The 72,089-nt window shown below is 32.5% G+C and overlaps 6 protein-coding genes across 7 annotated transcripts in view; 1 reads left to right on the plus strand and 5 right to left on the minus strand.

Moving 5' to 3' along the window:
* Positions 1-28,967: 28,967 nt before the first annotated feature.
* Positions 28,968-31,346, minus strand: LOC111409459 (uncharacterized mitochondrial protein AtMg00810-like). Its single transcript, XM_023039505.1, has 3 exons — positions 30,478-31,346; positions 29,229-29,328; positions 28,968-29,093 (listed from the first exon to the last, which is right to left on the minus strand). Exons 1-3 carry the CDS (start codon positions 31,344-31,346, stop codon positions 28,968-28,970), a joined length of 1,095 nt encoding a protein of 364 aa, XP_022895273.1.
* A 1,849-nt stretch (positions 31,347-33,195) lies between these two features.
* LOC111409461 lies at positions 33,196-34,159 on the minus strand. Its single transcript, XM_023039506.1, has 2 exons — positions 33,682-34,159; positions 33,196-33,376 (listed from the first exon to the last, which is right to left on the minus strand). Exons 1-2 carry the CDS (start codon positions 34,157-34,159, stop codon positions 33,339-33,341), a joined length of 516 nt encoding a protein of 171 aa, XP_022895274.1. The 3' UTR covers positions 33,196-33,338.
* A 4,156-nt stretch (positions 34,160-38,315) lies between these two features.
* On the plus strand, positions 38,316-41,349 carry LOC111409009 (protein C2-DOMAIN ABA-RELATED 4-like). 2 transcript variants are annotated; one of them, XM_023038900.1, is made up of 3 exons: positions 38,317-38,502; positions 40,094-40,189; positions 40,821-41,349. In XM_023038900.1, exons 1-3 carry the CDS (start codon positions 38,392-38,394, stop codon positions 41,112-41,114), a joined length of 501 nt encoding a protein of 166 aa, XP_022894668.1. In that variant the 5' UTR covers positions 38,317-38,391; the 3' UTR covers positions 41,115-41,349. The 2 variants fall into 2 exon arrangements, with proteins under 2 accessions (XP_022894669.1, XP_022894668.1); XM_023038901.1 differs by lacking the exon at positions 40,094-40,189 and having other exon boundaries at positions 38,316-38,502.
* Positions 41,350-60,320: 18,971 nt separating this feature from the next.
* On the minus strand, positions 60,321-60,791 carry LOC111409462 (uncharacterized protein At1g66480-like). The gene has a single exon (XM_023039507.1). It carries the CDS (start codon positions 60,789-60,791, stop codon positions 60,321-60,323), a length of 471 nt encoding a protein of 156 aa, XP_022895275.1.
* A 4,506-nt stretch (positions 60,792-65,297) lies between these two features.
* LOC111409636 (heavy metal-associated isoprenylated plant protein 21-like) lies at positions 65,298-66,920 on the minus strand. The gene is made up of 3 exons (XM_023039662.1): positions 66,811-66,920; positions 66,638-66,713; positions 65,298-65,748 (listed from the first exon to the last, which is right to left on the minus strand). The coding sequence occupies exons 1-3, from the start codon at positions 66,880-66,882 to the stop codon at positions 65,450-65,452; spliced, it is 447 nt and encodes a 148-aa protein (XP_022895430.1). The 5' UTR covers positions 66,883-66,920; the 3' UTR covers positions 65,298-65,449.
* Positions 66,921-71,148: 4,228 nt separating this feature from the next.
* The window catches only part of LOC111409011, a 5,148-nt gene continuing 4,207 nt past the window's right edge, over positions 71,149-72,089 (minus strand). The window contains exons 2-3 of the mRNA XM_023038902.1: positions 72,001-72,089; positions 71,149-71,573 (exon numbers count right to left, since the gene is read on the minus strand). The exon at positions 72,001-72,089 is cut by the window's right edge and continues 25 nt beyond it. Coding sequence (XP_022894670.1) covers positions 71,439-71,573; positions 72,001-72,089 — 224 coding nt within the window. The 3' untranslated portion in view covers positions 71,149-71,438. The remainder of the gene's footprint in view (positions 71,574-72,000) is intronic.

A 72,089-nucleotide genomic window follows, 5' to 3' on the forward strand; every position in this document is an offset into this window, starting at 1 on the left:
TTCCCGATCATGACTCTCAGTCGACATGATCCAATAACTTATTGAAGTAAAAATATTAGGAGAAAGTAACATTTTCATTAACGAAACTTGTAATAAATGTGATGGTATGTAAATCAATTATGCAAAGAACGTAAGAAATTTGTTACAAATAAATATAAAAGTAGCTTCTTTTTTTAATTTAAAAATCACTTTCAACTTTTTAACAACAAAAGTTCTACTAAATGTACCCTTATTCTTTTTTATTGCTCATTTACTTCACTTTCGATAGACTAATGTCTGATATCAAACTCATAGACAATAGATATACACATTGTACACCTACCCTAAATATTGTTTCTTTAATCGTTTATGTTCTTGAAATTTTTGTATTAATAATGTTTTTTTCTTGCCCTTACCTAAGATGCAAAGAGCTATGACTCTATTTTAGTTTATTTTATATTTACCTTTTGGCTTCTTGTCTTCACTCTTCCATGACATTTTAGCTCCTTGACATCACAAGTCATGGGCATGGGAAAGAAGATCGATTTTGAACGCTTAGGATATATTTGATATGTTTAATTGAATATGATTTTGAATTAAGCGATTGCTATATTATATTTATCATGCTGCTATTTTTCTCGGCCACATTTAAGCTCACGTAATCAATTATACTAAGAGTTTGTTCACTAGTAATTATAATAATTGATTTTTTGACTGTTAAAGAGAAAAGTAGGTTCCACCTGTGAGTGAAGAAGTAAAAAATGACGATTGAATTAGTGAAATAACTGTCAAAAAATTAATTTTTTAGAGTGAAAAATTGCTACTAAATGAGAGCTAAATGTGTTTTTTTTTTACTTAAATATTTCTTTTTAATTAACATTTGGACCGGAGGCTGGAGGGACGACTCTAGCACAGCCGGGCCCATCCCTAATCCTTAAAGTTGTCTCTAAATCATCATTTATGCTTCTGAAATTTTGTTCATTCTTATTTTCATAACCTCTTTTTTGGCCCTTAAATTTTTGCTAAAATATTAGGTTCACACTTCTAAAATATGATGTCTTTTTAACTGTTAAAGTCGACTTATAGCACCGATAAACATACTCCAACAACTCTTTATTTCTGAATTAATCTAATTTATTTGTGTTTAATTTAATCAATCAAATATATCAATAATTTTTTTCAAGAGTATTAGAGTTTAATCATATGAAGAGGATAATTTATCAATTAAATGATTTTTTAAGACCTAGTCTTTATTTATATCTTTAAAAAAATAAATAAATCAATATTTGTTGACCTCTTGCCTTTTCAATTGGTTCTACTATTTGATTTAGTTGAAAGAATTGATAAAAATTTAAATTAAAATGAATAATCAATTTTAATCACATATTTCTGAAATTCACAATTTTATTAAATTTTTTAAGTGCAATTTCATCAACTTTTATTAAAATATACTAAAAATATAATTTTTAGCAAAACCAAATAGGGACTAAATCGCCATCAAATTTCTTTACTAAGCCAGAAATCAAATTTATACATAGGAGCTACACCAACCTTAATGTAGTTTTTTAAGTGAATCACTTATGTTGTCGAATTCTTTTTGTGCTTATTCATAATGTTTTTGTGGCCCCTTCGGTAAGAATATCCATTCATGCTCCTAAATATGCCCACGAAAAATGTAAGTATAGTTGACACTTGATATAGCCTCTCAGGGCATAGCTCAGTGGTACAAAAGACAGGAGTGAGGTTATCTCACACCTTGCTGGCAGCTGCAGTGTGGGGGTTCAATTTCTGAGATATGGAATTGGACTTCTTGTAGGTGTAGTTTACAGGCAGCTCTTGTTCCTTGACGGGCACATCTTGCGATTTACCTCTCTCACAAAATCTTTGGGACGGGACGGTAGAAACCCTCAAAGTTGGGGTTCAACCTTCATAGTTGACACTTGACAGTGTTTACAAGTAGTCATTATCTCGAATGTAAAAAAGAAAATCAGAAGAGCAATTTTAAACAACCAAACATCATTTGATCGGATTCTCTCCTCTCTCTCTCCCCCCTCCTCCCCACCCCCCGAGCCAATAAATCTCGTTTGATTCTTTCATTCTAATCAATTAAATGCCATTGATGTTGCAAGGAAAAATTCTATTTTAACGAATCACTAATGCCCAGTGTACAGAATTTTAGTCACAGATGTTTTACAGGACTCCTCACTGTGCAGGGGCCCTACATGTATTTAAAAAAAAATACGTGGGCCCCACGTATGTATGTATTCTGGAAAAGGTCTGTAAAATTGGCCTCTGTACGTGAAGCAAGTCTCTTAACGAATTGATTGAATCTTTAGGCCATCTCCAATTGTGGCATAAAAACACAAAATTGCACCAAAAAATGGTGTAATTTTACTCCAATGCAACACCAAACTTTGCACCATTTTAATGCAAAATAATGCAAAGTCATATTTACCTTTTATTTTCATTTCTCAAATAAATTCATTGAGAATATTTGTGTCATTTGTGCCATATATTTTTTAATATAATAAATTAATTTTTTTTTTATTTGCATTCAAAATAAAGTTTAAATGTAAAAAAAATAATTAATGAATTAATTAAAATAAGAATATAAAAAAATTAAAATATAACAAACATGATTATTTAAAGTTAAAACAAAATATATTGAACAACGTCGTAATTGGAAATGCATTGCTCTATTTTTTAATGGCATCATTTAATATTTTTATTTTTCTAGTGTTTTTACTAATTGTTCTATATATTTTTATATTTATTAACGAATTTAATATTTTCCTTAATGTAACGTAATTAATTATTTAGTAATTTATTTATTTGTAAAATAAATATATAAATAATATTTCAAATAAATAAATTATTAAGAATAAAAGAGGAGAAGAAAATAGTTAAATACTGTTCATTTGACTACCAGTGAAGTAATGATTTTTGAGAGAATTGTTATTATGATCAATCTCCATGACCGATTCATGACAAGGTAATCCAGTAATAAAATAAAATTCTTGTATGCCAAACCTAGCAATACGGTCATCTGATCGTACCCAAACTTCATTATTTTTGCTACAATTTACAAGTCGCATTACAAATTCATGTGTCAATCTACTACTAAATTGTTCTTCTCCTCTATAAACAACTCCATAAATAAATTCATAAAAATTATTACACATCATAGAACATTGTTGATTTGCATTTATAAATTCTATAAAATCTTTAAGGTATTCACGATTTGAATATTGAGTGATAGTAACAGAAAACCATTGATTAGGAGAGAGTATCTATTCTAAAGATATCTGCATAAATAATTCAAGAAAAATAATATTTGTAAACAAATCTAACAATTCTAAACAAATAGAATAACTTATATTTGTAAAAATTCGAAATAAATGAACAGATCTGAAGATGCGAAATCTCCATGCACGAAGATTTGAGGGTCTTCGTGCTCGGAGACAACTACTTTTCCGTGCACGGAGACATCTCTTTAAGTCTTCCAAGTAAATGCTTACATTTTCCGGCTATGGACGGTGATTGCTTCTACTCTTCTGGACTTAGCTCTTGACTTTAGGATAAAGAATGAATTATATTGACAATGAATGTATTGTATGTGTGGTGGTAAAAGCCTTCAAAACAAATAATTTATATTCTCTTTTACTTTTTTTACAACTCACTACACATGTACATATTTATATATTTACATATTATTTAAATTAATTGAATTAATTTATAGCATGAATTTTTATTTTCTACAAATAATTACAAAATGTAATCTATTTTATAATTTTTTCTCGGTGTAATTTTTACTGGATACTTTTAATTCAAACAATTCAAAGCCATTCTTATGTTGTAGGTAAAACTTTATTTCCCAAAATCTATCTGATCATGGCAGTGATTAAAGAATGGGTGCGATAAGCTTTTACAGTATAGATACATCTTTTTTCTACTTTCTTACAAGCTTTGATGAATTTGATACATGTTTTACTAACTCAGTTATTCCATGGACACTATTCACGTACTATATATTAAATGTTTTAAGTAGTCTCCATATCTTCTGCATGTTTCAAACTTTTACATTTATTAGTTTTATATAATATAATAATAAGAACTAAGGAATTGAAGCCATTCTTGTAATATGAGTAAAAGTTCAAAGTAATCTCCATATCTTATGTCACTGATTAAACAATAATGTATGGCTATTGATAAGATTTTACAATGTAAATAATTTTATTAGTTTTGAACATTAAAAAACGTATTCAGTTTGTATAGAGTCTTTCTTTTTTTAGTTTTGTCCCATCAATGCCATCTATGCCTTTTTTTTTTTGTAGCTGACACATGGACACATTAATACTTTAACCTCATCATTCCAATATCACATCCCAAAAAATTAAAATATTTATTAAACTACTATGTCTTAGTTTGATATTTTATAAATAGGCTAACACAAAGCCTCAACTTCACATCTGCAAAAAGAAAGAGATTATCGTTACCACTTACAGCTTCCATACTGTAAGAAATTCTAACTCGTATTCACGCTACCTTCTTCTTCTTCTTCTTCTTCTTCTTCCATATTAATAATTTTCTTACATTGAATGCTATACTTATCTACACTCTAACTCATTGTCCATGTCATTTACAGATACAAAAAATGGATGCACCTCATAAATTCATTTAACAGATTTTTGCTTCAGAAACTAATTGGTCAGCAAAAGTCATCGTCGCAAGAAAACAATCCCCAAAAACTGCTCGAAATTTCAATAGCCGTTACCAAAATCTCACTCTCATGGATTTAGAGGTATATATGTACTTCTCATTCCAATATTTTTCTACCTGTCACTATACCTGTGTGCTTACTAAATAGTTTCATCTTTTTTTTTTTTAATGTTCAGCAGGGAAACAAAGTCACAGCAACAATGTATGATGCCAATAATACTACACTAGATGATCAATTCAAACTTTGAAAAACATACGTTGTCTCAAATGCAACAGTGAAAGATTTCAAAAGTGAATTTCGAATTTCTCCTCGACAAAAATTTGGAATATAACGGGAAGAACGAAGATTGAAGAATTAAATGAATCTCGTGTTTTCAAAATATGAACTTACTCAATTTGATCAGCTGGAGAGGCATATTTACAAGAATACAGAAATAAGTAAGATTTCTAACACATTAAATTTAAACTAATCATTTCATTGAATGTTCCATAGTTTATTTTTCATGTTAAAATTTATTACATGCAAAATACATAAGAAAAAAAAAACACTTTGCGTGTTCTTCTTGTAGGTGTGATGGGTGTAGCTATAGCTATTCGAAAGAAACGATTTATCCAGACTAACTTTGGTACACAAGGCTATCTACAAGATGTTGTCTTGATAAACAAACAGTTCAAAACTATGATGCTAACATTATAGGACAGCTTTGTCGAACGAGAATGCACTACAATAATTGAAAACTTTGCAAATAGACCCGTCATATGGGCTATGAATCTCAAGATTTCTTCGTTCAACGATAAATTTGTTTTACAAATACAATTTCATTTATATTGCTATTATTATTTTTCTTTTTCAAAATATAAAAATATATAAGTTATTACTAATTTTTTTCTGCAGGCATTACACTTTCAACTAAAGTAAATAACAGTTTTTTCATTAATGTCCAACTATTGGCTGTTGCAGAGTACAAAGAATGGTACTACAACATACCCAATACACATATTGCTTTTATAGCTTCCATACACTACAAAAAGAAAAAGAAAAGAAAAATACAAGAGTTATATTTTAGAACTGAATATGTCATCATTATTTCTTGCAGGGTGGAAGCTAACAAAAAAGCACTTGACAAGCTAGCAGAAAATAAGCATTTTGTTGTTGTCAACCCACCAAAACTTTCTCCTCCAACTGAGAATCAATTGACACCAATTGAAGATTTACTAGGAGTTCACCTAACGATAATTCTAAACTAATGAACTGAATATAATTAGCTGAAATATATTCTCTTTATATTTTATAATAAACAATATAACGCATTTTTCCACGTACTATCTTCCTATCTAATTACATAAGACATCTCTTTTAACAGAAAAAATTCTACTAGGTGAATGCAAACTGAAAAATTGCTTCAAAAAATCAGAGATTTTGGTATATGTCCTGCACCAACTGCAAGAAGACCTCCAACGCAAACTTTTAATAAATTCATAAATGTCGCTTCTGCAAATATGAACACGCAAAAGCTATCCCAAGATAATTTCTTCCATTAAACATGAGGTCAAAGCTTTACTAATAATTACTTTATTAACAAGATACATAATGCATAGCTGGAAAAAAAAAGTAAAAAATTTATAGGGTAAATGCTTTCGTACAACTTGAAAACAAATTTGGTTCATTAGATGCAACCATCATAGGAGATGCAACAGAGGTGTTACTGAAAAGTAATGTCAATGCCATAATGAACTATCTTGAAAAGCTAAAACATCAGGTCCAACATCCTTCAATAATGCATTTTTTCTTTACAACAAATATGCCACTATATTGAAAATATATTTCGTCTACCATAGGAACGAAATACAAAACTCAATAACGTCATGAAATTGGAAAGTGATACAGAGCTATTTTTTTTCCTAAAGGCGACAGAAAAGCGTTACGATCCACCTGAGTGTCGTTTTGAAATCATATTCGTATTCAACTCACAGATGATGCGAACAGACCGACTGAAATGAAAGAAAGTTCGGACAAGATGTACGATCGAGCCAATGAAATTTCCATAGCCACTGAAGAAATCACTCCACCACATGCAAAAAGGTATCTCTTTCAACCATCAAATGTATCTACTGAAGCAGAGTCAAAAGCCAAAAAAAAAAGACTCACATAGGCTACAAAACTGATGACCGAACCACTGTCCTCACCTCAAAAGAAAAACATGACTGGACAACATCTATATTACTTTTGTGACAATAGGCAGTCATGCAATGTTTTATTTTATAGTTATGAAAAAAGTAACATGATTTGTCTGTGTCTATGTACACGAACCTAATCGTATGCCTTCAAGTAAAAGACTACGGTTAAAAGACTACCGAATAGCAATAAATTATTACTTTTGACATTAATAGGTTGTCGTAAATATTTTAATTTCCTTTTTATCCTTACCAATGCAAACACAATGAACTATGATTGAATCATACTTATATAATTGTATGAAACCTTGATCATTTAAAAATAAACTCAGATAGCTTACTTCATCCACATCATAATTATCTTAACAACATTATCATCTATTAAACACATATTTCAAGCTATTACTATATTGAACCATTCCATTTCAATATTAATATCACAAATAACTTACCTCAAATGATTATTTTTATAACTAACTAATTCACTTTCTTTTAATACTAAACTCATATCAACATTAAAGCCGCTAGTATCACGTTCAAAATAATCAAGCCCGTACATAGCACAGGTGATGGACTAGTATAAATAAAAATAAGTTTGATGGAATGTGTTTATAAATAATTAAGTATGGATTAGTGCGTATTTCATACCAACTACTCAAATCAAGGAGCCCTCCATCCTCTCCCTGCCCCCCGAGTATTATGCTATCTACCTTAAAGCTTGTTTGGTACAACTTTTAAGCTAATTAAAGTCAATTTTTTTACCGTTATTTCACTATTTCACTTATCATTTTTAAATCATTCTCTCACAGATAAAATTCACTTTATCTCTAACGCTAAAAAAATCAATTATCAAAATTCCTACCAAGCAATCACTTAATAACTCTTCTTTACATCGACAACAAGACAAAGCCCATAAAAGATATCTACTAAGATTAATTGAATAGTACGAATTACTAAACAATAATCCATTGTTTAATTTTGTATACTATGGCCTGCTAAATATAGACCTAGCCGCTCGGCTAGGCCGACCATATGAGCCAGCTCACTTCATCGAGTGTAGCTCAACTCACCCCACGAGCTTATTCTTTGGTGGAGCGAGCTCCTCGTCAATTCTATTTTTAATTTGAATTAAGCTAAATGACTACATTATTTGACACATCTCTCACAATTGAGGTGTGAGTTCCGGATGAATAAAATAATGTCGATCTCTCCCATATGAGTGAATGTATTAATCGATGTGTCAAGATTTGTGGTCATGTAGCATGACCCTTTTAATTTTTTTTTGAATTTGTGCAAATTCAAGTCGACAAGCTATTCGCACGAATATTTTGTTGCTGACTCGCTACCCGTTGGAAAAGGCCATGACAAAAATATCCCCACAGAAATAGTACAACAAGGATAGACACGCAATGCAGAGCGGATGTCACCCAGTGGAGATGTAATATTTATAAAGGACCAGCTACACCACATCTTTCGTCACTTCCATAATTTCTAAGAAAATAACCTTCTTCAAGCTTTGTCCACTCAATTACTTATCGGAAAGTTGGTAAATCCTGCCGAATGGGCGGCGATATTATGAACTGGCAATCGTCGTATTTCTCCGGCTGTATGTCGCCGACGTGCGTTCCGGTGCACGAAGAATACTCTCGCATCAACACTACAAATAATAGCGGCAATCGGAGCCGGAGATTGAGAAAACTGCTGAGGAAACTGGTGAAGGATAGCAAGAACTTCTATGGATCCTCCAAACCTCTCACGTTTCAGTACGATGCTGTTAGCTATTCGCAGAACTTCGACGATGGATGCCACAAAGACGAATATGCCCCCCATGTTCATCAGCATATGTTTCGAGATTTCAGATGCCATGTACATAATTAATATTTGCAATTTCTCTCTCTTTTTGTGGATCATTTTCTAGATCCAATATTCGGAAAGCATATAAAAATTTTCCGTTTTAACCTCGATCTGTCTATATATATTTTTCTGATGAACATATAATATGAAAAAATGTTGGCCAGATTTGCACTGAATCAAAGGAATTATTATGTATTTCCCTTCTCTTTTGATTTGTTCACTGGCTTGAAAGTAATTTTGAAGTCACTTTTTATAAGTTACTTTTCCTTTTCATTTATAAGTAAATTTTATTTATTTTTAAAATTATCAGATAAATATCTCGTAATCTGCAAACTATCACGAACCCTACAAATTGATCTGAGTCGGGGGAGTTTGGGTCGGGTTCACGGCAAGGTGGTTTGATTTTCGGGTTGGGATTTCCTAACTTGAATTTTAGTAGTAGATTTAAAAATGAATTTAAAGAGAACAAAATACCTTCAAAACAACCAGGGTCTGTGGGGGTCGATTTTGATCTTATTTGATTCGATCTTCAAATTGGATTTTTATCGAACCTGTCTTGTGCTCACCCCTAAAAATAGGTTTCCAAGGAAATGGAAAATGAAAATATTTTTATTCCTTTTATTTAATTAGGGATCTCCAATACATGCACCCAAACACCAAATTTCACCAAAATTTGGTGCCACATTGGTTGCAACATTGAAATTTGGTGCCACATTGGTTGTAAAATGTTGCATAGTCATATTTGCCCTTTTTTCATTTGTCAAAGTAATTGATGAAGGATGTTTGTGTCATTTGTATTATACATTTTTAATACAATAATTTCATCGTTATTATTATTATTTGCATATAAAATAAGTTTAAATGTAAAAACTAATAATTAATGAATTAATTAAAATGTGAATAGAAAAAAATACATTGCACTAGTTTTTAATGGCAAGATTTGATATTTTCATTTTTATAGTGTTTATACTAATTTTTTATATTTATTAATGAATTCAATATTTTCATCAATTTAACGTAATTATTTATTTAATAATTTATGTATATGTAAAATAAATAAATAAATTTTCAAATAAATATATTATTGGAAAAATTGCAGACCTTTTCAATTTTTACAGATTTTACCCTAACATTTATTTTGTGCCAGCGAAGATCCACAACATTTCATAAATATGCATGCTGGAGTCCCAAATGGATAGATTTGATCGTTAATTGACCAAAAAAGTCAAAATTTGACCAATTTGGATCAAATTAAGAAATGTATAATAGTACTTTGCATTTTCCTAAATATTAAAGGGACATTTGTTTCCTATTTTTGTAAGAATGATAATAAAAAATATAGCTGTTATGGTCCCATACAAGAGATATAAATTTAAATTTGATGACCTAATGTGATAAATAAATGTCATATTTTTTTATTTTAATGAAAAAGAATGAGAAACAAACATAGGCTAAATAAGTTAAAAAATTAAACTAAAAACCCCTAAAAATAAATATATAACCCCACTCCCCTCTCCTCCACCCTATCCCACTCCCCAAAATCAAAACTTGATGAGGTTTTCTTCTCCGACGAGACATCACAGCCCCCACCTTCTCTCTATCAAATCGATACAGAAAAATGGTAAAAACATTAGCAAAAATAAAAAACCAAAAATTAGAAAATAAAAAAAAATTCTCTCATTCAAACCTCCCACGTCCCCTTTCCCAACCAACAGCGACGCCGACACATTATCGACCGCTCACCGCTATAAATCACGCAAAGAGCACTGTAAACCGTCATGACCATAATCAAACCAAAACTAACCACCACTATCAAACCAAAACCAACCACCAAAAAATACGCTATATTCGAACTATACATATTCTAATCTTGAAATCAATTTTCTAATTTCAATCGCAATTGTTAGCAAAGTAACATCACCCACAACCCCAAGATTCATCCATATTTCTAGTGTTTAGCTTTGTTCTTGAGCTTGGCTAGTAGCCACATAGAAGGAGGATTATTAATGTTAAGCATTTTCACTGTTGTTACTACTTCATTTGCTGCTACTGCTATGGATTATTGGTTGTAATGGACAATCACATTTCGTATTTTAGTGAATTTAAGAAAATAAGAGCTATAATATAAATAGCGATGGCGACGAAAATTTGGTAGATACCTGGGCTGTGGTGGTGGAGACAGGTTTTGCTAAATGGCGGTGATGACGAAAGGTGGAAGTTGTGGTGGCGTTCCATTGGTGTTTTCCTGCGAAGAGATGAAGGAGATGGCGTGGAGGATTGGTTTTGGCGTAGGGTTTGGGGTAGACTTTTTATTTTTCTTTTGTTTTATTTTTTATTTTAATTGTTAATATTACTATCATATACTTCTTAATTTGGTCCAAATTGGTCAAATTTTGACTTTTCTAGTCAACTACGGTCAAATTCCATCCATGTGAACACTAGCTGCATATTTATTAAAGGTTAAGGAGCTTTGCTAGCATAAAATGAAAGTTATGGTAAAGTCTGCAAGAATTGAAAAGGTTTGGGACCACTACTGCAATTTTCCCTAAATTCTTTAAAATAAAAGAAGAAGAAGAAGAAGAAAATGATTAAGTACTGTTCATTTGGTGTAAGTTTTTGTATAATGGTTGAAGATAATTTTTAATTTGGTGAAAATAATGCAAACTTTGGTACAGAGTTAAAGATGACCTCATTGGTAAAGTGGACTATAGTCCAATTTGGATATTGTGTAACAAAACAAATTTTCTCCTTTTTCATTTTTATTAATGTAACAAACATTCCTAGAATGTCACAAGTTAAATATCCCTACTTCCTCCTCTATTTTAAAATAAACTTTCTTTCTTTTTTATTCGCTTTCAATATCGAAGATTTTTTTCGTTCAGTTGAAATAGTAAAATACCCATCTCCATCTACACTTTCATTATCATTTGAATGCTTTTAAAAAGGATACCATAGAATAGAACAGTGTGTACTATTTTGAAAGATATATCCTGTTGGGAATTTATTTTCAATTCCCACCAGGATTCATTTTTGTATTTAGATAGAAATTGTGATAACAGTTATACTTTTTCTTGAATTTGCAAACTCCTTTGCGTTATCTTTGTTCCAACAACTTGAATCTGCCTCCCACAGCTATCCAATTGTTCAGCCTCCAATGAATTCCTCACAGAGAATAGATTGCAACTGCTAGGGTTTTCCCTCTGTGCTAGCAATAATTATGAAAACTCTATGGATCTAAAACCCTAGCCATGTATTTATATAAGCCCAAATGGACGGGTCTGGTCCGGTCCAATATTTAATTAATCCATTTGATTAAATCCGGTCCGTAAATTAATTAATCCAATTAATTAATTCGGGGCTATAAATAACCAATCCAATTAATTAATTTATCCAACGATTGTTAAATTAATTAATTGGTAAATTGCAATATTCCAATTCTCTTTTCTGTGCGACCCATCAGGTTCCCGACCACGATACCTAACGACGTGAAATATTATTTTGATCTAATCAAAACTGATGAATTAAAACACTTTTTAATTTATCAAAAATTTACACTCGCCGTCCCAGATTGACATCTAACAATGTATCAGGGCAACACATGTGACGGGAAATGTCACGTGGTATGACAAAACCAAACTTGTTCGTTTACCATGAAACTATAATCTCTTCATTAATATGATCCGATCAATTACGAGATATGAAAGTGTGTCAATCTCGATTATCGATCATATCTTTTATTCTACTATTAAATCAATATGAGTCGAAAACTTCTTTTCGATTTATGTGTATACCTTGGTCAAAGATTTCGTTATTGAATTAATTGAACGAAATGCAGATCATAGTCTCTTACTATCTAAGAGTGACGAATCCTCTATTGGTCATTCACAACCTTCATATGGTTCTTGACATACCTGAACGATGTAGTATTAGCAGCCCTTGGTAGAGCAACATTCAATACCGTCAAAGCATGATTGTTCTCATACAAGGCACTATGATGATCTCAAGTCAAAGGACCAATTTCACCATCGAACGTCATAGATTAACCACTGACACTCAGATAGTTATCCATGTGGAATCTCTTAGTGGGTCTCTAATGTTTTGTTCTATAACAAAACATCTACATGTTCATTTAAGTGTCACCACACTTTAACTTGTAAGATCAGCTACTTATTTCACCAGTAGGAAATGCCACACGTGATGGTCTATCTGTAATAACGATATCCGTATCTCGTTATTACTTATGACCACGGATTATTCAAGATTCAATCATACGTAATTTGTATCTCATAATCACAACTCCTCGTGATTAACAAATCACTTAAACTTGAATATTCGTACTTCATTATTTAATATTATTTATCAAAAAATCAATTTAAACAAATAATAGATCTTGCCAAAATCAAATACATTGAACATATCAAAAGTGTTTACAATCTAAATCGATTGGATCTAGGACATAACACTTACAAACTCCCACTTGCACTAGATCCAATCACTCATGTATCTAATACCATAAGCGTCCACATGACGATCATATTTCTGTTGTGACAACGACTTTGTCAATGGATCTGCAATATTGTCATCCGTGGGAACTCGCTCTATCGTTATGTCATTTCTTTGTATAATCTCCTTGATGAGATGATATTGCATTAGTACATGTTTGGATCGTTGATGAGACCTCGGTTCCTTAGCTTGTGCGGTGGCTTCATTGTTATCACAATACAAAGGCATGAGATCAACAATGCTAGGAACGCCTCCCAGTTCATTAATGAACTTCTTGATCCAGACAGCTTCCTTCGCTGCTTCAGAAGCAGCAATGTACTCGGCATCTGTTGTTGAATCAGCGGTTGTCTTCTGTTTGGAACTTTTCCAACTAACTGCTCCATTGTTGAGAGTAAACATATATCCTGATTGAGAGTTATTATCATCTTTGTTAGATTGAAAGCTGGCATCAGTATACCCATGAATCTTTAGTTCATTTCCTCCATAGATCAAGAACACATCTTTAGTCATTCTTAAGTACTTAAGAATATTCTTAACCGCCATCCAGTGTTTCTCACCAGGATTTGCTTGAAACCTGCTTATAACACTTAGAGCATATGAAACATCTGGTCTCGTACATAGCATCACATACATGATTAGGGTTGGCTCGGCCCTTAATGCCACGAGCTCGGCTCGTGCTCATGGTGAGCCGAGCTCGGGCTCGGCTCGTTGAAATTGGGCGAGCTTGGCTCGTGGGCTCGCCTTTTTTTTTTTTAAATGAAGAATAGAGTTTTAAAAATAAAAAGTGTTAAAAAATACAAATAATTTAACGAAAATAAGTTTTTATTTTTTTTATTTATATCATATTGTAATTTGTAATACTTTTTTATAAAATATAAAATATTTATATAATGAAAACGACTTAGTTTTTGAAATACATTTACAAAAAATATATTTTTTTGATTTCTTTTTAAAGTTAATAAAGAATAGAGTTTTAAAAATAAAAAGTGTTAAAAAATACAAATAATTTAACGAAAATAAGTTTTTATTTTTATTTATTTATATCATATTATAATTTGTAATACTTTTTATAAAGTATAAAATATTTATATAATGAAAACGAATTATTTTTTGAAACATATTTTTTTGATTTCTTTTTAAAGTTAATAAAATGTAAACCCTCCTCCTTTATTCGGGTTTGAGACCAGTTACATTAATTTTACGTAGGCGGAGTTAAAAATTGTACACGTTACAACAAGTTGTTCGTGTGCAATTTAAAAAAAAATTAAATTTAACGATTAAAAAATAAAAAAAATTTTTGATTAATATAATTAAATCAAATATCACTTACCTGACGACATGCAATTTCAGCGTATTTATCTTGTAGTCGAAAATGAGCGTCCTGTCAATCCTTCACACACATTAATGCTTCCAAAACATCTTCTTTCAGTCGGCTCCTGACATCAGTCAAAATCCTTTTACCTGCACTAAAAGCAGACTCCGAAGCAACATTGCTAACCGGATGTGTCAATAGATCTTTCGCAATTGCAGAAACAATTGGCCAACGTCTTTCATACTTTCGCCAGAATTCAATTACTTCTTCTGAAATTTTTTTAATTGTCTATCTGTTGGCATATTATGATTGAAATAATCAATTAATTCGGCAGACATCGCATTTTGAGTTTCGACCGATGTTTGATGAGATGCAGATGCAGACGACATGGCACTAGATGAACACATTGCAGTTGTATCATATCTAAATGTATTAATGCCCTGAAATAAATTCATTATTTTCGCAACATCTTCTTCAGTTTCAACAGAAGGAGTAGGTGCAGCAGAGGGTATCCGACTAACATTTGCACCCATTCTTTCCGCATATAAATCATACATTCCACATAATGTTTGCTCTAAATTCTTATAGGTGATAGGTGTATCAAGTATTAAAGCTTTATTGATTTGATCAATTACGTATTTAGTTCCCGAAATATTATATCAGGGGTCCATTGCGCATGCTAAAGGAAATAACATAGGCAGTTCTTCCCAATATTTTCTAAACTTTAATTCCATAGCAATTAAAATTTCACTAAAAGTAGGATCATTTTAATATTTATGGAATGTTCTTACAATTATATAAAGGTGTTCAAGCACCATACAGCTTGTGGAATAATAAACGTCGGATAAAATCTTTGTGGTCTTATAAAAAGATGTCAAAAATCGTTTAACTTTCAAATCTAAAATCCAATCGGATTCATTTAACATACCATCATCATCACTTCTAACATGTCTATTATTATAAAAATCAGTTATTAAATTTTCGAAACCTTCACATGGTTTTAATAGCAAGTATGTAGAGTTCCATCTATGACCTACGTCGCTAACAAATGTTTTAGCAGTCATCACCCCTAGTTCGGCACAAAAATCTTCAAATGCTTGTTTCCTACTAGGAGAGATCGTAATATATACTAATACATTCCTAATCCTTTGAAATTCATCCTTTATATGTTTTAAACCATCTTGCACAATTAAATTCAAGATATGACACACACAACGAATATGAAACAAATACCCACCAAAATCAGGTTGAAGTGTCCTACACAATTTATCGACGACTACCTTATTAACACTAGCATTATCAAAAGTAAAAGATCGAATTTTACTCTCACAATGATATTCTCTAACAGTACTGATAATAGTATTATATATATTATTAGCATTGTGAGGAAATTCAATAATTCTAAAAGCAATAATTTTCTTATGCATGCACCAAAGTGAGTCTATATAGTGTGCGGTTGTAGCTATATATGCTCTTTTATTAACCTCTTCCCATATATCAGAAGTTAAGGATATAACACCCCCATATTGTTGTAAATCCATAATTAATTGTTGTTTTGAATTATTGAAATAATTTATTGTATCGGCACGAAGAGTGTTTCGACTTACCCCAACGTACCTCAGTTGTAGATATTCTTTCACGAACGAGACGAAGTGTTGGTTGTCTGCAATAGCCAGAGGCAACTCAGTGGCGGCAACAAATTTCACCATTCCGGTTCGAGTCTCGTCCTCCGAATACATCCACGTGGATAGGGGTGAAGTTGTAGACCGGCGCTTGGACTGCCAAATTGTAATTGTGTTTGACCAGCTGGAAGAAGTCCATGTCTGGCTGCACATGATTTGTAGTGGAAGTTGAGATGAGTGGTACCAATTCCTTTTTGCCATGTCAATCTTTGTTGGCAGTATTTAGATACTGCTTTAGATTCTGCAAGGCCATCAACAACTTTTCCCGTTGAAATCAACTTAAAGTGATCCCAACATTTTGCTTGTTTTTTGGCCTTTCGCTTTCCCCTCGTATCTGGGATATTTAATTGCTGATCTTCATGTTCATGTTCCGCTTCAGGAACGTTAATATCATCCAAATCAATTGGAGTGTGGCTTCCCTGACCGTGAATGTGAACATCTTTAGGTATCGGTATGTCATTTAGACTGGCAAATTCATTTGGAAATTGACTTTGCGGCATCCTAGGCGATTCTCCATGATGTGGCAATGACTCACATACTGTATCGAACAAGTTCTCAACAAATGAACGTTGATCCATTTCTGTGATTGTTTATGATGAAATCTTGACTAGATGAATATAAATGTAGTGAGATTGTGAGAATTGAGAATTGGATGAATTGAAATTGTAACTAATAAATTGTAAAAATTGAATTGATATTTTATATTTTGTAGTACAAGAGAGTAAAAACTCGGTAATTGATATAATAAAAGAGAGTTGAGAGGGTTGTAATCTTGGAAGAGCAATTGCTATGAAAAAAATCTTTGGGGGAAGGGAGTATTTGTAGTAAAAAAATGAGGGAAAAAAATAAAATAAAAGTTCAGTGACCAAAATGGTCACTTTTGTGACCGTTTTGGTCACAGGCTCAACGAGCCACGAGCCTAGGGCCTCGTGGCTCGTTGCTTTTGGCGAGCCACGAGCCCGGCTCGTCAAAACGAGCCACTTGTGGGCTCCCCCATGAGCGGCTTGTCTACATGGCGAGCTAAGAGGCCCGCTCGGCTCGTAAATCACGGGCCTGAGCCGCCCACGAGCCGAGCCGGCTCGGTCCAATTAACATCCCTATACATGATAGATCCTATCGCCGAAGTATAAGGAATCTTATCTGTGCGATTCCTTTCATCATGTGTTTTAGGATACATATCTTTTGAGAGGTAAATCCCATGTGACATGGGACATAAACCTCTCTTAGAATCTTCCATATTAAATCTTCTCAAAATTTTATCTATGTATGAAGATTGAGATAAGCATAGTAATCTTTTAGATCTCTCTCTATAAATCTTGATTTCCAAGATATACGCTGCTTCTCCCATATCTTTTATGGAGAAATTTTTTGACAATCATAATTTTATCGATTAAAGTATTGGGATGTCGTTTCCCATTAATAATATGTCATCGACATATAATATTAGGAATACGATCGCGCTCCCACTTGTCTTCTTATAAACACACGGTTCATCTTCATTTTTGATAAAATCAAACTTTTTGATTGTCTCATCAAAACGAAGATTTCAGCTCCTTGGAGCTTATTTTAATCCACAAATGGATCGATTTAGTTTACATACTTTGTTGGCTCCTTTGGATTCAAAACCTTCAAGCTGTGTCATGTACACCTCCTTTTGTAAGTTTCCATTAAGGAAAGCAGTTTTGACATCCATTTGTCATATCTCATAATCATGGTATGCAGCTATTTTAAGCAAAATCCGAATGGACTTTAACATAGCTACAGGCGAAAAAGTTTCATCAAAGTCAACGCCTTGTCTTTGTGTGTAACATTTCGCTACTAGCCTTGCTTTGTATGTATGGATGTTTCCATCCACATCGACCTTTTTCTTATAAACCCATTTACAACCTAGTGGTTTTATCCTACCTGGAAGGTCGACCAAGGTCCAAACCTTGTTCTCATATATTGGGTTCATTTCGGATCCCATGGCTTCTTATCATCTCTTCGAGTCAAGACTTTGCTTCTGCGTAATTTGTAGGTTCATCATCATCGACTAATAATACTTGATTAGTAATCGTGAATTCGTACCTTCTGGGAGGTCGAATGATCCTACTTAATCTACACTGAGCTGGAGTGTCCTCAAGGTTATCTACATCCTGATCAAGAGTCTGTTCGTCAATAGGTGTGGGATCAGACTCAGGTTCATCTAATTGGTCAACAGTATCTGTGGATTTTTGAACTTCTTCAAGTTCTATTTTGCTCGCACCACCCTCTCCTAGAATAAACTCTTTCTCTAGGAATATGACATGTCTTAAGATGAACACCTTCTTCTCAACGAGATTATAAAACTGATATCCAATTGTTTCTTTTGGATATCCCACAAATACGCATTTATCAGATTTAGCCTCAAGCTATTATGATTCATTCCGCTTCACATAAGCGTCACAGCTCCAAACTTTCATGTGAGATAAGTTTGGTTTTTTTCCTCTCTATAGCTCATATGGAGTTTTGTCGATCGATTTAGATGGGACACGATTAAGTGTGTAGCACGCATCAATTAGTGCATGACCACAAAATGATTTTGGGATGTTTGCATGGCTCATCATTGATCGCACCATGTCTAACAATGTGCGATTCCTCCGTTCAAATACACCATTATGTTGTTGTGTATATGGCGGAGTCCACTTCAAGAGAAACTCATTCTCTTTTAGATAATTTAAAAAATCTCCCTTTAAATATTATCCACCTCGATCTGATCTCAGCGTGAGAATATTTTTACCAGTCTGTTTCTCTACTTCAAATTTGAATTTCTTGAACTTTTCAAGTGCTTAATGTTTGAATTTCATCAGATACACATAACCATATCTAGAATGATCATCAGTGAATGTGATGAAGTAAGAGAAACCACCTTTGGTGGTGATTGACATGGGTCCACACACATCAGTATGTATTAGTCCCAGCAGTTCTGTGGTTCTTTTTTCTTTTCCAGTAAAAGGGAACTTGGTCATTTTGCCTAACAGGTACGACTCGCATTTGTCAAATGATTCAAAATCAGTTGACCCCAAGTATTCATCTTTATGTAACTTAGAAATGCGTTTGTTGTTTATAAGACCCAATCTGCAATGCCGGAGGTATGTATTATTTAGATTATCACTTTTATGCCTTTTACTTTCTATACTCATAATAGATGACTCAGTGTCAAGAATATAAATTCCATTTTACAACACACACAACCATAAAAGATCTTATCTTAATAAAATGAACAACGATTGTTCTTAACATTAATTGAAAAATCATTCATGTTCAAACACGAAATAGAAATAATATTTTTAGTAATGGCAGGAACAAAATAGCAATTTTCTAATTTTAATACTAAATCTGAAGGCAATGGTAAGAAGAATGTCCCTACAGCTAATGCAGCAACTCTTGCTCCATTCCCCACGCGCAGGTCAACTTCTCTTTTCTGCAGTGGTCTACTTCTCTTTAGTCCCTGCATATTTATACAAATATGAGATCCACATCCGGTATCTAATACCCAAGAAGCTAATGAAGTAGACATATTAACCTCGACAACAAAAATACTTGAAGTAGAAGTTTCAGAAGACTTCTTTCCCTTCAAGCTAGCGAGTTAAGCCTTACAGTTCCTCTTCCAATGACCTTTCACTCCACAGTGATAGCATGGGTCATCAGATTTGGTATTGTCCTTGCCTGTTTTGACTGCTTTGTTATTGCCCTTAGCCTTTTTGGATGTTTTCTTAAAACTTCCTTTGATTTTCCTCTTAGTGCCCTTGGAGGAATGAATAGCTGAGACATGTTCAGTGCTAGCCTTGACATTGGGCTCCACAGTTTTAAGCATATTAAGCAACTCAGGGAATATGCATTCGATCTTATTCATATTGAAGTTCATAATGAACTGTGAATAACTATCTGGTAGAGATTGCAGAACCAAGTTAATATTTAGTTCATGATCCATGATAAAATCCAATGAACCCAGTTTCTCTATAAAACCAATCATCTTCAACACATGAGCACTGACTGAAAATCCCTCTGTCATTTTGCACCGGTATAGTTGTTCGGAGGTCTCATACCTCTTCACACGAGATTTTTTATCATACAACTCCTTGAGATGAAAAATCATATTGTAAGCATCAATACCCTCATTTTGCTTCTACAACTCAGGTGACATAGCTGCAAGCATCACACATACTGTAGTGTTATCGTCATCACTGTGTTTGTTGTAAGCAGCCACCTCTTCCTGAGTGAAATTTTCAGTAGGCACCTCTGGAAAGGGCTGCTCAAGGAAATACCCAATTTTCTCATGCTTGAGAAAGATTCTCAAATTGCGGTGCCAATCGAGAAAATTTGGTCTGGTTAGTTTGTTGGCATCCAGTATGCCTCTCAAATTCATATGATTACTCATGATTCAAAAACTGCAAATGACGGAAAATATAGAATCAATATGTATTATAGTGCATTTGCACAAATTCAATATGGACTTTAATTAAACGTGTTCCCACTATTTAAAATAAATTCATGACCCTCATGCATAAATTATTGGAATCCACATTTGATTCCCAGTGGGTTGGGATTCCATTCGTTGTATCAAGATCTTAAGTGAACTCAACAAATCTTAATAAAATATTTGGGTAAATACTATTATCAATTGTATCTCCATACAACTCCCAAATCATTAAGCTGAAAACTCTTTTATCTTCACACATCTTATGTGTTAGCTTAACATGCCTCTAAAACTTATCTCCTTAAGTGTACTCAACAAAAGATAAATTTTAGTTAAGTCAAACTCATCATTCACAAATATCAAATATTTCATAGTGTCAAACATATCCCTAATAGACCAGCTTTGAGTGTACTCAACAAGTTGAGGCCGATTTAGGATTCTCGTTTTTCAGTATAATGATGGAAGGCAAATAATATTAACTTAATATTTTAACGAGGGATTTAACATGCAATGGTCTCATCAAGTGTGTGTGTGTGTGTGTGTGTGTATAATCATGCATCAACTATGCGAATAAATATATATAAATAATAGTATGGATGATTATGGACTTGTTCTATCTAGTTTTTCCTAACCAAAGGGAAGACTAGTTGGCCAATTCCTAAGGGGTACAATATTGGATCAATGTCAATGCACTATCTCCATGGTTTCCATCTCTTCTTGCGCCTATAATTAGTCAAGCTGCAACATGTATCCTATACTAGTTGGCACGCAGGCCTAAAAGAAATTGGACTCCCAAGCCCATAATAATAACAATAACAATGGACTCGCGGGTCCAATATAATAAAGATCTTGCAGGCCCGTAACAATAATAATAATAACGGACTCGCATGTCCAAAATAATTAAGGGCTCGCAAGCCCATAAAACAACAAAAAGTAAATCTACCATTCAATACATCCATACGGTCGAGTCCATAATCATCCATAAATAAACATTCATCACATAAATATTCCCTATGTATAATATCTAATATTATATGCAATGTCCCATAAATCTAGCAATCATAGTCATCAAAACTAATTTAAAATTTTGGATCATTATAATTAACTTAATTGACGGGCCTATTTAATTAAAATCAAATTTTAACTAAATCCTGAATTAGAGTCAAACTCTAATTCCATAACTGTTGGGCGAAGTAATTTAATCAAAATCAAATTTTAATTAATTATTAAATTAGAGTCCTACTCTAAATTTTAATTTGCATTGGGGAAGTAGTATTAATTGAAATAGTAGTATTAATTGAAATCAAAATTTAATTAACATAATATTAGAGTCCAACTCTAATAAAATTGAATTAATATTTTAATTTAGGACAAAACTCCAAAATAAAATAAAAATTCAATTTAGGGTCAAAATTAAATATTTAAGTTCAAATCTAATTTTAACATAAATATAAAAGTCGTCAAATTTTAAATATATCATTAAGTTTTGGGCCTAATTAGAAACATGGGTCAAATCCAATAAAATCATAATTTCAAAAACCATTTTGAATTCAAATTTAAAACCATTTTCAAAATTTGCAATTTGACCCCATTTGAAATTAAAACACAAGTCCCTCAATTTTGCAAATTACATAACAGGCCTCGAATTTAAAATTTTCAAAATGACCCCAACTGAAATTGCAGGCAGGAGCTTGCAATTACACTAATTACAATAGGAGCCCCCGCCTCCAACCTTCCCCTATCTGAGAAACCCTAAGATTTTTTTTTTATTTACTTGGTGTTGCCCCGCCCAAATACCCGTGGGGAACTGCCTCCTGGAAGGCGACAGTCCCCGCCACCACAGCAGCGGCAACGAAGCCGCTGCTGCATGTCGCCACCGCCGCCGTCCCGCTTGATCCAATTTTTTTTTTTTTTTTCAAAATCAAATTTTGAAGGAATAAAATTAAACACTATAATTGCTAGATTCAGGAATAAACATAATTAAATCAACTTTTAATTTAATCAACATGTAAATCAATTCCTAACAAATACAAAGTTGGCTCTGATACCACTGTTGGGAATTTACTTAAACATGCACAATGAAAATAAAAATAATTTCAATTCCCATCAGGATTCATCTTTGTATTTAGATAGGAATTGTGATAAAATTTATACATTTTCTTGAATTTGCAAACTCCTTTGCTTTATCTTTGTTCCAGCAACGTGAATCTGCCTTCCACAACTGTCCAATTGCTCAGTCTCCAATGAATTCTACACAGAGAATAAATTGCAACTGCTAGGGTTTCTCCTCTTGTGCTAGCAAGAATTATGAAAACTCTATGGATCTAAAACCATAGCCATGTATTTATCTAAACCCAAACAGGTTCGGCCTGATTCGGTCCAATATTTAATTAATCTATTTAATTAAATACGGTCCGTGAATTAATTAATCCAATTAATTAATTCGGGGCTACAAATAACCAATCCAATTAATTAATTTATCTAACGATTGTTAAATTAATTAATTGACAAATTGCAATCTTCCAATTCTCTTTTGTGTGTGACCTATCAGGTTCCCGATCACGATGTCTGACGACGTGAAATATTATTTTGATCTAATTAAAATTGATAAATTAAAACACCCTTTTAATTTATCAAAAATTCACACTCGCCGTCCCAGATTGACATCTAGCAATGTATTAGCGCAACAAATGTGACGGGAAATGTCACGTGGTATGACAAAACCAAACCTGTTCGTTTACCATGAAATTATAATCCATTCGTCAATATGATCCGATCAATTATGAGATATGGAAGTGTGTCAATCTCGATTATCGATCATATCTTTCATTCTACTATTATGAGTCGAAAACTCTTTTTTGATTTATGTGTATACCTTGGCCAAGAATTTCGTTATCGACTTAATTGAACGAAATGCAGATCACAGTCTCTTACTATCTAAGAGTGGCGAATCCTCTATTGGTCATTCAAAACCTTCATATGGTTCTTGACATACCCGAACGATGCTGTATTAGCGCCCCTTGGTAGAGCAACATCCAACACCGTCAAAGTATGACTTTCCTCATACAAGGCACTATGATGACCTCAAATCAAATAACTAATTCCACCACCGAACGTTAGAGATTAACCACTGATACTAAGATAGTTATCCATGTGGAATCTCTTAGTGGGTTTCTAATGTTTTGTTCTATAACAAAATATCTACATGTTCATTTAAGTGTCACCACATTTTAACTTGTGAGATCAGCTATTTATTTCACAAGTAGGAAATGCTACACGTGATGGTCTATTTGTAATAATGATATCCGTATCTCGTTATTACTTACGATCACGGATTATTCAAGATTCAATCATACGTAATTTGTATCTCACAATCACAACTCCTTGTGATTAACAAATTACTTAAACTTGAATTTTCGGACTCTATTATTTAATATTATTTATCAGAAAATTAATTTAAATAAATAATAGATCTTGCCAAAATCAAATACATTAAACATATCAAAAATATTTACAACCTAAATCGATTGTATTTAGGGCATAACACTTACATATCCTACCATTTTTTTTAAGGAAAGAAAGAAAAAGCAAATTTGGAATTTAAATTTGGAAAGGTACTATAGAAAGATATAGATCATATAGAATATGAAGAACAAACCTAGGGTTCATTTGAGAGAGAAAAAAAAAATAGAATAAAATTTTTATCGTTAGATGAATCTCAATATCTAGAGGTTTTATCCTTAGATGAAACACTGGATTTGCAGCTAAGAAATATGCACTGACGCCTCTTGGATTATCTGTATAACTAGTTCTTTAATTTGTATTGATATCTAATGTGATTTTTTTCGTTTTCTTTATTATGGAATTGATATATATTATCTTGTTAAGACCCTAAAAATCGATTAAATCCTCAAATTCATAATAAAACCATAGTAATCACTCCACATGACTGGAGAAGAGGTTAAGGACATGCAATTCATTGAATAAATTTTGATGCCGTAAAATACTAAAATGTCGGTGGCTGCATGTGCTAGTGTTTCGTATTCTGACAAGCAGCACTGGGTTTTGCAATCATTTATGGATAATTCTGGTTTACCAGAACTGTTCATTCACAGAACAAAACCAAAAAACTCACATGGGGTAGGCCTCATGTGAGTTTTATATTGAAAAAAAAAATTACCCACCCTGCTTGTATTTATGTTCTGTAGGTGATCTGTATCCTTTGTTTCTGTGCGTGAAGAATGATCCATCATTTATTGCTTGATGTTACCACAATCAACTTTTCGGGCCTCATGTGAGTTTTATATTGAAAAAAAAACTACCCACCCTGCCTGTATTTATGTTCTGTAGGTGATCTGTATCCATTGTTTCTGTACGTGAAGAATGATCCATCATTTATTGCTTGATGTTACCACAATTAACTTTTCATCCTGTTGCAAACTGAGATCTCTCACTACATCTGTTACAAATTTTCTGTCAAAGTGACAAAATCACAACACTACTTAACGAAATTCTTATCAATAAATTAAGACACGATATCAAGTAACAAACCTTCTATCGTCAACACAACTAATTCAATCTGAATCTAAAAATGCTTCTAGCTTTAAATTGGTTGATTTAAATTGAAGACTATATTATGCAGTCCCCCCTCAAATCAATATCACCTTGGGCACTTTTTACCTCAATCATTTTTTTAGAAATTGAACTCCTCAACATTTTTTTTTTTTTTAGTAAAAACCATCCAAAATACTATTAATTGGGTGTAAAAAGACTAATTCGTACTATCCTAAATATATTTTTAATTTTTCGTAAAAACAGGCCAAGCAACTCATGTTCCAACATCACCTTAAAAAAATAAAATAAAAAATCCTTCTTTTCCTTAATAAAGCTCCAAGTACTGAAAATTTTTAACAAAATAGACGCTAACGTGTTTGGCCCCCCTTTATATATATATATATATATATATATGTTTTCCCATCTGTCAACGGTGCTACACAAAGTATTTGCTTTCAAAAAATCTGTACGACTCTTTTAGATCAGCCACCTAAACATAATTTTGTGGCTCCACCTTTGAACAACTGCCTTTATGGTTGCTTTCCATTTTTCTTATTAATATCTCAACTATATTGTATTACTAAAGATAAACGAACTATCTTATAATGGAATTATTTAGGACATGATTACAAGTAACGGTTGAATCTCTACACTTTGACATATAGGGATCTTAAGCAGAACAAGTGTCGAGTTATGTAAGTCATTGTATTGACACTTTATTTTGGTTGCACTTAAAAGTAATCTTTTAATCCTTTAATTGAAAACATCCATTTAGCTACATTTTGGAATATCTTCACTTGCATAGAGCCCGTTTGGCAAGGATTTTTGCTTTTTGTAGGAGAGTTTTACTTTTAAGAGAAAATTACTTTAATTAGTGTTTGAAAACTAATTTCTAATATATGTAACTTTAAGATAAAGTCGTATGGTGCCAATTTCCTCTTAAAAACTCTTCTAATTAAAAGTGACAATTTTATAAACTTAATTAAATGGTGTAAAAGCAACTTTTGAATTTCAAAAACTTATTTTAAGTTATCAAAAGTCACTCTAAATGGATCCATAAATAATCATACATGAGCAATTCTGGCTCAAGCTTAAAAATGGAATAAGAGTTCCTTTAGAACTACCTTTTTTTTTTTTTTTTTTTTTTGGCAAAAATTTTTTCTACCTTTTTTTTTTTTTTTTTTTGGGCAATAATTTTTGAATAAACTGTATTTTTCTTATTATTTAGTAGTAAAATTACGTATTTCGAAAGCAACTTTTATGTCACTGCTTACAAGAAAATATAACATTATAAGTAAACTTTTTAAGCCAAATATTCTCAAAGATGTGTTTAAATTTGAATTTCTGCTTGTGCTCTTTCCTTGGATGCCAACCGTACATCCAATTTTTAATAATTAAAATCAGTGTTCTAAAAAACGTAATATGTAGCGGTGTATGGAGGCCAAGCTATGAGCTAGAGGAGTTTCGATGAGGCATAGGCATAAAAAAGTGTAAAAATGCGTTTTCTTATTTTAATATTATTTTAATTTTTAATCAATCAAAAAATAGTTTAATAATTAAAAATAATACATACAAATATCTGAAACAAATTAATAAAAAAATTATATATTTTTTCAAAGTTTTCAATAAAAAGATAAGTTTCAAATGTAAATATTAAATAGTAAATAAATAGGAATTTTTGAGAGATTTTATTTGTTCAAGATTTCAAGCGACTATTTTAAATTTAGAATCGACGAAATTAAAAAAAAATCAACATTTATGTTTTAATTTAAAAGAATTGTAAAAAAAAAATTTTAAAATTAAAAATTTATAATTATGCACGCCTAGGTGCGCATAACCGTGCCTAGACACACATTAACAGTCAACAGTTACTGTTGACTGCTAAATAAGGCCTTTTAGCCACGCATCACGCATTGTCCGTGCCTTTTAGAACAAGCATTAAAACTTTGGAAATCGTTATTTGAATTTTTCCTTTCAATGTCCTTAGGTTAGATCGATACTTTACTTTTTCTTATGATCAGCAAACTTTGTTAGACAATCGCAAATTCAGGTAAAGAATTAATACCGCATATAATTGAAATTATTGAAGATAAAAGTTTTGTTATTTCAACAGCTTGAATGTGTCATTCGACTTTCTTATTATCACCAATTTCCTATTGTTCAAGGCATATTTTGGTACGTTGAAATGGATTTAACAAAAAAATATACGTACAAATATATTTTTTATCGGGTTTAATCATATTTAATTCAACGTATCAAGTATGTCATTAATGCCTTATATGATCCATACCCTCCTTAAGATTGTTAAGGGTTCGTTTTACAATTCTTCTAATTCTGGCAAAAGAGTTTTATGAGGAATCTACTCAGGGGCAGAGCCAGGACTTAATGTTATAGGGGGCAAATTTTTTTTAAAATTTAATGTACGAATAAAATTTATATATAATAAGAAAAATTCATAATATAAGAAAAATCCAACTTAATATTCTTTATCTATACCAATGTTTTGTTTTATTGGATAGTTGCTAGTTGGATGAAAATTAATAAATTACTTATTCTAAGTCCCTAACCCAAGTCGGCAGAGTCGCAGATGGTGAGACGACACTAAGTGGTTTGGTGGCTACGGGCAAGGGTGAAGGTGAAAAGATTTAGGGATTTTATTTTTGGGAATCATTTCAATTGGGAATAGAGGATTATACGTGAAGTCGTGAATAAGAATAGGAAGAAGAAATGGGATAATAGGTATTATCTATTGATACAAATAATTGAGCTAAAGATTAAAACAAAAAAAATTTGAGGTGGACTAGTCCATTGAAATTAATTGTTTCTAGGCTAATGTGGGCTAATAGATTACAATTTAGACAATTATATATTTTTTATTTTTTTTTATTTTTTTTTTTGTAGTGCATTTGGACCTGGGCAACGATGGGCTGCAACCAAGTGCAGCGCACCATTAATCCGCCCATGAATTTACTCTAAGTCAATTTCATCTTAAAACTCTTTTAGCCATACAAAATACTTTCAAAAGTAATTTTTTAATCTCAAGGGCAATATTTATTTTTATTTATTTATTTATTTTTTTCAAAAATTCCACCTAACAGACTAGGGATGGCAAACGGGCTCGTCGGCTCGGGCCGCCCGTGGCTCGGCTCGGGAAAAGCCCGAGCCGGCTCGGCTCGAGGCTCGGTTTAGGCTAGGGTCGAGCCCCATTTTGGGGACACGGGCTTTGCCGGAGCCGGCTCGTGAGCTCACGAGCTCAAAAATTCCACCTAACAGACCTTATATCTTATAAAGAGTGTAACCAAATTTACGTATATATAGTGGAAAGTTTTGTGATATTTCATGGAAGTATTATACTTAAAATACTAGAAAATAGAACGAATATATCATATATGCATATAGCATGGCATCGTCTTACTAACCCTTTTTTTCTTAGTATAAGATAATAAAAAACCATAGCCGTCCCAAATAATTTGAACAAAAGAAAAAAAAAATGGTTGTCATTTTGATTACTGCTTCTGCATTCAAATCTTTGTGAGTGTCATCTATAATGATAATGACTATGAACAAAAAAAGCTAGAAAGGAACGTCTATATCTATAATATTTGCATAGAGGAATGCTCGAGTGACTTGAGAGAATGATAGAATATGTGTTGTCATGATGTGATTAGATGAAAAAGTTAACTGTGTTTTAAACAATTCAATGATAAGTTGTCATGTATCATTATGTTAAAGATTATGTCAACCATTATATTTATGTAACATTATCGATTTGCAGATCATTCAAGTATTGAGGAAGTGCACTAATCATGTCAAACATAAAGAAAGTTTCACATGCATAACAAAAAGTAACACACGAGTTTATTCTGTTGGGGTTGTCCTACATTGATTGTGGATGGAGTTGATATTCACTTTATAAGTGTGAGGGAAAACTTCACCTCTCGAGCTAGCTTTTGGGGTGAGAGAAGTCCAAGACTATCCAACACTGGTATCAAAGTCTGGTTTATCAACAAACCTCAAGCCCAACAGTCACGAAGATACGGGCTTGTGTAAGGGAGAGACGGGTTTGGTCTCTCGTAGGCCTCATTGTATGAGGGGAAGACGTATTTGGTCTCCTGCAAAGACAGATATGTGAGGGAGAGATTGTTGAGGTTGGTCCACATCGATTGTGGATGTGGTTGATATTCATTTTATAAATGTGAGGGAAAGCCTCACCTCTTGAGTTATCTTTTGGGATGAAATAAACCCAAGACCACCCAACATATTCAGCCGCTTCTAAAGAAATTAATTACCTTTTGCTGCATCTGTTTGTGTCAATGAAAAGTTACATTTAAGGAAGAAATTATTCACTTGCCTATTTTTGAGTAGTCGATTCTTCAAACCACAATCTTTTCTCTTACCATTTTACCCGGCAGTTTCTGAGAGAGCGAGAGAAGTACACTGTTAGAACTTAAAAGACAATTAGGTTTGTATGATTTCAAATATATAATATAGGAGCAGAGATGAATTAAAAGGTAATTTTTTCAGCTTACAGAGAATGCAGACATCTAGCATGTTCTTATTAGCACCTTATTTGAAACAAAATAAAAAAGCTTTAATTTGCATGCTTATCGAGCTTCATTCAATGACATTTTTCAAGCATGTTTGATACAGTTTTTTTAAGAATAGATTGTGTGATAATTATTTTTTTTAAAGAATTTGTTATTAAAAAGTAAGGAAAAGTTATGAATTCACGTATCAAATTATTTTATCGAAAGAATATAATTAAAATTGAGTTCGTAGAAAACTAAGTTTTAGGAAAATTTCTAACAAACAGGGGCTTCTTATTTTTCATTAATTAAAACTTAGAAGTTCAATTAAATGCTTCCTTATTAATTTCTTTTGATTTCTCTTTTTGATATTAACAAACAACTAGGGTTTTCAATAACTCATTTAAAAAATTTCAAAAATATTAGAAAGAAATGTACAATAACCCTATCTTTACCAGATAGTTGAGTTAACGAAATACGTAAATAAAAAAGAATAAAATTGTGCGCTAAATCTTTATTTCTCTAGAATTGTGGTGTTAAACAATCCAATCAAAAAAAAAGGAGGAGGCTAAGGTTTCATTGATACTACATTAATTAATTGAATGCTAAAAGATGGTTTAACCTAAATACAAAGAGAATATATATAGGCTAAACAAAGGAAACTAAAAAGGACTATTCTACCCTTAATAAATAATAAATAATCCTATATTTCTTAACATCTCCCCTCAAACTCACGATGCGGCAACTGCAAGCATCGAGAGTTTGCCAACTAGAAAACGAAAACGAGAAATAGAATGCGACTTGGTAAAAAAATCTGCAAGCTGTAAAGAAGAAGAAACAAAGGGCAAAGTAATTGTGCCATGCTTGAGATGATGACGAGTAAGATGACAATCGATCTCAATGTGCTTAGTTCGTTCATGAAAAATCGAGTTGTGAGCAATCTGAATAGAACCTTGGTTGTCGCAATACATAGGAGTGAGATGAGAAAGAAAAACTCTCATATCTGCAAGTAACCAACGTAACCAAACAATCTCTTTAGTAGTAGATGTCATAGCACGATATTCTGCTTCGGTGGAAGATTGACAAACAATAGATTGTTTCTTGCTTTTCCAAGAAATAAGAGAATCACCCAAAAAGATACAGAAGTCAGTAACAGACTTGCGATCTGTGGGATCACTGCCATGATCAGCATCAGAGTATGCACGCAGCTCCAAGGAGGAGGTGGATGGAAGTAACAGACTCTGAAAGACTGTACCCCGAAGATATCGCAAAATGCGAAGAACAGCTACCCAATGAACTGTAGTGGAAGAAGCAACAAACTGACTAACAATATGAACAGCATATGCAATATCTGGACGAGTAATAGTGAGATATACCAAGCTCCCAACAATAATACGGTATAAAGTAGGATCTGACAAAGGTAAACCGTCAGAAGAAGAATACTTCGCGTTAACCTCAATTGGAGTATCAACAATCTTATTATCAGTAAGTCTTGCCTGCTCAAGAATATCTGCAACATATTTCGACTGAGAAAGAAGATAACCTCTGGGTAAGAAGGCTACCTCAATATCCAAGAAATATCGTAGAGAACCCAAATCTTTCATTTCAAACTATCTAGCTAACTCTGTCTTCAAAACTGAAATACCATCAATATCATCACCAGTAATAATCATGTCATCAACATATAAAGATAGAATGATACGACCTGCATCAGTGCTCTTAACAAAAAGAGTAGAATCATGACTACTAGAAACAAATCCAAGGGAAGAGATCACAATAGAAAATTTCTCAAACCAAGCATGAGGTGCTTGTTTGAGACCATACAACGCTTTCTTGAGCTTGCAAACATACCCAGAATCATGTGAAACACCAGGAGGAGGTGCCATATAAACCTCTTCTTGAAGATCTCCATTCAGGAAGGCAATTTTAACATCAAGTTGAGAGATACGCCACTAACGAACCAAGCTACTGCAATAAGAGTACGAATAGTAGTCATTTTTGCAACAGGAGCAAATGTTTCCTCATAATCCATACCATACTGTTGAGAGTATCCCTTTGCAACCAACCTAGCTTTGTATCGCTCAATTGACCCATCAGAATTAGTCTTGATCTTATACACCCAACGACAACCAACAACACTCTTACCAGAAGGTAAAGGAACCAAGTCCCAAGTACCAGTCTTATGCAAAGTAGAAAGTTCCTCATCCATAACTTGCTGCCAAAGAGGATCAAGAATTGCCTCTTTATAGGAAGAGGGCTCAGAGAGACAATGAATAGAAGCTAAAAATGTAGAAAAGGATAAAGAATAACAAGAATAAGCAAAATCTGGTAACTTTGTAGACTTACGAATGCGTATGGATTGACGTAGAGGCTGATCCACAATCTCAGACGGAACTTGAGGAACCGTAGGAGAAGAGGACGTTTTAGGTGTGCCGGAGAGTAAAGTGTCAGTACCTGCGGAATGATTAGTACGAGTTGGTTGTAAAGACAACGGGATAGGAACATGAGAATGGACATTTGAAGTAGTAGGCTCCTGAGAAGACAAACTATCAGGATTGTCAGAAAAAGGATCTATACGAATAAGATTAGATCTAGTCAGACTATGAGTAGTGGATGGAATAGAAAAGAAAAGTATATGCTCGAGAAAAACAACATGACGAGACACATAAAATTTTCGAGTTATTGGATCAAAACAACGATACCCCTTTTTACCTTCACCATAACCAAGAAAGACACAAATTGCAGATCGAGATGACAACTTGTTACGTTCTACATGAGGACGAAGAACGAAACAAGTACAACCGAAAACTCTAAAGAGAGAATAATCAGGGGTATACCCATACAACTTTTCGAAAGGAGAAAATCCTGAAATATGAGAAGATGGAATTGTATTAATCAAACCTACAGTAGTAAGAACAGCTTCACCCAAAAACACACTAGGGACAGATGTAGACAACAAGAGAGAACGAGCAGTTTCAACAATGTGCCTATGTTTTCTTTCAGCAACACCATTTTGCTCAGGAGTATCTGTACACGAAGTTTGGTGAATAGTTTCATCTAAAGCAAGCAGCTCACAAAATTTATTAGAAGTGTATTCCCCACCTAAATCACACCTAAAACATTTGATAACAGTAGAATGTTGAGTTTTAACAAGAGCACGAAAGGCTAAGCATATCACAAAAAATTCAGAACGATGTTTCATTAAATAAACCCAACAATAACGAGTGTGATCATCAATAAAAGAAACATAATATCGAGACCCTCCTTTTGTGGCAACAGGAGAAGGCCTCCATATATCAGAATGAATCCAATCAAATTGAGAAGAAGAAACAGAAATACTTCAATTAAAAGGTAAAGCTGAAAATTTTGCCAGTTTGCATCCACTACAATCAGAAATATCACAAGGGTGAAAATCTCCTAAAGCCCCTGTAGAAGCTAAAAATCTGAAACGAGACGACGAAACATGACCTAGACGAGAATGCCATAAATAAAAACTAGAAGAAGAAGGACTCAAACGAAACGAAGACAAATCAACACTAGTAGCGGCAGCAGCAACTGGCACTTTTAGCTCATCCAAAATATATAGTCCACCCTTCCTACGGCCTGTCCCAATCAGCTTCTGAGACTGCAGATCCTACACATAACAAGAAGAAGAGGAAAATGTGACTAAATTACCAGAATCACATAACTGACCAACAGAAGCAAGATTTAATGTGAGTTTCGAAATATGATAAACATTAGGGAGGGACAAGTGAGGTGTGACAACAGAACCAACACCTGCTAATGGCATAGAAGTGCCATCAGCAGTCATGACAGCAATAGAAGACGAAGGGGACACAGAAGCAAAAGACGAAGAATCTGGAGACATATGATGTGAAGCTCCAGAATCCAAGACCCATACAGAATGTGACATAACTGAAGAACTATGAGGCAACTGACCTATGGAAGAAGCAGACATAGCTTGAGGTTGTAAGGAGAGAAACTTCTGAAATTGCTCAACCAAAGTACTAGGATCAGTGATAGGACCTGATGAAGCTACTGCTGCGGTATTAGATTGTGGTGGTCTATGAGCATTAGATCGTGATTGGTTGCCAGGCTTCCAAACTTGAGATTGCTGCTGTAATTGATTCGACTGTCTCAACTTAGGACACTGAGCCTTCCAATGACCTTTATGCTTACAGAAACTATACTCGTCAAAGGCAACCCTTGTGTAAGGTTTATTTTGATTATTAGAGGATGGCTTAGAAGACACTGCTAATACAGAAGGCTTAGAAGCAGAAATAATTCCATTTTCAGCATAAGACTTAAGACGTATTTCTTCAGCCAATAACTCGCTGACAACTGAGTCAACAGAAGGAAGTGGAGAACGATGCAAAATTGAACCTCTGAGTCCTTCAAAATCACTGCGAAGTGCCATTAAAAATTACACCAACCGTTGCTGCTCTCTATGAGTAATATAGGCAGCACATGCCTTTAATTCTGTCGATTCTGTAAGGGTCAATTGATCCCATACGTATTTCTTCAGCCAATAACTCGCTGACAACTGAGTCAACAGAAGGAATTGGAGAACGATGCAAAATTGAACCTCTGAGTCCTTCAAAATCACTGCGAAGTGCCATTAAAAATTGCACCAACCGTTGCTGCTCTCTATGAGTAATATAGGCAGCACATGCCTTTAATTCTGTCGATTCTGTAAGGGTCAATTGATCCCAAAGATCTGTCATAGCAGAATAAAACTCCTGAATACTCATATTATTCTGATGAAGAGCTCGTATATCATTCTCCAATTGATACTGCTTTGCAAAATTTGACTGAGTGGATAATCTTTGCAGATGATCCCAAACCTCCTTTGATGTCTCATACTTCGCCAACTCTCTACCTATGGAATGCTCCACGGAGTTGTTAATCCAAGTAATAATTTTTGAATTGTTTGATTCCCAGGCATCTATCAAAGCAGCATAACCCTCATTGGTATTCTCAGGTTTCACAGAAGTTCCACTAATGAATCCCCACATCTTTTTACCCTTAAGAAAATTTCTCATCACATAACTCCAATACGAATAATTCTTTCCATCTAACCTCACACTCACAGACTGAAGGGAATCGTCTCTTTCAGTAGCCATAATAAAAAAAAAACAGATTACAGAAATACCAGATTGCAGAAATACAAAGAGAATATATATAAACTAAACAAAGGAAACTAAAAAGGACTATTCTACCCTTAATAAATAATAAATAATCCTATATTTCTTAACATGTGGAACGAAGCATCGTCCTATCCAGGTTCGCGCCCGTCACTTCCTTTGAAATTGAATCATCAGTCTTTCCTCACATTTAAGAAGGGGTGATCTTCTTTGAGTATGCAAACTATTATATATTATGTCATTGTTCAACCTTACGAGTGAACTGACTAAGCTATAAATTACGTCGTTATTTGTTCTTACGAGTGGATCGACCAAGCTATGAATGAAGTCGAGTAGAAGGGAAGGCATGACAATGGAAATAATTTTTGACATACATATCCGGAATATGAATTAAAATAATTCGACCCGTAAACATCTAAGGAATTGTAGACTTGATTTATGTGAGCTGATTTGATTATTATTGTCTATAAGAAAGGAATTTTACTGGTAAAGACCACGTGAACTCAGTTTGGTAAACCAATGAGAATCTCTCACTGTAAAACAAAATTAAGTTCTTTGGATTAAGAAAATTCCTAAAATAAGCTGTTTCGGAAAAAACAAGTGTCAGTCATCCGCAAACTGTAGATTCAAAATTCAAGAAGAAAGGTAGTCCATGCCCACTCATCACCGAAATCAAAATGGAGCCGTGCTGTTTGGCCAAGGTCAAATTCCAACCAAAAAACAAGACGTCCACGTGGCGCCCCCTATTGAAGGCGTGGTTAGGGGCGCCCTCTTGTTTGGCCGGGATTTAATCCTAGCCAAACAAGTTTTTAATTCAAAATGAGTTACAGACAAGTGACATAAAAATGAGAATATGACATTTATTTTATGTCAACTTGTAACATGAATGTATTAACACATAAAGGAAAAGACTTTATAATACGATACTTTTATTTTTTGAAAAACAAGAAATCTATTTTTGTATTCATAATAAATTCTTTTATTTAATAAATTTGGGTTAACTACAACAATTTCATCTAAGTCCAAAATTTTCCAATTACCACACGTATGAACTATGAATACTTATCGTTGCAACCTTTTATCAGCAGGTGCTATCATTCCTCATTTAATTATATTAGATAGAACCAAATTTATAGCTCTTCAACTCTGAGCTTGAAATTCGACTTTTTTGTACTACTATCTTCAATCTTCTTATAAAATTGACAATAGAACTTGGCTTGATCACTTCACAACTTTGCCAACGAGAAAAACTCTCTTCTAGGTGATTTGATTACCATTACTTCATTATCCATGTGACTTGATCGCCACCACAATGTTACTTTGATGATAATCTTTTAATATCAAAATAAATAATTCCTTTCACTCACATCATATTCAGATATATAAATTTAAAAATTTAATCCTAAGTAAATTCATTTCCTTGTAAGCTTATCCAAAGAAAATATTGACTTGCTATAAAAAGAGATGAGAAGATGACCCACCAAGAAGTTAGATTTAAAAATTATAATTTAAAATAAAATGTAAACTATATTTAAAAACAGGAAGACGAGACAATACAAAATTTAAATTCAATATAGCCTCCATTAAAACGAGATTTTGGGGAAAAAATATATGTTTTGAAATATTGAATTTTAGAAGAATGTGTGGTTAAAAAATAAAAAATAAAAATTAAATTTACTTGTAATATTATTTTATAAAAAAATATGTGATTGGAAATGAATTATTTTTTTTAAATACTTTAAAAAAAAATGCAATTCAAACAGGGGCTTAATAATGTTGAGAGACATTATCAAAATTGCTGAGTGGTATTGAGTATGGCAATTTTAAAAATACCTACAACCACAACGTATGTGAAAAGAATCAACGAGAAGTTCCTTAATGATGACTCTATCACCAAAGTGAGTAAAGATGGCAACCATTAAAATAAATTTTTTCCCTCAAACTTATTTTTAGTCATATATTCTCAGAATAAAATATTTTGCACGTAAACTCAAAACTTGTTCCTACTTTTTAAACGCACATTCTGCAAAAATAAGGGCCCTTTTGGTTTACGTTTCAATTTTCAATTCTGAGTTTTGAGTTCATTTTCTATTTTCCATTTTAAGGGACTATTTAAAATTTTTTGAAAACACGTTTGATTTGTCATTTTGAAAAGTTATTTCTTAAAAACATAAAACTAAAAAACACGTTTAGTTTAAAATTTTGAAATTTTTTTATATTACATTAAATTTGATTGGTTAGTAAAAATTGAAAAATTTATGTTAATATATTATCAAGTACTTTATGCATTTTAAAGTTGGTGGATTTTATACACTTTTACGCTAAAAAATTAAAATATTGAATAATAAATTAATTTCAAAATATAGAAAAAAATAAAAACTAATGATGTGGATTTAAAATATTTTTATTTGTGATCATTTAAATTTTTTTGAATTTTTTAGTAAATGATTATTAAGAGCTAGAATTATTTTTCTAGTATTATAATTTATTTTTTTCAGAAATTTAATTTAATTTTTTTAATTTTGGATTTTATTTTTAGAATTTATCAATTTTATTTTTTGAATTTTAATTTTTTATAATTTTTAAAATATTATTTGTTAGAATTTTATATTTTTATTTTTAAAATTTTATTTGAATTTTTTTTTATTTAAATGCTATTTTTCCATATTTTGAGTGTTTTCAAAATTTTTACCGAAAACACTCAAAACATCAAAAATGTGTTTTGAGTTTTATATTATAAATTTATCATTGTTTTTTAAATTGCATTTTTAGAAATATCAGACCAAAGATATGTTCAGTGTTTTATAAAGTTGAAAACTGAAAACAGCTTGAAAACAACAAACCAAACACACTCTAACTATCTCAAAACTTATTTTCCAAAAAAAAAAAATGCTCATTTTAATAATTGTTAAATGAGGATATTAGTAAGTGTAATGTTATTTAGCTCTTACTGGGATTACAACCCCAATCTAGGTAACGTTAATGTGACATTAAATAATAGCTGAAATTCATTTAATTTCACATTTCATTCAACTTATCATTTAGCGCTATTTAAACTGGAATTACAGTCCCAATCTAGATGACATTAACGTGGTATTAAATAAATCATTTAACTCACCTATCATTTAGAATTAATCCTTACTCTTTATTTATGACCCGTTATTCGAGTCTCTGTTAAGCTTACATAATCTACGAGGCAATTATCTTCTTCATAATCACCAGCTAGCCAGGTCAACAGTACCCTTCTGGAATTGACTTATACAACGTCTAAAGCCGGCAGTTTATAATTGCCAAATTATTTATATATTTGACTTTCATTACAATAAAATATCGCCTCAATTTTGTGTTACAAGGTAGAAGCCATAGCCAAAACTCGAATAATCTTCAATCTCTCTCTCTCTCTCTCACACACATATGAAGACACACTCAACTCCAACTTTTCTTGATTTTCATTTGTTTGCCTGTTAAATAAAGTGCTTGCTGCTATTGTTTTTAACCAGTGGAGATGGAAAATTTGTTCGGTTTGCTAAGAGTCAATGTCATAAGAGGTATCGACCTTGCTATAAGAGACACTACAAGCAGCGATCCTTACGTGATTCTTAGGATGGGAAAACAGGTACTCTCTTTCAAGATTGTTGGGAATCTACTTATACATGCACAGCGAAATTTAAAAATAATTTTCGATTCCCACCAAGAATCGCCTTTGTGTTTAGATAGAAATTGTGATAAGATTGTACCTTTTCCAGATCTGCAATCCTTTTGCTTTTCTTTTCGTTCCACAACTTTGATTCGCCACCACAGCTGTCCAATTGTCCAGCCTCCAACGGTGATCCACACAGAGAATATGATTGCAGCCTCTAGGGTTTTCTCTTGTGCCAGCAAGAATAATGAAAACCTTATGGACCTCAAACCCTAGTTATGTATTTATATAAACCCAAACAGGCTCGGTCCAGTCCGGTCCAATAATTAATTAATCCAATTAATTAAACCCGATCCGTGAATTAATTAATCCAATTAATTAATTCGAAAATATAAATAACAAATCCAATTAATTAATTTATCCAACGATTGTTAAATTAACCAATTGGAAATTTTGCAATCTTCCAATTCTCTTTTGTGTGTGACCCATTAGGTTCCCGACCATAATACCTAACGACGTGAAATATTATTTTGATCTAATCAAAATTGATAAATTAAAACACCCTTTTAATTTATCGTCAATTCACATTCGTCGTCCCTGATTGACATCTAACAATGTATCAGGGCAATACATGTGACGGGAAATGTCACGTGGTATGACAAAATCAAATTCGTTCGTTTACCGTGAAACTATAATCCCTTCGTCAATATGATCCGATCAATTACGAGATATGGAGTTGTGTCAATCTCGATCATCGATCATATCTTTCACTCCACTATTAAGTCAATATAAATCGAAAACTCCTTTTCGACTTATGAGTACACCTTGGCCAAGGATTTCATCATTGACTTAATTGAATGAAACGCAGATCATAATCTCCTACTATCTAAGAGTGACGAATCCTTTATTGATCAATCACAACCTTCATACGATTCTTGACATACCCGAACGATATCGTATTAGCGGCCCTTTTCAGAGCAACATCCAACACCGCCAAAATATGACTATCCTCATATAAGGTACTATGACGACCTCAAGTCAAAGGATCAATTCCACTACCGAACGTTAGAGATTAACCACTGACACTCAAATAGTTATCCATGTGGAATCTCTCGACGGGTCTCCAATGTTTTGTTCTATAACAAAAATATCCACGTGTTCATTTAAGTGTCACCACACTTTAATTTGTGAGATCAGCTACTTACTTCACAAGTAAGAAATGCGACACTTGATGGTCTATCCGTAATAACGATATCCGTATCTCGTTATTACTTACGACCACGGGATTTAAGATTCAATCAGATGTAATTTGTATCTCACAATCACAACTCCTTGTGATTAACAAATTACGAAGATTTAAATCTACGGACTCTATTATTTATTTAATTGTCTATTAATTAAATAATAGATCTGTCATTTAATTGCATTAATTATATATAAAAGTATTTATATCCAAAGTTGATTGGACCTAGGGCATAATACTTACAAAGATAACTTGTGCACGTTCAATTCAGTTTAGTTCAATTTTGTTAATCTTATGCAATTGAAATTATAATTTTTGGAACAGAAATTAAAGACTCGTGTGGTGAAAAGGAATGTCAACCCTGAATGGAATGACCAACTAACCCTATCTATTGATGACCCTAATCTTCCAATCAAGTTGGTGAGTATAATTGATGTATGAACGTTTGGAGTTAGGGTTATTGCAGTCTTGTAGATTAATTAAGGATCGTTAAAATGATCGATAAAATAATTAAGGTTTATTACAGGGAAAAAAAAACAATTTTTGGGTATTCGAATCAGTGTTATTAAACCCGGTCTGATTGCTTCAGTCCGAAAATCGGCCAACCAGTTTCAAGTCCAATCGATTGGTATACATGGATGAAATTCACATTTGAGAATGATCAGCCTAAATTTGTCTGTGAATACCCCCTTAATCGGACCGGACTTGTGACTGGTTGGTAGGTTTTCAGACTAAACTCTCAACTCCACTTCGGTCCGGTCCAAATTTTATAACATTAGAATTATGATATCATACAAATGCTTATGAATATTATGTCTTCTTCTTCTTCTTTTTTTTAAAATTAATTTTTGAAATAAAATTTCAACCCCAAAAAGACCCCGATTGAGCCAGCAACTGACGGTTGAACCAATTATCCTTTAACCATGTGCTTTGACCGAGTCTATGACCAAAACGAGCCGAGCCGATCCTAATAACTATGATTTGTATTGATAATTCAATAATAGTCTTGCAATTTTTATGGTAATATATCTGTTAATCAATGTGATTGCAGCAAGTTTATGACAAAGACAAATTCAGTTTAGATGACAAAATGGGAGATGCTGAATTCGACACTAAAGAATTTATAGAAGCTGTAAAGATGAGACTGCATAATATTCCAAGTGGAACCGTAATTTGCAAAGTAAAACCAAACCGGGAAAATTGTCTATCAGAAGAGAGTTGTATTAAGTGGGAAAATGGTGAAGTAATCCAGCAAATGTTTCTCAGACTCAGAAATGTTGAGTGTGGTGAAATAGAGCTCCAATTGCAGTGGATACATGTCCCGGGATCTAGAGGTTTGTCGTAATGGAGTTATAGGGCGTCCAACTCGTTACTTCTACGCATGATGTAAAGATCGACAAGTTTCGTTAGGAGAATTCGACCGCGCTCTATAGTACTAAAAATAATCTTTAAAAAATCTTGTTCATTACAGCCTTGTACAGTTCAGATTTTTGTTCTACTCCTTAGAATGTATTTATATGTCAGATGTGAGTGTTAAATTTGTACCCTTTTAATTATTTATATTTTTATTTCCAATTTGATCATGGATTGAAAAGTATATGTATGAGATATTAGCAAAAATTATTCAAAAGTCTTTATACCTACCAGTAGGGGCGGATCCAGGATGAAAATTCAGTGGGGGTGAAACCAAAAAATTTAAGGGGCGAAACCAAAAAATCATAGAAAAAATCCTGAAAACCTGAAAAAGTCTCAAGAAAAATCAAAAATTTGAAAATCAAGTGGGGGTGGCTGACCCCACTTGGCCTCAAGTGGGTCCGCCCCTGCCTACCAAGCAGTACTTGATGGGAGAAATCATACACAACAATAAAGAGAGAATGCACCGAACGAGACAAAAATATTGATTACTGAAAAAAAGACTGCATCCGTATTTACCCCCTCATGGTTTGATATCTTATTTATCAATTTCTCAAGTATTGCATTAGATGATGGTTTTATGAACTCCGCCACGTAAATCGTCATTATATCCCTATGTGTGTCTATCAACTGGTTGGTGAGTTTTATGTGGATCAAATAATATCTTGTATCATAAAAACTAGTCTCAAATTTTGAACTATTAGCAATATACAATATATATGCATCTATAGCACTAAGATATAGTATTTCAAAATCAAAATATTATCATCTCGAAAAAAAAAATTTATCTTCTTTCCACTTTAAGTGAATAAAGAACCATTGAGTGTCGAATGAAAGAGTCATTTTTTCATGCAAAATATTGTCACTTTGTCAAGATCGTTCTTATATAAGTCGACAATAAATAAGAATTCAATTGGCTAAATGCTTGATATGCAAGTCGAGATAAAATTTTATTTTATCACACTTTTATCATGAAATTCTTTTTTACGTAATTTGAAAATTCTTCAAGAGTTCAACAATATTTAAATCATCTACTTATACTACAATAATGACAAATTCAAATATTTATATATAAATAAACGAATAGGCATATAGTTTCACTCTATTTCAAGATACACTCACTAAAATAATCATACTTCAGAACTCTATTTTGTAAATTGAAAGTTATTAGTTCGACCCTAAAATCATTTAGAAGGGGTAAATAGATGAATAGCATGGAATTAAAATTACCAATTAAAAGCAACAAGTCATCTTTTAATTGTTCAAGATGTTTCGTCAATCAAGTCAATTTTATCCTATGTTGAATTGCCACAATAATAAATAAAGCTGTAAATAGCACAAAATTTGTTGACCAAGAAAATCCTTCACGGGATAAAACCAATGACTTCCAGTATAGGCAATAGAACTTAACATATGATCTCCACTAGACTTATTGATCTAATTTCTGCAATCTTCAAGATCCGTTGGAACGTGTTTTACTCACACTTGCTCCCGATTTTCTGAAATTGTCTATCTATCTATTGTAGATAACTCAGAACACCTCGTTCTTGTATTCTTCCTGTGCGTCTGATCCAACATCCTTCAATCTTCAACAATCCCTAAAAGTTATTGAGAACGTACTTTCCTGATTATATTTAGGAAGTGTGTGTTTTAGATAATATGATTTTGATATTTTTCCCAGTTTGTAGTTGATTGATCTCAATGTGTAGAATTGTTGTTTAATCTCCAAAGATATTATGAAGGTAGAATATAACGATCAAACCCCATTTTCACAAAGTGGGTGTTGTATATTTATAGTATAGAGGCATTGGAGTAGTATATGATATATAGAACTCTTGAAAATTGCAAACTAAGGTTTCTCAAAGAAAAAAGTCACTCGAGCGACAAGTAGGCGACAATAATTCTATTTTGGATGCTCAAGCATCAAATTGACGAAGGCTAGTATAATTCTGATGAGTCTTTCTCCATGTTTCATACTTGAACCTAAAGACTCCCAATTCATCTATACAACATCCCAAAAGACTCGTTGACTTCTATAACTCTTTTATAATAATCATTTTTCTAAAAAATAGTCAATACAAATTAAAACCTAACATAAATTATCTTTGTGCATTCATTTAACAAAGTTTACCAAAAATTTGAACTATATGTTTCAATTGTGTTAAATTCATCAGGAATTTTATAAAAAAATATTATCAAGTATTCTATATAAGTTGGTCATAATCTTATTTATTAAATGCACATAAAATTTCATGCATTGCCAAGCAAACAAGATATTGATTTGTAATTGCATCCACAACGTGAGAATTTATTTATTTATATAAGTATGTGCAAAAATTATTATTTTAAAAGTTGTGCATTATATATGATGACTTCATTTTTCTCATTCTCTTTTCACGTAAGTACTGTTATCATCAAGTGCTTGGGTTGTAGGTCCAAAAACTTCAAGTTTCTATTAAATTTAATTTTGTGAGATTGCATCTTTAAATTTTGACTAATCATTCTACGTCGGTATTATTTGACATATTTCCTTCAAAATCCTCGCTCTCGTGATTGCTATTTCCCAAGTTTTGGTTCATCGCCATGATTATGGGAGTTTAACTTTCTTTTCCCACAAATAATTTTGATTGTTCGCTTGTTAGAATATCCGTAACATTGATTTGTTACCTACCCACATGAGACTTTGACAATCTAAACGTATTCACTCAAGGGTTAAATCCACTAATGACTCAACTTTGTACATATCATAGCCACTTAATTCAATTTTGTTTCACCATAACCACCCAACTTTATACTTAGTGTCTCCATGGCCACCAAATTTGATTTTATTTTAAAATGGCCACCCAATTTCATATAAAGTCTCACTACGACTACCCAATTTCATATAACATTTCACTATCGCCACTAAACGTTTTTCACCCTTTTTACTAATTTTAAAAAGGGTATAATAGTAACTTTGCTTATAAAATAAAATAAAACTTATTTTAAAAAAATGTCACTTAAAAAAATAATAAAATAGAACTTATTTAAAAAAAAAAGGTTAATTAAAAAATAAAATAAAATAAAAAGTTATTTAATAAAAAAGAATTCCTTAAAAAAATTAAATAAAATAAAAATTTATTTGAAAATAAATGTTTTTAAAATAAAATAAAAACTTATTTTAGAAAGAGTTACTTAGAAAAATAAAATAAAATAAAAAATTATTATAAAAAAAAAGCATTACTGAAAAAATTAAATAAAATAAAAATTTATTTGAAAATAAACGTTTTTAAAATAAAATAAAAAATTATTTTAAAAAAGGTTACTTCGAAAAATAAAATAAAATAAACACTTATTTTTTTAAAAAACCTTTTTTTTAAAATTTATTTTATATATATAATGTAAAGTTACCATTTTATCTTTTTTAAAAATAGTAAAAATGGTGAAAAGAAGTTGGATGATCATGATAAAATTTTATATGAAATTGGGTGGCTATGATAAAATATTATATTAAATTAGGTGGCTATGTGAAATAAAATCAAATTGAGTTGCCATGATAATGCTAAGTATAAAATTGGATGGTCACGATGAAACAAAAATCAAATTGAATATCCACAATGACACTGAGTATAAGATTGGCTGGCCATTAGTGAATTTAACTCATTCACTGAATAAATAATGTGTAGTTTTGAACAATTTTCAGTTAATGTGTGTTGCTTTCAACGACTTGAGGGTGTGACAAATGACACTCTTCAATACAGAGATGGACAAATGCTTGATGGGACGCATTTTGTTAGTGGACACGAGTTGTTTTCTATTGTAAGTTGTAATGTAACGGTTGCCATTTCTTCTGTCCCCATTTAATTAAATTTTTTTCTCTATCGAATTGTTAATCACACAATCTTCTATAAAATAATATGACACGTAAATCAAAAAATTTTCTTCTTTTTCAACCATCTATTCTCTAAAAAAATAATATTTGAACTATTAAAATTTAAAATGATGGGAGCCAAATGAGAGGTTAAATTTCCACCCGTATCCACCCTGCGACTAAAACAACAGATTTGCCTTCCCTTCCAAGATTGCCTAGCATTGTCCTTGATGACCCAAACTGTTCAGGCGTTAGTGTCACCATTTAGCTTGCCACCCTTCAACTCATCACAACCTAGGGATGGCAATCGGGATTGTCGGCTCAGCTCGAAAAAAGCTCAAGCCCACCCGACTCGAGGCTCGGGCCGAGCCCCATTTTTCAGGTACCGAGCAAAGCCTGAGCTGACCTGTGTGGCTCGTTGGCTCGGAGCATATGTTTAAAAAAATAAAAAATAAAAGACAGCGTGCTGCTGCCAGAAATAGGGCAACAGGTTAAGCTACCATTTAAGGCAGCAGGTTGCTGCCATTATATAATAAAAAAAAAATTCCAAAATCAAACAAAACCCGAGCCGGTCCTAGCCGAAAGCTCGGATGGAGCCTAATTTTTTTTTGCCGAGCTTTTGCTTAGCCCGGCTCAGTCCCGAAAAAAGCTCGAATATTTTACCCGAGCCGAGCCCGAGCCTAGAATTTCTGTCACAATCCCAATATATTCATTTTACTTTATGTATAAAGATTTCAAAATTTTGTATACTTTGTGAAGAGAGAAGACTTTTGGTTATTTGTAGAGTATGAAGTAGGCAAGCAACAATAAATATAAGATAGTTCAAATTTTTTTTTATATACTTGGTTACATTGCAAAAAGTATATTAGAGGCTAGTAGATATACAAAAGTTGCATTACAAAAGTTTTCACCACACAAAAATTGCACTACGCAAAAGTCACACTACGCACCATATCTTACTATCATAACCAACCGATTTGTACTAATATTTATACTATATATCAAAGACCACGGGACACATTATTTCTCCAAGAAAATCATTTAAAAATAAGTATGTTATAGTAGTAGCCTCGAAATAATCAACATAGTAACGGGATCCCACAAAGTGATGGAAACCCGAAAATTCTGGATATGTCATCCATGTGTGGACTTTCTTGACATATATGCAATATCGGCCATCTTCTGAAGTCATCCATTCACCTAAGGTAAAGTCAATGTATTCGATGGTGATCATCTACAAGAAAATAAAATAATGTGAATAGATTTATTCAGTGAGTAATCTATACCATAATATTTCTTTAATTTGAATAAGTAAGGAAAACAATGAGCCCCAATTATAGATGTTCAATCCTACCCGTGCACGCAATATGAAAATAACAATATATGAGCTCATTAGTTGATTACACCACTTTGGTGTAAAATCAATAATATCAATCATTATCCAATACAATGTCAATATTCAATGCAATGTCAATATCAATGGGTTTCTTAGATCTATAATTTATTTGAAAAGCAAGGAGTAATCCAATAAACACAATTACAATAAATATGTTTGAAATAAAAATAGGTATAGACTACTCACCTTCAAGTTGCAAGACAATTAAAGTGCTATCTTTATAAAGTTACTTGACTTTGATTTTTGTTGTATGCATTTCCACTTCTCCCCTATTTATAGTAATAATTTAAAATTAAATTAATAATTAATTTATTTTTCTTTAATCATTATTTTGCCACCTTTTACTCTATTATGCCATTTGTCATTGTAGTATTTAGAGTGTCAAAGTGATATGTGTAGGGTAGCCACCTTATACCATTTGTCATTTTCATATTTAGATTGGCAATGTCATTTATTGAGAGTAGCCACCTCATTTTCCTTAATTTTTTTCACATGGTTTTTAACCAAAATTTTAATTCAATTCTTTTCATAAGCTTATAATATTATTAATAAATTTTTACTATGTTATATTAAATATACATCAAAATACAAGGGATGAATATGCATTATAAATTTGCTAAAGTTTTGGGATGTCACAATTTCCCCTCTAAAAAAATATTTCGTCCTCGAAATGACCTTAGTCAAAGAGTTCGGAATATTGAGTTTTCATTTCATTCTCTCTTTCCCAAGTTTCTTCTTCGATGGCATTACTTTGCCACAAAACACGAACTATGGGTATTTCCTTCTTGCGAAGCTTCTTAGGCCCCGTTTGGTAGGAATTTTTTGCCCCAAAAAATTGATTTTTTGACCGTTATTTTACTATTCAAGCCGTAATTTTTGACTTCTTCTCTTACATGTGGACCCCACTTTTCTTCTAACGGTCATAAAATCAATTCTCAAAATCCCTACCAAACGGGCCCTTAGTATCCTTCATTAATATTTTGACTGACTTTCTTCCCAAGTCAAATCAGAATGAATATCAATTGGCGCCTTTGTTAACTTATGAGCGGGATCTAGAATATATTTTTGAAGAGTTGATACATGAAATACATCATGTATTTTTTTCATCTGTTCAGGTAGCTTAAATCGATAAGCAACTTTAGCAATACGTTCAAGGATTTCGAATGGTCCAATAAATCTTGGTGTCAATTTCCCTTTTTTCCCAAATCTTAGTAAACCCTTGATAGGAGATATTTTAATAAAAACATTATCTCCTATTTCAAAGTCCAGTGGTCGTCGTCGTTTATTTGCATAGCTACATTGTCGATCCTAAGCTGTCTTTAATCGTCTCTTAATTTTCTCAACTGCTTTCACAATATCTTGAACCATTTCGGTGTTTGTGACTTTATTTTCACCTACTTCATTCCAAGATAAAGGGGATCGACATTTTCGACCATATAATGCTTCAAATGGAGGCATTTGGATTGACATGTGATAACTATTATTATAAGAGAATTCAATTAAAGGTAGATAATAATCCCAACTGTGCTGAAATTCCAAAACACAAGCACGGAGCATGTCCTCCAGAGTTTGTATAGTTCGTTCTGTCAGTCCATCGATTTATGGATGGAAAGCTGTACTGAATTGAAGCTTCGTACCTGAATAGCTTTGTATCTCCTTCCATAATCGTGACAAAAATCGTGGATCACGATCTGATGTAATCGTAACGGGTACACCATGGAGTCGGACTATTTCTTATATATACAAGGTAGCAAACTGTTCCATTTTGAAGGTCATTTTAATGGGTAAAAAGTGTGCAAACTTAGTTAGTTGATCTACTATTTACCCATATAGCGTCAAAACCTTTTGTAACCTTAGGCAGACCACACATAAAATTCATTGTAATCTGTTCCCATTTCCACTCTGGAATTTATAAAGGTTGTAACAACTCTGCTGATCTTTGATGTTCTACTTTTACTTGTTGACAAGTTAAGCATTTAGCTACGAATTCGGCAATTTGACGTTTGATACTCGGCCACCAATACAATGTTTTAACTTCGTGGTATAATTTGGTGGTCCATGGTGAGCAGTATAAGGGGTTGTATGTGCGTTGTATAGAATATCATCTTGTAGTTCGTTTATATCAGGTACATATATTCGATTTCTATATAGAAGAATTCCCTGATCTAAAATACAATAATCTGTTGGTTTTCCGCTAACTAAGTTTTGTCGAATCTTAGTAGTAAAAGAATCGCTCTTTTGTCCTTCTTTGATTTTCTCCATGATGAATGATTGTATAGTAAGGGCGAATAATCGTTTTCCTTTTGGTCTTTTTTCTTTCAATTGGGAGTTTTCTCAATCTTCACTTGAATGGTCAAAGGCCTCTTGGTGGGAATGTTTTCTGCTTAGTGCATCAGCAATTACATTTGCTTTTCCTGGACGGTAACTAATGGTACAATCATAATCTTTGATTAATTCCAACCATCTTTTTTGTCTCTTATTCAACTCTTTTTGGGTCAAGAAGTACTTTAAGCTCTTATGATCTGTGAAGATCTCACATTTTTCTCCATAAAGATAGTGGTGCCATATTTTAAGTGCAAAAACAATGGCTGCCAATTCTAAATCATGTATAGGATAGTTTAGTTCATAAGATTTCAGTTGTTGGGAGGCATAAGCAATTACCTTACCATGTTGCATCAACACACAATTTAACCCATTTCTTGAGGCATCACTATAAATCGTAAATCCTCCCGTTCCATCAGGAATAGTTAAAATGGGTGCAGTAGTAAGCCGTGTTTTAAGTTCTTGAAAACTCCTATCGCACTGATCTGTCCATCTGAATGGAATATTTTTCCGTGTTATCCGAGTCAAAGGAGAAGCAATCTTCGAGAAGTTGTGTACAAATCGTCGATAATACCTAGCTAACCCAAGAAAACTACATACTTCGGTAGGAGTAATTGGTTGCGCCCATTTAAGAATTGCATCAATCTTACTGGGATCTACCAAGATTCCTTCTTTGGTGATAACGTGTCTTGAAACACCACTTTTTCCAACTAAAAATCACATTTTGAGAATTTAGCATAAAGTTGTTTTTTCTCTTAATATCTGTAGGACTGTACGAAGATGATTTGCGTGATCGTCTCGAGTTTTTGAATTGAATAAAATATCATCAATGAATACAATGATAAATTTGTCCAAGTAGTCCTTAAAGATTCGATTCATTAGGTCCATAAATACTACTGGTGCATTTGTCAGTCCAAATGGCATTACAAGAAATTCGAAATGCCCATAACGAGTGCGAAATGCAGACTTAGGAACGTCTCCCTTTTTAATCTTCACTTGATGGTATCTAGATCACAAATCTATTTTCGAGAAAATTGTAGAACCATGTAGCTAATCCAATAGATCATCAATACGGGGGTAACGTGTACTTGTTTTTAATAGTGATCTTATTAAGTTCCCGATAATCTATACGAAGTCGTAAGGATCCATCCTTCTTTTTAACGAAAAGAACTGGAGCACCCCATGGAGATGTACTTGGTTGGATGAATCCTCGCTTTAACAAGTCATCTAATTGGCTTCTTAATTCCTTAAGTTCGGAGGGGGCCATTCGGTATGGAGCTTTAGATATAGGGTGAGTACCTGGTTGTATCTCTATGCCAACTCAATTTCCCGATCAGGTGGCGGCCCAGGTAAGTCCTCATGAAATACATCCTGAAATTCTTGGACAACAGTTATTGATGATGGGGTAATAGCTTTGTTTGCACCAAGTTGGTACAAACTTACCCAATACCCAGCATGTCCTTGAGTTAAAAGCTTGGTAGCCTTCATTGCCGAAATTATAATTCTAGATGTTTTCTCAGATATTGGAAAGGATACAATGTTTTTGCCTAGAAGTTTCAATGTTTTGGACTTACAATCAATTAAAGTCTCATAGGTGGTTAACCAATCCATGCCTAATATAATATCAAAATCATGAAAGTCAAGAAGGATAAGATTTGCTGGAAGTTCCATATGTTCAATATACAAGCTAGCTTTGGGTAAAATAAATTTAGCATGGCGATTTGGTCCACAAGGAGTAACGATGTCCATATTATGTGGTACTAGAGTTGGTTTAATATTCAGATTATACAAAAATTTTGGAGATATGAAAGAATGAGTGGCACCTGAATCAAATAGGGTAAAAGCAGGTATAGGATAGGCATATATCGTACATGTAACGACTTTCGCAGCTTCGGCAACTTCAGGTTGTACCATTGCAAATACTCTACATGTTGGAGGATTGGGTTTCTGCTGATTTTTCCTTTTGTTGTTTGGACAATCCTTTACCAAATGGCCCTCTTTTCCACGACCAAAACACAATCCAAGTTTAAGTTGACAAGGCCCACTATGGAATTTTCCACAATGAGGACATGATGAAGGCGTTGTCTCCTTGAATTTGTCTTCCATTCGAACCTTTTTGTTTGGGAACCAAGGAGTATTTTTGCCAATCCTGGTACTTTTAGTGGTACCGTTCCAATGCCTATTGCTTGAGGTTTTTATTTCTCAGGCTTGAGTTATTTTGACCTTTGCTTGTTCTGCCACTAATACCTTATCTATTACCATGGAAAAAATCCAAGCCTTGAATTCCTGACATTTGTACATCTCATGCCAATTCTGGTTTTAGCCCTCCAATGAAACGATCAATTTTTACTTCGCTAGTAGTGGTCACGCGAGTTGCAAAATGTGACAATTCTTCAAATTTCATAATGTACTCAGAAACAGTCATTGGTTCTTGTTTTAAAATAGAAATTCATTTAACTTTTGCTGTTTGGCTGCAGAAGAGAAATATTTTGCTCGAAATTTTTCGTAAAATGTTTCCTAGGTCATATCTTTTGAGCTTCGCCAATGCTGGTTAAAGTATCCCACCAATGTCCAGCATTTCCCCTTAACATGAATGATGCACTTATAACTTTTTCGGATTCTTGAATATGTGCATATGTAAACATACCTTCCATGGTACGAATCCAATTTTCTGCTTCAATTGGATCTCTCACATCCTCAAACATTGGGGTTTTAATCGTTGAAAACGATTACTAGTATCATTTTCTTCCCTAGTCCTAGAAGATTCTCCATTGGAAATGTAGTTGTTGATAAAGTAGATTTGTCTGTTGAGCTTGACGTCGGACCAATGGAGTCAAATGTTCAATTGATGCAGTGTTACTATCACTTTGACTATTCTGAGACATTTCTTGGCTATTGCAAAATAACAATGTCCGTTAATGATCTATAAAAAAAAATCTTGTAATTTTGTGTCCTTATGAGGCATTATATTTATATTTATATCTTCTTTTTAATGAAAGATTCACTTTGTATTACCGACTTCTAAAGCAATAAGAAAAGTTTCACGTAAATTATAAGACTTACCTTGTGAATGGATGCCAGAAGATGGAATTTGCATGTATGTCACGTCACAAGATCGAGTTTAAAACCTTGGCTTTTATACCATAATTGTCACAATCCCAATTTAGTCATTTAACTTTATGTATAAAGATTTCAGAATTTTGTATACTTTGTGAAGAGAGAAGACTTTTGGCTATTTGTAGAGTGTGGAGTAGGCAAGCAACAATAAATATAAGATAGTTCAAAATTTTCTTATATACTTGGTTACATTGCAAAAAGTATCTTAGAGACTAGTAGATATACAAAAGTTACATTACAAAAGTTTTCACTATACAAAAATTGCATTACGCAAAAGTCGCACTACGCACCATATCTTACTGTCATAACCAACCGATTTGTACTAGTATTTATACTACATATCAAAGACTACTGGGACACATTATTTCTCTAGGAAAATCATTTGAAAATAAATACGTCATAGTAGTGGCCTCAAAATAGTCAACATAGTAATGGGATCCCACAAAGTGATTGTGACATCCCAAAACTTTAGTAAGTTTATAATGCATTGATATGTATATTTCATATAACATAGTAAATTTTTTATTTATAATATTATAAGCTTATGAAAAGAATTGAACTAAAATTTTGGTTAAAAATCATGTGGAAAAATTAAGGAAAATGAGGTGGCTACTCTCAATAAATGACCTTGCCACTCTAAATATGAAAATGACAAATGGTATAAGGTGGCTACCCTACATATATCACTTTGCCACTCTAAATACTACAATGACGAATGACATAATAGGGTAAAAGGTGGCAAAATAATGATTAAGGAAAAATAAATTGATTTTCACCATATCTTACTATCATAACCAACCAATTTTTACTAATATTTATACTACATATCAAAGACCACCGAGACACATTATTTCTCTAGGAAAATCATTTGAAAATAAGTACGTCATAGTAGTGGCCTCGAAGTAGTCAACATAGTAACGGGATCCCACAAAGTGATGGAAACCCGGAAATTCTAGATATGTCATCCATGTGTGAACTTCCTTAACATACATGCAATATCGGCCCTCTTCTGAAGTCATCCATTCACCCGAGGTAAAGTCAATGTATTCGATGGTGATCATCTACAAGAAAATAAATAATGTGAATAGATTTATTCGTTAGTAATCTATACCACAATCTTTCTTTAATTTGAATAAGAAAGGAAAACAATGGGCCCCACGATATGAAAATAACAATATATAAGCTCATTAGTTGATTACACCACTTTGGTGTGTAAAATCAATAATATCAATCATTATCTAATGCAATGCAATGTCAATATCAATGGGTAGAATCTTAAATCTATAATTTATTTGAAAAGCAAGGAGTAATCCAATAAACATAATTGCAAAAAATATGTTTGAAATAAAAGTAAGTATAGACTACTCACATTCAAGTTGCAAGACAATTAAAGTGCTATCTTTATAAAGTTTCTTGACTTTGATTTTTGTTGTATGCATTTCCACTTCTCTCATTCTCCCCAATTTATTGTAATAATTTAGAATTAAATTAATAATTAATTTATTTTTCCTTAATCATTATTTTGTCACCTTTTACCCTGTTATGCCATTTGTCATTGTAGTATTTAGAGTGGCAAAGTGATATGTGGGGGGTAGTCACCTTATACCATTTGTCATTTTCATATTTAGAGTGGCAAGGTCATTTATTGAGAGTAGCCACCTCATTTTCTTTAATTTTTTTCCACATGGTTTTTAACCAAAATTTTAATTCAATTTTTTCATAAGCTTATAATATTATTATTAATTTTTTTTACTATGTTACATGAAATATACATCACAATACAAGGTATGAATATGCATTATAAACTTGTCAAAGTTTTGGGATGTCACAATTTCGGCTCGCAAGTCGACTCGGCTCGGCTTGTTGACATCTCTATCACAACCCCACTTTGTACTTACTATTATAGCCCGTTTGATTCCCCTTTTTTAAGAATGAGAATTAAAAATATAATCGTTACGGGACCCACATAAGAGATAGAAAGTCAAATATGACGACTTAATGTGATGGATAACGATCATATTTTTTTGTTTTTGTGACTAAAAAATGAGAATCAAACATACACTAATACAATTGTCTAGATATCTCTGCATCACTACGCGCCATTTGATAGAGTTCCTTTTTTTCTTTAAAGTTTTGTAAATGAGCTTGCTGAGAAAGCTATCTTGAAATTTGTTTGACGGAACTTCCAAAAACTCAAAAGCTAATTATAAAACTAAGAAGTTTCTTTTGAACATTTTGAATAATTTCTAAAAATATCTTTTCTGGCTGAAAGATCTTTTAGAAAAAATTGGCCTAAAATAACTTACTTAGGAAGTTGTTAATTATACTAGAAACAAAAGCATAAACCCTGTCAAATGGACCACTATGTCAGCCACTTCAAAAAAAATTCTTTTAGCTAGACAATACACAATTAGAAAATTATTTAAATATGTTCAAAAATAACTTCTTAATCTTATAAATAACTTCGGCTGTTTCTTAAGCGTCATCCAAGTCCTCTGTTCTAAAGCAAGTCAACAAGTCGAGCCTGAATACATGTAACTGGTAATGCACGGTGCATCTAGTCAATTTTCTTTCTGATTCTTAGCGCGTGGTCGATAGTGTTCTACTTGACTACTTTTCCAAGTCAATCTTGGCTTCTTTTAAAACCATGGCAAGGTCATTACCAAGTATCCATAATCCATGCATAAACTCTCCTTACTTTTGCCTTCGCCACTTATCTTCTTCATCATCCTATTTTCAGTTCTGTCCATGTTTTCTCTTCTACCTTTTCTGTGTGGTTCTGACAAATCTATGAGAAACAATGAAGGGAGAAGAAGAAGAAGAAGTGTGAGACTGGGAGAGAAAAATAAGGCAGTAAAAAGAATAAAAAGTGGTTTAAGCAGTAAAGCTCTTTTGATGGCTAAGATGGTTTCTTGGAGAAAAGAGCAGGTTGAAGGAGAAGGCCAAGAGGATATTGATTTCGGAGATGGCGATGAAGACGATGTTGTTTGGAAGAGAACGATTATTAGAGGCGAGAAGTGCCGTCCTTTGGATTTTTCGGGGAAAATTTTGTATGATTCTAACGGAAATCTTCTGCCAGATTCACCTCATCATTCAAGTTAAGGTGATGAACACAATCGATGATTTCCTTGTTGATTAATGTAAGTTTCTCTTCTTATTTTGTGTGTTTGTTTTGAGTTTTGACAATAATAAAGATATCAAAAACAGAAAAACTGTAAAAAGATGAACAGCGTTGTCTAAAAATCACAAAGACAACAAGATTTTAATTAGTACACACTGATATGGATAGTCGATAATGATAGAAGTCAGAAGACACTAATCCGTGAAGACAAGATGATCTAGTGGTCGAGGAAGGAGGAGTTGAAGTCTATTAGAGTAAGGCCAACCCTCATCGAAGTTTCAACCAATTAAAAAAAAAAGGTTCGACACCACTTTGTACACAAGATTGTTATGATTCAATTGAACTTTCGAGATCTATATCGATTCCACCTATATGAAAATGTTCCCTTCTTGTCCCCTCAAATAATCAGTTCTCTGATGCTGTTCTTTCTGTTTATCCTTTCTTAATGAATTCAACTATGTATTATGGTTAAAAATTATAGAATTTACTCGATTAATGAGGCGTACGTACAATTATATATAAACAAAAACTACTTATTTTTTAATATTGTTAAAACGCCAAAATATGCAACATCACATCAATAGAATAAATGGAAAACGAGTAAACTTGGAATAAGATCATACAGCCAAGACTTTGTGGCATTAATTTGGAACAATGACGCCAAAAATTTTATAATTGTATTTTGATGGAGAATGTATGATTAAAAAATAATGACATATTTTAAATTTACGTTTAATATTATGTTATCGAAAAGAATTGTTCTAGATGGATAGGGTCACGATGCCTTGTCCATTCAGGGGAGATAGACCCGAGCCAGTAGGGCCAATGTGACTCTGTTCATCTAGCATCACTTTATTAAAGAATGTGTGATTGAAAAAAAAAAATAATATATATTTTATATTACTATTGAAGATATTGTTACAAAATCAATTTTGAAAACCCATTGACGACTAAGTCAATAAGTCCATCAAGTCAACGTACTCGTACAACTTACTCCACCATACATACAAGAGATGTAGCATCAGTTTGCCCCCAGGGCATATCTTCCAGTGGCAAAGGGGAGGACGGATAGGGCTCAGCGCGGCAGTGTACAGAGTTCGATTCCCCGCAAGGTGGAATTGACTTTGTTGCAAGCAGGAGTTACCATATGGGTTAACAGTCTTGGCCTATCCATGTGCTCTCCATCCTGGCTCCTGGGAGGCACATCCTGCGATTTACCTCCTCCACGATGGCCCAGGACAGGGTCGGTGGGGGCCCTTAAGGTTGGAGTTCAACCTTTTTTTTTTTTTTGATGTAGCATCAGTTTTTTTTACTATTGAAGATATTGTTACAAAATCAATTTTGAAAACCCATCGACGACTTAGTCAATAAGTTCATCAAGTCAACGTACTCGTACAACTTACTCCATCATCACTTTTTCTTCTTTTTTTTTTCTTTTTTTTTTTTTTTAATGTAGCATCAGCAGCAGTTGCCCACTGAATAAGTTGCACTATGTGGACCACCTATGTTAATTCTTTGGGAAATGCTTGAGGTATAGAACACTCACAACATGGGTGGGTTGGGTGGGATTTTGGGCATATTTTTATACAAGGGATCCGCCTACTATGAGTGTGTGTAGGGGTTCTGTGAACTCCTGTACACACAACATAATTGTAATTTTTTTGGCATCATCGTAATTTGTCCTGACTATCCTCGTGTGTGTGTACATATTCTAAATTTACTTTTTTACTTATGTGTAAACTTATTAATTATAACGAAGTCTTTAAGCTTTGCCAAAAATTGCTGGTTTGATAAAAATTCAAAGAAAAAAATCAAGTTTTGAAACGTTTTAAGTGTATTGACATGTAGTTCTACCTGATTTCATTAAAAAAATCATATTTTTGTCATATTTTAATAAAAATTGATGAAATGTATAATTGAAAAATTGATAAAAGTTATAAGTCTCATGAAATGTGATTAAAATTAATTATTGATGTTACTTAGATTTTTCTCAACTTCTTAGCTAAACCTAAGGATATGATTTACTCTTCTTAATAATAAGAACGTTTTTAAGATGAAAGTTCAAAAAGCTAAAGAAACAATTCAATTTATGTTAAACTCAATTAAGAGATGGATTTCAATATTATTATTTTTTTTTCAAATGAAAAAAATCTACACATGTAAATATAAAAACAAAAATCGTCATACAAGGGTTTGAGTTCAAACTTAATAAGAATAATGGACAATTTATTCTCAATTATATAAAGGTCCAATGAAGCGTCTCAAATAGAGATGTTAAAAAGTTAAGCCGAACAATCATGTGAGTCGGTTCACGCTCTTCCATGGAGCGAGCCAAACGCAAGTCGACTCGCTTCAAGAAAGTTAGCCTCTTTCGAGCTCACAGCTAGGCAATTTTTTTCTTCCTTTTTTTGCCAGAAATTGCCAAAAACATGAGCAGCTTGTGAGCCGCTCACTGGCTCTCACGATTTTTTTTTTTTCAAATTTTTACCTCTCTCGAGCGGCTTGTCCCATTTTTCACCCCTAGTCTCAAACTACAAGATGCTGATCTCTTTGTTTCTACTTACTTTCTATTTCAAATAATAATAATAATTTAATGAGCACTAGTGCTCATTGTATGATAAGTACTAATGACATGTCATATTAATTCATTGGTAAATAATAAATATAATTTAAATATTGAGACCTACCAATAAAGTAATATGACCTCCTTGCTTAGCTTATGTTAAGTATCGTGCTTAGGTGACAATTAAAATCAAAACTAATAACGGTCACCTAAGAAAATAGATTTTTAGACAATAAGAATATTATTTCACTAGATTAGTCGCAAAGAATTCGATTTATGTATCTACCACCAATAATTTCAGGGCGATTCTTGAGTGACAAGCCCCTGGATGTCCGGGAGCTCGTCACTTTGGCTTTCCCCATAGTTTCAACACCAAATGATATATTCATTTTGTCTTCGTATTATTTACGTTAATCCAATTTTCTTTCGTTATGTTCCAAAAATTCAAACTTTGATTTGTACTAATTTTGAAAAAAATAGAATATAATCAGATTTTGATAAGATATTTTCATTGGGGGCAAAATCGAAGAAAAAATTGAGCAATTTTGTTGAACATGGACCTCAGGGCCGGTGACAATTGTGGACTTCATCTACCTACCTAATACTATTGGGTACGTACAAGTTACTCATGAGTTGGAGTGGAAGAATTGATATATATGCATAGATAATCATAACACGTTATGAGTTATATAATTAATTCTATCATTGGATTCAATTGTTAATTGCTCTTGTAAAAAATAAGATTGATTAACGATTTCAAAGGAATTAGAGCGTCTCATTTCCATTCAAGAAATCTAATGCATTTTTACACTTTACTAAAATCTCGAAAAATGGATAAATTCGTTTTTTTAATAACACACACAAGATTTGTTACTACAGAATTAGTCAAAACATATATATTGATGTTCAATATATTTTATGGTTGGATAAAATGACCAAACCAAATTAGAATCAAGCCTAATTGAGCGATTAGATTCGGTTCTATAAAAAAAAAAATAATAATATAATGATTAATGATTTTGATTCTTAGAACTAAGAACCATTTGGTTCTGGTTGCAAAACTTGAACCTGAATCAAGAATCAAACTAATTATTATTATTATTTTTTCTTTTTACAAATTAGTGGATCACAATAAAAAAAATTTAACCAAAATCATAATCAAGAACCGAACTTAATTTTTATTAAGTTTTCTTTTTACAAATAATGAATCACAAAAAAAAAAAAATTAAAATTACAAGTGTGAAAATGGGTCAAAATGTCATTTACCATTACATTTTACCTTATCACTTATAGACAAAGCAACCAAACCCTAGATCTAAATTCTAATCCATTTATCTCCTTTTCAAATTTAGTCTTTATACGCGCTCGCACTCCCACATCACAACATTACATTTGCTCAATATTTGATGTTTATTTTCTATTTTTTTTTTAGATATATATACTAATTTATGAATATGATAATAGATTTTATTTAACATTTATCATTTGAAAATTTAAGTAATGGAACCATTACCAAACCAAATTCCATATCTTACAAAAATAAAAAATAATAGTAAAAAAAAGGAAGAAAGAAAAGAAAAGAAAATGAAAAACATGGTACCCTTATGAAAAAAATCATTGTTCTTTGTTTGGTTCGATTTGACTATCTTGAAATTAGAACCATGTCAACCCTTCAATTATATTTTGGGAAAAGCCATTTGTACCTGGTGGTTTACACGCCGAGTTACTTGGGCCCACCCGCCCCTCACATGGGGGTCGGGTCCCACGCGTGGGTCCCGGTGTGGGGCCTCATCCCATGTGAGGGGCGAGGTGGACCCGTGTAACCCGGCGTGTAAACCGCCGGGTACACATAGCAAGATCCTTATATTTTTGGATGAAATTCACGTCGGGTACACATAGCAAGATCCTTATATTTTTGGATGAAATTTAGTACACGTGTTGCACTTGTGTAAACAATACTCATATTTTAATATTAAAAAAAACAAAAAAAAGTTACTTCCATACGATATTTTGCTACAAAGAACGCTTCGATGGATGCATAATGTTCTGCCCTCGATTAGTTGGCAAATGCTCCCCTCACTGACTCTTATATAATATTAATTTAGTATTCTTTTAACGTTTTTAAATTTTATAGTACTCTTATATAATATCTTACAAAGGCGGCTTGACTCCGTTGCCATTCCTAACTTTTTTCTCCTCCTTTATCTTCTCCTTTGCCTTTGCAAAAGGTGAAGGCCATATGCTTAACAAACAGTTCGACATGCAAAAGTTGAGAACATTATGTATCTCTCTCTCTTTTTTTCTTTTCTTTTTTTTTTATGAAAATGGAAATCAAGATTTTAATTTAAATCAAAGCCAACAATTAATTTTAATAACACGTTTTATGAGATCCAGACCAATTTTCAACTACACATTTCATCAATCTCTATCAAAATCTGTTAAAAATCTGATTTTAATCTCTACCAATTAGTGGCTATAGTGTAGATTTTCTTACAGGCAACACTTGACATGACATCATTCGAAGATGAGAAAACGACCAAAAAAAAAAAAAGCCAATCAGGTTTGGCCACGTCAGCACGATATTAATTCTGTTCAAATATTCCCGTATTTGGAGCTTCATTGATGGTGTAATGTAGTAGAACAAGGAAATAGCTCAAAACAGAGAGACCAGAAACTGCAAACTACACAAGCTTTACAATCTTCTTCAGTTCGTCAAAAAATTAAAAAGAAGAAAAGACTAGATATACAATTGATCAACTGAACATGTTCTTATTTTCTGATCTCTTTGCCTGAATTCAGCAAACATAGATCAATAATTTTCTCAGCCATTTCTTTTTCATCTTTGCTCTCTTCTATCAACTTTTCTATTTCAGCCTTCGCTAGCCTCATCTTCACCCGAACAGACCCCGACCCAGGAAGCTCAGAAACTGACCGTTGTCTTAACGCGATCCACTCCTTCGGGCTCATACGCACAGCAGATCTTGATCTTCTCGGCGCCTTTTCCTCGCTCAGCTTAGGCAATTTTACTAGAAAATAAATTTTCTTGGCCTTCAACTCCTCTTCAGGCTCTAATGGCTCAGCTCTAATCCCATACTTCTTTACTGCCTCTGGTTCCAATAACACATGGCCAGGAAAGTTCTTGAGCACATCCTGGGTTACTGCTGGTAGTCTTAGCTTGAAAACTTCACCATTAATCTTCATTATTTTGGCTTTCTTTCTTCCTCCTATACTATTCCCCATCTTTCAGTATTTAGTGGATGTCAAGTGTCGATAATGGAGGTGGGAATAAGCTAACTTTTTCTAACTTTTCATGTTCCCTTATCAAGAAAGAAATGGCTAATGTTACTTGTCAGCGTCTTATTTCTTATATAAAAAAATCTGTGGATGGTGGGACTATTATCAGTAAGTAGATATGGGTTACAGACAAAATAAATATAAAGTGGGCTTGCTTGTTTACTGAATTGGCATGCTGTTGCAAGATTCCAACCGTTTCACTACTTATCAGTGAAGACAGATTGAAGAAAAAACAAGTAATGAAGTTCTATTCTGAATAAATCCGAAGAAAATAGCATAAATGAATTTACAGAGTCAAAAAACGAAATATAAAGATTGAACAGAATTGGGTGTAATGGGATAAATTGCAAGTTGAAAATAAAAGAATATTAATCAATAAATAAAAACTCGAACTACTTTTATTAATAAGGTTTTAACCCTTTAGAATGAAACCCCCAACTTTTTATATTATATTAGAGTCCACTAAAGTTAAATGAGCAATTCTATCAGTTCACAACCCAAACGAGCAATCAAATTTCAAAATTAATATGCTCAAAGGACTCATCATCTTGTGGGAGCATATAAAAGGATATATCAAATATTTTGAAAAAAATTATAAAAATATTAACCAACATATAATTAGAGTAATGTGGTAGTGGTTTTAAAAATACACACATGCTAATAGTGAAGATAATTAAATTAAGTCCTTGTTTGATGTAGATTAAAATTAGATACTTTGATAAAAATTGATAAAATGCATGGTTGAAAAATTATAAATCACATTAAACGTGCGGTTAAAATTAATTATGAACTTTGATCGAACAGGGTTCAGTATAGTGAAATATGACGGAATAATATCTAACTTTATGGCCGGTATACAACTTGAAACCAATCGAAAATGTAGTGTCTACATAGAATGTTTCTTTCGACTCTTTGATGCAATTGATCGCCAAGTTTTTAATATGCAGCTAACATGAATCAGTCTACTTGGATGACCACGTTTGTAGTCATCAATTTTAAAGGCAAAAAAAGCATGTCCTGTTACATTATGTCACGAAATCAAACATAATGCTTTATTGTAATTAAATTGGAGCTAAGTGATTCAATTACTAAAAATTGCAGTTGGGGAGAAAGTTGAATGAGAATTAATCTTTTGAATTGGATTACAACACAAAACGAATGTAGCATCGCTCATAAATATAACGTGGCAGTAATTATTATTACATTTCGCAATATCGGGAATCATTAATTTATTGCAATAACTGTTTAACAAAAAAAGGTGGAAAAATCACCGTACAATTAATACTTATATTCCTACATCAGAGCAGTGTTCTAAAAAGCTCTCCTACCCTCGCCTAGATTCAAACTCGGGCAAAATGCCTCGCTTCACACCTAGCCTTTTTATTTTTAATTTTTTAGAAATCTTTTATTTCACTTTAGTTATTTTTATTTTAATTTTAAAAAAAAAAAAGAATTTTTCAGTTGACTTTAATTTCAAGTTGTTAAAAGATTTTATTTGTACAAAAGTTAAAAATGATTTTATCTAAATAGTTAAATAAGATTTAAGTTTTAATGTTATCTACATTACATAATTATAATCTTGAGACTCATTTTATTACAAATGTCAAAAGCATGTATGAAGTTCTTATAAATCTATTAAGTAGAACTTGTTTAGTTGAAAATTGAAACTTTGAAAAATATTCTAATTTTTGCATTTCGAAAACTTGAAATTTTGTATAATTGATTAATGGTAAGAGTAAATAATTAATTATTAGTAAATATTGTATTTTATAATTATTAATTATTAAATAACTTTTAAAATGATTAAAAAATTTCAATTAATATTATAAATAAGAAAACGTTTTTTTTACACCTAATCATCTCCTAGTCTCGTAAAGCTTGAAACTTCTGCTCCACGTCTAATCACATTTTACGATTTTTAGAACTCTGCATGAGGGTTATAAGAAATGGGCACTTTTCTCATTTTCACTCAATGCAATGCCATTTAGAAGAATTAAAACCACTCAAATAGGCGTCCCTCCAATAGGTGACGCCCCGTTCAATTCCCTGTCAATAAACCCTGTCAGCCTAGCATAATTGCATTTAGAATCTTAGATGCCATAATTTCTTATATTGTATAAATTTTATTAAAATGGGACTTTAATTTCCTCACCATTTGTAGTTGGGTTTGGCTTGGGTTACGATGTATTTGGACTGGGTTTGAAGGAGTTTGGATTGGTATTTTTGTTGGTTCGTATATAAATTTGGATCACTTTTGAAATAGTTTGGATTGGGTTTTAGTTGTTGGCTTGGAGTACCTATTCAGCTTTGAACTTGAGTTTGGGTTGTCTTTTGTTTGTTGGGTATTAATTTGGCTTGGTTTAAAATTCTCCCTTGTCATTCATCTACTCAATGTTGAAAATAAAGTTTAAATGATATTAAAACAGACAAAAGTCTTGAATTTAAGTCTCGCAAACACCATTTATTAAATGTTATGCATATCTAAGACTTTAATGGGAAAAAAATGAATCTTACCTACGTGTGAGAGGCGCGTTGAAGATAATATTTAAATAGTTATTATGCATATTTTCTTATCTAACAATTTAAACTTTTAATTCAATTGGTTCATTAGTCACTAGCCCTGTCACCGTTACAATTTGACGATTTGTTGTATCTTCTCGCTCGAATTTCACTGTTTATTCTCTATTTGTACGTGCACACGAAGTCAAATTAAATATTCTTCCTTAAGTTTTATTTACTATTCTTTTTGGCATTAATAAATTCTCCATGCTCATGCCTTTTTCCAAAAAATAAAATCATTTAGTTTGTTGGTGGGAACAAGGGGTAACGTTTGATAGATTTAGCACTACAGAATTAAAATACATAAATAACAAAAGCCGGATTGATGTTAAAGCAAGAAAAAATTAGAGTGAATTCTATAAGAAGTGATTTTTATTTTTATTTTTTTGAAGAATATTTATGAGTTCACGTATAAAATTATTTTATTAAAAAAATATGTTGTCAAAATTTAATTTTAAAAAAATTAAAATAAGCCTACCAAACAGATGTAAAATATTGTTGGTAGGCATAGATGGTCAATCATATTTAAATGTGGAGCTGGAAACAAGAATCTAATTCTACAGCCACAAGTTGGTAGCTTAATTTTGAATCTTTATCTTATTGCTACATTTTTGCTGATTTGAACACCTCTCGATTAATCGCCTCTGCTTTATCACCAAAGAATGATTTGCACTTTCATGAAGCTAAAGATTGGAAAAACATAAGATACCATCAAATTGGTCAAATGCCTTAAAATAATAGAGGAGAATTTTTATTTATTATTTTTTTTTAAGACCTTTTTAAGAGTTCAAGCGATCAATTTAAGATTTTGGGTTTGAGAGGCCCACTTTAAACATCATACGTTGAAAAAGAAAAGGATTTATTCAATTTGTCACCTTTACCATTACCTTCGGTGTCCCCACCCTTTCCTTTCTATAGATACACATATTTATCTATAGAGAGCTAGTGGAAAAGGGGCGTGGTTCACAAAAATTGTTCGTATGTAATTCTAATTTATTTTGTTATTAACATTTAATATATGTTTGACGATGATTTTTTAAATTCATTTTCAACTATGCATTCTCTGTGAATCCAACTTTTTCTTATCTTTTAGTCATATATTTTTCAAAAAAAATATTTTTCATAAATTTTATTCTCAAAATCTCTTCCAAACAATGATTTAATTTACATAAAAGGCTTTTTTTTTTAAATTAAAATTGAATTTACATACAAATTGAAGGCATTGAAAGTACAAATTATAACAAAAATGTAGTTAAATAGAAGTAGGTTGTGTGCATTGTCATATATCATATATCCTTTCTATAGAACTTTAAAAAAAATAATAATAATAATAATTGTAGAGAACGAAAAGATCAAAATAGTTTTAAAAACGAGATTTGAATTTTAAAAAGCCAAAAAGATAGTATGAGGTCCACAATAAAATATTGTACTCTGGATTTCATTTGAATTATTGTCTCCTTTCTCCAATACATGCTTTAATTCACATTTGAGTTATGAATTAGAAAATACTCAAACAACATTGGCCTTTTTTTTTTTTTTTTTTTTATCAAAATTTGATAGTTTGAAAGAGAGATTTAAATTTAAAAATTCTGTCCAAAAAATTAAGACAAATGAAGGCCCATGACAACCCATCATTCACTTTTCCTTCAATTACCCATTCTACCCTTGGCTTGGCTTGCATAATGACCATTTTACTTACCCCTTGTACATTGTTAATGTGCAAGTAAATTGATTTTTCAGTTCATCTTCGACCAAGGGCAAAACAATTTTTAGACACAATGGGACGAAAGATATTCACTTTATCATAATTGGTCGGCTAAGAAATTATATTTAATTTTGTAAGGACCCCACAAATTGATGACAAAAGTAAGAATCAGACAAAGGCTAAATACGAAAGAAATAAACTTCAATGTAATCTAGTAATAAGATCACCCAATTACGTCCGATAAAACATAACAAACATGCACCATGCATCTAAGCTCTTCTTTTCAAGAACCAATCATTCGAGAAAAATGTTGATAAAAAAAAAACTCGGCCTCGATCTTTCACATAACAGAACAAGCATTGGGATTATCCTCGCTGAAGAAATTTGCGATACGTTCTTCAGCTGCATTAGCAGTAGAAGGAAGTGACTGTGCAGTAACATTCTTCACAAATCCAGGAGGTGCCTTTTTATCATAAGCTTGTGATGTATAAGAATAATGAACAGCATTGTGAGGTATATATGGCCAAAATTCAGCTCTTTTCCCAGTGTTCTTCACTTTCTTTAATACTTCGTTCGGATCGACGTAGCCGTTAACAGTTACTCGGCTTTGCTTCCGGTTAATTTCCACACTTTTCACCCCTAAATCATCGATCGCAGCATGAGAGATATTTATGCAACAAGATCGTTAATAAAATCTACTAAAATTTTGATTTTTTTTAAAATCTTACATAAGCTTAATATATAGAATTACACTGCGTATTGACGGATAAAATCATGAATATTACAAATAAAAGGAGTAGCTGCATAATACTTTCATCCTATATTTATTTAGTTATTCTAAAAGTGTAGTAAGATTAGTTATCCCTTTTGACTCCTATGCTTTATGCATCTTTCTTTTTTAAATATTCTTCTTGTCTTCCTTGATATATGTAGCCTCCATTTGGCAAAATTTTTAAATAGTTCGGATATGTATTAGGTCGCCTTAATATCCTCTATTCTCTATATATAAAGGATATTGAGATGAGCCTCTTTTATAATAAGTATAGAGTAAAAAAAAAGGAAAGCAAATGTGCAAATTCGGAAATATATGTAGCCTCCATTTGGCAAAATTTTTAAATAATTTATAAATTCTAAAATTTCATTTCGAGTACACACTCTAATGAACTTACGAGTAGTTATTAGAACCCACAAGTACTATCTATAACTCGTCTCGATCCATCTATAAATTAAGTTCCAGATGGATGCATATACATGCACGAAAGTTCAACATTTGGCAAATTTTAGGTTTCGCAGGTAAGATAGTGTACACACAAATTAAAATTAAATTTCATTTATTATGTGAAACATCTCTGAAAAATAATTATATTCTTGTGGGTACCGAAACCCAACTTATATTAAGTACCTTCCCCTTACAAGTTATGCATATTAATTTTCCACACGACGTGAGGCATAATAAAAGAGAAAAATATGGTATGATGAGAGCAAGGGGATGAGCTTTAAATGGTGAAAGAAGAAGCCAATGAAGTACCTTCCATGTATTTAACAGCATTCTTCACTCTTCTCTCGCATCCGTCACAATCCATTTTCACTTTAATCTCGACTGTCTGAGAAAGGAAAAAAAAAAATTTAACTTCTATATGTATGAGAGGAAAATAAATCAAGAAAACCAAATTTGACACACACAGATATATACATACACACCTGCATTGATCTCCTTCTGGTTCTGGTGCTCTCAACAGTGCAAAAGTTTGCAAGATAGTGAAGAGCACCCATTTTTGTTTCTTTTGATGACACAAACCAAAGGGGGAGGACTTGATATTTATACATGGATTTTGCTGTTTGTGGGGACTTGACAAAAGCCCATGCATGTGATGATGTGAATTAAGGGGTTGTTAAACAAAGTTAACAGATTTTGATAAAAGCTAATGTAATATGTGATTGGAAGTCGATAAAAGTTGTGGATTCCCTGAAATATGTGATTAAATTTGAAGTTTGACTAGTTGAAAAATCGATAATATTTTTAAAAAAATATATCAAACAAGCACTAAAGCAAAAAATGCCTTGTGTTGATTGTGCACAACATAATTATATTGCTCACTTTTTTCATCGACATGAAATTTTAATGTGATAATTAGGGTTGTGTAGTTCGGATATGTATTAGGTCGCCTTAATATCCTCTATTCTCTATATATAAAGGATATTGAGATGAGCCTCTTTTATAATAAGTATAGAGTAAAAAAAAAGGAAAGCAAATGTGCAAATTCGGAAACTATTTGTATTCATCATCTTCTTCCTTATGGTAAAATTTTGGAACGATAAGTGAAGATAGCTCTCACATTAAGAGACCTAACAACCTCAATTATATGTTTTCAATTTTTAGGTTTGTGTTATCATTAAGCGCTCCGTGATACGGTATTGAGTGTTTATTCCAAAGCACCTATATAATTTGCGATCTTGATCGTAAAATCATTTAGTGGGTTACAATTAATGCTTTTAGATTTAAAGTAGCTTTGTGTTTGCTTTCATTATCGTTCAATGGGTGTGGCTTTGCTTTTGAATATTTACATTAGATTGTCACAATAATTGCTTCTGTTGCTGGATTCTGTCCTAATTAGAACATTACTCGCTTCTTATTCTTTTTTTAAACCTCATTCTATCTTTGATTCAATACCCAACTTGTGAGTAGCTAATTAAAAGGTTCAACGTTGCATGCTTCTTCTTACCCAACAAAAAGAATGTAAATGATTAGTGCTTGTTGGGATTTCTGATCGATTGATTACCCGCAAGTGAACGGGATCGTGAACAAGTAATAAAATGGTGTGTAGGGTATCGAACTCACGAGGACTATGTGTTTAATCGAGTTAAAGCTAATAATTCCCTTAATCGAATAGCAAGGTCGAGTTGTAACTAACACTATTAAATCTATCAACTAAATAGAAAGCAAGTAAAAGTTTATCAAATTTGCGAGAAGTATTGCTAAAATATGGAATCCCCCTTACTACTCTATTTTTAGTTCGACAATTTAAATTGACAATTTGAAATCATGCTTGTTGGTCAATGTTCCTATTTTAATTGAAAACTTCTCTCGATAATTATCAAATCTATTCCCCTCATATGACCTTCCTATCCCTCGATGAAAGATGCGAAGATGATAAATGTATTAAACGAGCTAGAACATCTTATAAAAATCATATGAAGCATAGAGGTATATCTCTATCCTCTATCGAACCTCACAATATTTATTATTTTGTGCTAATGTTCCTATTGTCTCTCTCGATAACAACAAAATTCACAAACAATTCCACTAGTGGCCAATTAATTGAAAAGCATGAAAACGATAATAAACATCCAAACAATTAAACAAATTAACATCAATTAAATTATTCAAATTAAAAATTTATAACAAGGGTTCATCACATCCTAACAAATATGAAAAATTAGTCTAACATATTTAAATTACAAGAAATCATATATAAGTGGAAAGACATAACTCAAATTTTTTATAAATTGAGAAGATAAAGACGAATATTGAAATCTTGAATCTCTTCAATAGTTTCTTAATAAATCTCCACCTGCGCTCTTTCTTCTTTGTTCAATACCAAGTTTGAATCTTCACTTAATTGAATTCTTGCAAGTCCACTTCAATTTTCTCACAAAAACAATGAATTCTCCTCCTTTGATAATGATAATTGATAAATATTGGAGTATATTATATATAAGAGAAAAGTATGAGAGCCCCCTTTGTGTATTCTCCTGTTGGGTCTCTGTAGTGGTCGAAAATTGGTGAAAAATCACGTCCAAATTGGTTTTCAAAAGAGTTCCAATCGAATAAGGAAAGTTACACTCGCGCACGGATTTTTTTGTCTCTGCACAGCAGTCAGTATTTTGATCATAACTTTATCTCCCGATATCCGATTGAGTTGATTCAAAATGCGTTGGAAAGCTAACTACAAGGGCTACAATTTTTCTAGAAATAGATATTTTTCAATTCGGACGTTTACTATGCCAAAAATTGGTTGCAGTCCTTAATTAAAAATCTGAAAAATATATCATGGAATTGAAAGTCGATTTATGGTAATATTCTGATGATATTCCGTTCCTTTTTGACTTCTAATTGTATCCAATTGACTCCCATCAATCTTTAAAATATCTCTTATGGTCCAATTCAACCATTGGATATTTTCAATTTGGTCCTCAACTTTGTACTTCGTCATTTTTTGCCCTTTTTCACTTCTTTCTTTCGGTTCAACTTCCAACCATCGAGTTTTACCTAATAAATGAAATATACAACAAATTATGCTATAATTACTTTAAAAAAATATTAAATGTCTATATTTTTAGGTCTACGTAAGTGTATAAAATACAGTTATCAATTTCATTATAATCTTATAATTTAAAATTGTTCGTCCATTTAAGGTCAAAGCTGTCCACGATAGTGCATGGGCTGCCCGATGTTGGTTTCGTTAATTGATTCATATGCAATGAGAAATAAAAAAATAAAAAAATTGATTAACTAATGTAATTTTATCGTATATATCTTGATAAACAGTTTGATCCCGAATTCGGTTAGATCAATAATAAGATTAAATAGGCACGAATTTTAAACGAAGGGACACAATTTTCCATTTGGCTCAAGTAAATTTATAATAGTTTAAATATATTCTATGTAAAAAAATTCTTCTGTTGAACCTGAACTCAAGTTCGTGCTCATGTTGAACGGTGCTGGTCGACCAAGATGCAATCATGGTGTCCAAAATTCCAAACTCAAATCCAAGCCTTAGGATTAATAAATTCAACCATGTTCTTTTCCCAATCAACTTGCGACATGAAGCTTTCGTTTATTTTTTCATTCTTTTCTTCTATTTTATCTCTCCCGTCTAATGTTGCATATACCCTCTTTTATTTGCCATTGTTTGTTAAGACTAATATTCCCGTGCTTTATTATTAGCATCGGATTCTTGTAATAAGATTGCAAAACTTCGTTGGGAATCTTTTCAAGTGAAAAAAAATAAAAAAAAATAAAAAATAAAGGGGCTTTTTAGAGGATCAATTTGTTAAATACTCTTCCCTAGTTGGTATCCAATATGAGTACTTTAGAGAGCATTTTCATGTGATCGTAGATATCACATTTACATTTTATTTTTTATTTTGAAAATTATTAATTTTCTTGCTTTTAGAATAAAAAGTTACTTATTTCAACTGTTATATTGAAGTTACTTTTAAAATAAATAATTTACTTATTTCTAAATCTAGTTGCAAGTATTCTTTGATGCCAAACTTGCACATAGTATTGGTCTTTCCAAATGCACGCAATCACAGGCTTAAAATCTGGTTGGCCCCTCACCTAATATATAACTTTTTATCCATTTAGCCACTTCAATCGAGTTTAGTCCCAACTAACGATAACGCTAATTAAGCTCATAATACCTACGTCACCTAATTGATTTGACAAAGCCAAGTACACCAATTTTAAAGAACGAAATCGTGTCCAACACAATTTCATGGTGACAAAAGATCGCTAGGTATCACTACTAGAAAGGGAGGCAACAAAAACCCATTCCCAAAGTTCTTACATGGCAGGCCAACACTCAAGCTGCAATTATCTAACCTTTTTTCCTAATCCTACATGTAGCAAATATCGATTGTCATTACCATTTACAAATCAACCGTAAAATTTCATATTTAAAAAAAAATAATAATAATAATAAAATCCACTAACCCAACGTTTCAACTTCCAGGTTCAAAACACAACTCTGCATTTAGATCGGGTTTGATGCTTGCATAAACCACATACCAACGGTAAGAAAGGCTTAAACCACATTTCCGATTGTGAGAATTGATAATCCCACAACCTAAACGGGCCTTAAATGCTTAATTAAACCACCAGACACCTATATCAATTATCAACAATGCCTGTGTAGCAAAGGGTAGGAATGGGCAAACTGAATTGTTATGAAAAAGTGCGAATAGGCAATATAAAATTACAAACAAAAACACAAGATTTACGTAGAAATCCAATATGGGAAAAAATTACTGAGAGGTGTGGAAAAATTCACTATATGGAATATGATTACAAGAGGTGCGGCTATATGATGTTATGATGCCCTGATATAAATCACATATATAATAAAACAGGTCTATGCTTCTCATAATATTAGTTCTATCACATATTGGGTCACTGTATTCTAACATGAATTAAGTCCATAAGATGGGAACATTAATATGTTAGAAGTGCGTAATATGATAGAATTGTTGAATCACATTTAATACGAAAGGAGATAAGGGAGCAAATTTTACAACGATTATGAACATATGGTGTAAACAAGACACTAGGAAGGTGCTTGAAAACTGTCTGCTTTATCAAGTCTAGAAGTCCCCGAGCTCGAAGATTCTCCCATTACATCAGAAGCAGCAGCAACTTGGTATGATTCCCTTTTTAAAGAAGTTGGCAACCCAGATATTTCCTAACAAGATTGCACAAAAAAATTCAAAGAGATCAGTAGCAAACATATTTGGGTTCTATCTTCTTTCACTTCCTTAATTTTATTTTTGTTGTCATTATTACTCTTTAAAGTTGGGGGTTGGTCAGAGTGCAAAACTTAATCTCATGCAAATCCTAGGAGAGAAGAATTCGGCCTAACAGATTGCTCAAAAATTAAATGAATTTAATTTCATCCGCTATTCAGGTGGGAAAGAGAGAAAGCCTACTTAGCAGATTGTACAAGGTAACTCGTCTAGAAGCATTACTTTTTAATTGGAAACACAAGTTCCCAACTGAAAGACACTATACTTACTACATATATTTCAACAAGTTTACAAGCAAATCATATACTAAAAAAGACCATTCTGGATGCAGTACATGGCTAAATTAAAACTGACAATAATAAGTACCTTCATCAAATGCAACCTCAAGTCACAAGGTCGAACTTTATTACCAATACAGGCCATAGCAAATTTTGAATATTGATACAGAACATCAG

The sequence above is a fragment of the Olea europaea genome, chromosome 14 (genome assembly GCF_002742605.1).
Source record: "Olea europaea var. sylvestris chromosome 14, O_europaea_v1, whole genome shotgun sequence".
In the NCBI taxonomy this organism is placed as follows: domain Eukaryota; kingdom Viridiplantae; phylum Streptophyta; class Magnoliopsida; order Lamiales; family Oleaceae; genus Olea; species Olea europaea.

Bases quoted from the DNA above. Each gene is read 5' to 3' on its own strand.
- LOC111409009 (XM_023038900.1), top strand. From the start codon at position 38,392: ATGGAAAATTTGTTCGGTTTGCTAAGAGTCAATGTCATAAGAGGTATC. The intron at 38,503-40,093 runs GTACTCTCTTTC...TTTTTGGAACAG, and splicing joins TTCTTAGGATGGGAAAACAG to AAATTAAAGACTCGTGTGGT. The intron at 40,190-40,820 runs GTGAGTATAATT...ATGTGATTGCAG, and splicing joins CTAATCTTCCAATCAAGTTG to CAAGTTTATGACAAAGACAA.
- LOC111409459 (XM_023039505.1), bottom strand. From the start codon at position 31,346: ATGAAAGATTTGGGTTCTCTACGATATTTCTTGGATATTGAGGTAGCC. The intron at 29,329-30,477 runs GTGAGTTTGAGG...CTGTCTTTGCAG, and splicing joins ATGCTTGCAGTTGCCGCATC to GAGACCAAATACGTCTTCCC. The intron at 29,094-29,228 runs GTTTGTTGATAA...CAATCAATGTAG, and splicing joins TCGTGACTGTTGGGCTTGAG to GACAACCCCAACAGAATAAA.
- LOC111409461 (XM_023039506.1), bottom strand. From the start codon at position 34,159: ATGGCACTTCGCAGTGATTTTGAAGGACTCAGAGGTTCAATTTTGCAT. The intron at 33,377-33,681 runs GTCAGTTGCCTC...TGTTATGTGTAG, and splicing joins TATGTCTGCTTCTTCCATAG to GATCTGCAGTCTCAGAAGCT.
- LOC111409462 (XM_023039507.1), bottom strand. From the start codon at position 60,791: ATGGGGAATAGTATAGGAGGAAGAAAGAAAGCCAAAATAATGAAGATT.
- LOC111409636 (XM_023039662.1), bottom strand. From the start codon at position 66,882: ATGGGTGCTCTTCACTATCTTGCAAACTTTTGCACTGTTGAGAGCACC. The intron at 66,714-66,810 runs GTGTGTATGTAT...TTCCTTTCTCAG, and splicing joins CCAGAAGGAGATCAATGCAG to ACAGTCGAGATTAAAGTGAA. The intron at 65,749-66,637 runs GTACTTCATTGG...TCGATGATTTAG, and splicing joins TGCTGTTAAATACATGGAAG to GGGTGAAAAGTGTGGAAATT.